The 71,796-nt window shown below is 39.4% G+C and overlaps 3 protein-coding genes across 8 annotated transcripts in view; 1 reads left to right on the top strand and 2 right to left on the bottom strand.

The window, feature by feature from the left end:
* The window catches only part of ipo11 (importin 11), a 116,905-nt gene extending 80,894 nt beyond the window's left edge, over window positions 1-36,011 (bottom strand). For 2 of the 3 annotated variants that reach the window (XM_051421991.1, XM_051421993.1), the window contains exons 1-14: window positions 35,881-36,011; window positions 31,386-31,535; window positions 29,082-29,182; window positions 23,414-23,486; window positions 20,081-20,284; window positions 14,071-14,203; window positions 13,727-13,785; window positions 9,377-9,425; window positions 6,785-6,855; window positions 6,440-6,632; window positions 4,939-5,091; window positions 4,089-4,132; window positions 2,314-2,404; window positions 1,084-1,131 (exon numbers count right to left, since the gene is read on the bottom strand). In XM_051421991.1, the coding sequence (XP_051277951.1) occupies window positions 1,084-1,131; window positions 2,314-2,404; window positions 4,089-4,132; window positions 4,939-5,091; window positions 6,440-6,632; window positions 6,785-6,855; window positions 9,377-9,425; window positions 13,727-13,785; window positions 14,071-14,203; window positions 20,081-20,284; window positions 23,414-23,486; window positions 29,082-29,182; window positions 31,386-31,523 (1,357 nt within the window). In that variant the 5' untranslated portion in view covers window positions 31,524-31,535; window positions 35,881-36,011. Of the gene's footprint in view, window positions 1-1,083; window positions 1,132-2,313; window positions 2,405-4,088; window positions 4,133-4,938; window positions 5,092-6,439; window positions 6,633-6,784; window positions 6,856-9,376; window positions 9,426-13,726; window positions 13,786-14,070; window positions 14,204-20,080; window positions 20,285-23,413; window positions 23,487-29,081; window positions 29,183-31,385; window positions 31,536-35,609; window positions 35,737-35,880 lie in introns of those variants that run through there. The other variant, XM_051421992.1, reaches the window with a different exon arrangement.
* Window positions 36,012-40,781: 4,770 nt separating this feature from the next.
* On the top strand, window positions 40,782-48,414 carry hsd17b3 (hydroxysteroid (17-beta) dehydrogenase 3). Of its 2 annotated transcripts, XM_051422460.1 has the most exons (11): window positions 40,785-41,073; window positions 43,342-43,388; window positions 43,711-43,786; window positions 43,922-44,029; window positions 44,175-44,242; window positions 44,717-44,761; window positions 44,852-44,886; window positions 44,990-45,071; window positions 45,157-45,222; window positions 45,985-46,134; window positions 46,227-48,414. In XM_051422460.1, exons 1-11 carry the CDS (start codon window positions 40,923-40,925, stop codon window positions 46,329-46,331), a joined length of 933 nt encoding a protein of 310 aa, XP_051278420.1. In that variant the 5' UTR covers window positions 40,785-40,922; the 3' UTR covers window positions 46,332-48,414. The 2 variants fall into 2 exon arrangements, with proteins under 2 accessions (XP_051278421.1, XP_051278420.1); XM_051422461.1 differs by lacking the exon at window positions 45,157-45,222 and having other exon boundaries at window positions 40,782-41,073.
* Window positions 48,415-54,867: 6,453 nt separating this feature from the next.
* On the bottom strand, window positions 54,868-67,407 carry ercc6l2 (excision repair cross-complementation group 6-like 2). Of its 3 annotated transcripts, XM_051422457.1 has the most exons (21): window positions 67,126-67,407; window positions 66,304-66,719; window positions 66,090-66,206; window positions 65,741-65,934; window positions 65,486-65,579; window positions 65,283-65,350; window positions 64,939-65,146; window positions 64,626-64,766; window positions 64,280-64,396; window positions 64,034-64,153; window positions 63,879-63,950; window positions 62,973-63,118; window positions 62,695-62,790; window positions 62,376-62,475; window positions 62,067-62,219; window positions 61,656-61,745; window positions 61,510-61,575; window positions 58,928-60,011; window positions 58,686-58,840; window positions 57,632-57,789; window positions 54,868-56,401 (listed from the first exon to the last, which is right to left on the bottom strand). In XM_051422457.1, the coding sequence occupies exons 1-21, from the start codon at window positions 67,151-67,153 to the stop codon at window positions 55,153-55,155; spliced, it is 4,872 nt and encodes a 1,623-aa protein (XP_051278417.1). In that variant the 5' UTR covers window positions 67,154-67,407; the 3' UTR covers window positions 54,868-55,152. The 3 variants fall into 3 exon arrangements, with proteins under 3 accessions (XP_051278417.1, XP_051278418.1, XP_051278419.1); XM_051422458.1 differs by lacking the exon at window positions 61,510-61,575; XM_051422459.1 differs by lacking the exons at window positions 65,741-65,934; window positions 66,090-66,206; window positions 66,304-66,719; window positions 67,126-67,407 and having other exon boundaries at window positions 65,491-65,509.
* Window positions 67,408-71,796: the final 4,389 nt, after the last annotated feature.

The following is a 71,796-nucleotide window of genomic DNA, read 5'->3' as shown; positions in this document are numbered from 1 at the left end:
CTCCCTTAAATGAGAAGTTCATACATTTTCAACTGTGTTTTTAGTGGCGGCATCTCAGAGGGCTAATGGTGCACTAAAACATACTTACTCAGTTCTAATGTACAATATTTCATAGAGGAAGGTAATTTTACTGCCAGTGCAGCATTAAAATGACAAATGTGGAACTGATGCAGGGGCTGCAAAAATATATGAACACCTCATTGATGGCTGAAGCAACAAAAATGTAAAACACTGCTATACTGGTGGCTCATATTTGGTTATATGCCATAATCTGCATTTGTTAGTTTAAAAAAAGGATCTAAGCAGGTGGTCTTGTTTTGTAGCAAATATGGTTGTTACGTATCACATATCACAAATGTCTTGAAAGTACATACGATCGACTAACGTGCGTCTTCAGATCTTTAGCTCACTGAAGGAAATATGTGAATATATGATGATGGGTTGGGGGCTGGACCCTCCTTTTAAAACAGCATTATTAAGGTCTTGGTCTATAATTTTATTAGCACCACTGATACTGACTTATTACATTCTTGGAAAAAAAAATGCACCTGCTGTTATCAAGTGCTCCTTTGGGTCTTCAACGAGCTCTCACAGCCACAATTATCTGCCACTGCTGCTACCACAGCACAGCTTCATCATCCATTGTGTCTGCTGTTTTATCAACACTGTCAACAGACTGCTGAGATCTCAACAGGCATCCAGCTTTAACGGAGGCCCTCTTAGCAGGCAATCCCAACTGTCTGTGATTTAGTTGTGTATGCCATAAAAGCACCACCAGTGGCAGCCCTGACCCGGGAGTTATAAATACTAAAATGAGGTACAGAGAGGGGAAAGAGAGGGTTTAAGAAAGCAGTATGGATGAATGGAAGAAGGGAATATATAGTTACAAATTTTGAGTAATTCTTCTGACTTTATCTTAGCCTAAATAGATTGCTATGATTCCTGTAGCTATCTTTATTCAAATATATGCCTCAGTTTAACCTGCTCTCCCTCTGTGAGACCAGATCAGTCATTTAATACACCTGGCATGACGGATGACAGCAGTTATTGAACTGGCAAGAGTAGGTCAAGCCTTTGACTCACCTGCATCCTTCATTAGCAACTGAACGGAGTCTTCCACGTTGGTTGGGCCTGCAAAGACAGATACATACTCTGGATCAGTGAAACACAGACTGTATTTGGAAGATAAGTGTGCATACAGTTCAAGCATTTTTCAAGGATAACTTGACCCAGTGACCACATCATAATACAGTTGTAACTTGAAGAGGCTTGGACTCTACTGCATCAGTCTTGTCTCAGTCATTTTCTGTCGGTTCTCTCCCTCTCTATTAGTCACTGTTGTGTACTCAGGCCTTAAAATCAATAGCTGCCTCCCTTCAACCAAACAATAACCCAATCTGGCGTCTTCTTTGCTCCAGCAGAACCCATTTCCACTCTGTCACTTGAAAATGAAAACAGCTTGGGAGACAGACCGGAAGCAGACCCTGTAATCTGCCTGTTTGAGCAATGGCGTCGCTAATTTAGCAACAGAACAAGAACTACATGCCAGTACCACCAGGGAATCAGTGGCAGTGTTGCGTGTGTGTATGTATGTGACTGACTCACTGGGGAGCTGAGAGTGGTTGTAATGGAGGAGGTCGTCACCAGGGAACTGGAAGGTGCTGTCAACCCTATAGATTGGATGTCACAAATACTGTGACTGCTAAAGGCAACATGAACAAACCTATGCTTTGCTTGTTTCCTGATACATGAAATATGTCACACTTACTCTGAGGCAAGGCAACATTTCATGATGAGAAATCGAGAAGATTAAGAGACCGGAAGCCAATTTTGTGTTAGTGGTAAGGTGAGGCATACAGTATGTGGAGGGCAATTTTATCTGTAGAGCAGCTTTAAAACCACTGGCAATTCAAAGTAATTTGCATAAGGTATGTAAATGTAATAAGAAAACAAAAATTCACAAGTGAGATAAAATACATTAAAAAGGGATCTTTATGATATCATTGGGATGGACAAATATTTGACAGACTTCTCAGTATAGCACAATAACATCCAACCGCAACACAAACAGCCTCCAAAATTACCATAAAATTGAATCCAAACAGCCTCAACAAAAAAAAAACATTACTGCATTGCCTTCATGAAATTTTATTGCTGAGCTGTATAAGAAAGCAATCATTTTAGCTATGTGTACCTAATAAACAGGCAACTGTAGGCATGTTTTGCTTGTATTTAAAGGATGTTAAAAGGGTTGCTGAGAAGAGAGCAGATGCATTTGACATGTAATAATATTTGATTTGATATTCAACTGACCCTGGAGATTCTGAACCATATCCAGTAGCACCGGTGTCAGTGTCTGGCTGTAGTTGTGAAAGATATCCAGGAACAACACTTCAGTACATGGCTAAATAGAGAAAAAGAGCAGGAGATACAAAAAGAGACAGTTATCATTTGCTTTTATCTCAGTATCACAGCGCTCCCCTTCCTTTGTATCCTGCTGTGGCTTTGTTGGGCAAGTTGTGGTGAGGGGTAATATCACATGAAGTTATGTCAGTGTCTACCCTCTATAAACACCAAGAGGCATGTGCAGAAACACACAGACAAAAGGCAAACAATGCCTTAAGCTGCCTGTTCAATAAAAAGTCAATGTGACATTGTCAGGGGATTTCTGAGTTTGTGTGTGTGTGTGTGTGTGTCTAGGTGTGTGTGTGTTCAAACAGAGAAATGGTAGTCCACCCACCTTCACTAGTTTATTGGTTTTAGCTGTGACCAAAAAAATCTATATTAAATGGTGTAAGAAATGTGATAATATAGGCTGAGCGAATTCATGAATAAACCCTGTGTGCTACAGTTTATTCACACGCGTCTGTGAGCATGTAGCTTTAACCTTTCTGCCCTGGTGGAGAGAGGTCAGAGGTTAGATGGCATGTCTAAAAAGCCAATCCAGCACAAAACACCGGAAAATATAGACAGGTGGTAAAATGGATAAGCAGAAGGTCATCTATAATCAGCCATTAGAATTGGTGACCATGGAAGGAATAGATGGACAGTGACATTTGATCTATGAACCATCCTGAGCACCATGATGTGCTAATATGAAGGTCAAAAGAGGGCGTATACTGTGTGGAAAAGTTCCTGAATCAAAAGTTGTACATATACGGGTAAGAATGTGTGTGTTCAGAAGTTAATAGTAAATATAAGCTACAATTAATCTCTTCAACCTACACAGTCACCTTTCTCTGCATAGATCCGTAGTCATTAACATTTATCTCCACAAACCTCCAACCTTAGGGACTGGGATCAATCCTACATACATTGTAAACTCCATTTATATCATCAACACAATTTAAAAAACAAAACATAAGAAAGCACTGGAAACTTGTACTAAAACAAAGAATAGTTTAAAACTCTTAAGCCAGTCTTCAAGTTAGAATTAAATCCAGCTGGAGGTCATACCTTTAAAGGTGTTAATCAAATGAACAAATGAACAAATAAACTCTATAAAGATGGAAGTGTGCTTTAAATGAATAAGAATTTTTACAACAAGACTTTGAGGTTCAATGAACGAATGCTTTAATGTACATGTAGCAGCGCAGAAGTAAGTAGGATGCAGCTCAAGAGAAAGGGTGAAGGGAAGAAAAAGGAGGGATACACAGAAAAATAACATGACATCATCATTTAAATCTTTTTTTAAGGTTTCGCCACTGGACATCATGTTCCGTGTTTCTGACTTTAATCTAGGAAAACTAGACAACTTAAGAGCGCTCTTACCCTGGTGGAAACACAGGGGGGGGACACAAAGTTTCTTTTTAACAACATTTCTATTCTCACTGCTCCTAGATTCTGTCAAACTGGGGGTGCCAGAGTGGAGATGCTGCTTGTGGGAAGGGTTGAGGACTGTGTGTACAGCCATCATCACTGGGCACTTACAAATACAAAAGTACTTGACATCATACTGCCTCTACAACAGAGACATGGAGGACCACTCTCTGTCTGAGTTTCTGTTTCCCCCCTCTCAGGTAATTAATATGGAAAATATATAACAGGATAATTTCTAAGTGTGGGCGTTTGTGCGTATCTTTACTTACCCGTAGACTGTATTTCCAAGAGTCACCACCTGTTTCTTCAACAGCTGTAAGAGGAGAGGTAAGGAGAGGTGAGGAGAGGTGAGGAGAGAAGAGGAAAGTTAAAGAAAATTGAGTGTGTGTCTATGGAGGACTGAAAAGCTAATACTGCTAGAGGCCATAACTATATTTTGAGATGACGAATGGATATCTATGAGGAACTGCTGGTCTGGAGATTACAGCTGAGGGTGCACAGCAAAACTGCAAATGTATTATTATACACTTGTGTGTGTTTCTGACTGTAGACCTAAATCCAAATGTCAACATTCTGAGCTACTGGCATTGGTCCCTTGTTGTCTCAGCTTTATAAAGTGTTGTGTCTGCGTGGTCAGTGCAGTTACATCAAGTCTGCGAGGTTACTTACATTTCAGTCGCTGCCATAGCTACAACAAACACAAAGATCTTTACCCTCTAATTTTTCAAGGGGAATCCTTTAATTAAAAATAAAATAAATAAAAAAACTGCATTGCTTTAAATAGCACAGCATTAACACTGTGAATGGTAGATGTTGTGTGAATGTTGTATGAAAATAATTTGTTTGACTGGGCACATTATCACATATAAATCACAATCCTTATTAGGGCTATTATTGTTCAATACCTAACCTTAATGCAAGAATCACCACTACATCAATTCAATAAACAAATTCTGGTGAAGCCTGCACCAAAAGTAAGATTTGTGACTTCATGAACTGTAGAACTGGCCAACCCTCACTATTCTGGTCTTCCCAAAGAACATGCCTGTTAACTCTGCCAGTATGCAGGTCCAGATAAGTCTGGACATTTGGCTTCAGCCTGTGGAGATGTGGTATTACCAAAGCTCTCAGGGTCCTCTTCCCACATTGCCAGCTCTTCCTCGGTGAGAAGGAAGTAGTGTGAGACAAGCCGGCGTCCAATCTCTGTCAGCGTGGGGTGTGTGAAGAATGCTGTCTTGATCTTGTGAGCCTCCAGACTCTCTGGTTTACTGTCTGAGGGAGCGAAGAGAGAGGGAGAGTAAAAGAGAGAAAAAAGAAAATGTTATTATCCATTCATCTGTCCAACAATCCATACATTATGGTCATATTGGTTCTATCTTCTGTTTGTATTCATCTACACTTCCCAGCTTTAAAGCTATTGTATAGTGGAATTCACAGCAATATCAAAATGATCAGTACAAAGTACATTTGATATATAGGATTTCTTAGTATTTTAATTTATAAGGAGAGTGGTCTAGAGCTGATTTGAAAAGTGTCCTGAGAACTTCTGTTATGAATTGGCGCTATACAAATACGATTTCATTAAGTATAAAAGGTATGTTGCATACTCAAATGGCTTGGTGTCAAGAAACAAGAAGTCATCTTCTGTAGTCTGCATCCTAACTTAAAATTTATATTAAATCTTTTTTATAGTTTGTAGTAAAAAAAAAAAAAAAAAAAGAAGAAGCTGATCTTTTCAGTTAAAATGAATTTTCCTAAATCATCCACAGTTTAACAAAAACCTTCTGATATACAACAAAACAAGATTGCTAGCCATTTTACTTTCAAACCTCCACTTTACCTATGGCCCCTGACCCCCATGTCACTACTGGTGCATTACTAAAGGCCCTGTTCTAATACTCTGAGACAGACATTGGTCTTCCTGTCTATGTGACTGACAGCATGGGCCTAATAAATAAGTCAGATGGCTGCTCTGAGCTGAGCTGTGTCAGTCAAAGCACAACTTTCCCTTTAACTATGTAACCTCACTACTCAAAATACTTTTTGGAAATAGGAAAAGGAAAGAACACCTGAAGTTGGACTGATGTCTGAAGCCAAGGCACACTCAAACATTCAAATGAAATAAAGTCATTAACACAAGAACCACAATAACGTGGCTCCAATCTGTATCAACGATGTAATGATTCATGATCTTCAATAAGGCACACCAAAGACCATACTAGCTGGCAGAACAAAGACCGAATGCTGCGCCCCATGGCTAATGAAGCACTGGAGGTCTCTGACAGCCTGAAATAAACATGAGCCATGGTGAGGTACTGTGACACTGGTGGTGTTGTGCTTTTTAAAACAGTGTCAGTGATCAGCTTTGAAGATCTAGTGGTGTTTTCTGTTGGTCAGACTATTGTTTCTCGTAGACATATTATTATTATAATTATTATTATTATTATATATTGTAGACCTAAAATTCAGATTTAACTGTCTAGCTTTCATTAAAATCTCCTCTCCTCAACCATGTCTGCAATTCTCATCACTCATCTACCATGTCCCTTGTGTTATCACTTCATTCATGCTTCATTCTCCATTGTTCCTGCTCCTCTTCCCAAAATCCCTCATATCATACCATCAATGTTCTTGGCAGGTTTGTAGGCATCGTTCTTTACAATCATCTTGATGAGGTTCATGCACTGAACAATGAAGCGTTCAAATGTGACTCCCTCCCCTGCAGGTGTGAACACGTAGCTGACGGCAAATTCAAGGGAACGCTGGATTAGGGGTATAAATGCACAAGGATGGTACTCCAGGAAATCTAGCAACTAAGGGAGGAAAGAAAAGTACAGAAGAGGACAAACAAGGGAGAAAGTTTCGTTAGATGCTATAATTTTTGTCTGCAAAGTCCAACAACCTATGCATTAATAATGAAACATTTGTCAGTCATTATTATCTATTAATATACAAGTCAACTCACAACTTTAGTGTACAGTATGATCGTCTTCTCCAGCTTTTCTCTACATGTGCTATCTGGACCAACCTGCCGACCTGAAACACAAAACAACCATACAGTATTGCTACTGTTTCAATGACATACAGCATCCTCATCATCAATCCGCAATATAAAGATGGTTGATAGTTAATTAATCTAACTCCAAGTAATACAAGTTGGCAATAATGTGATTTGACAGATAATAGTAATAGCAACAATAACAATAATGATAACAATAATCATCATCATCATGTCCTGGATCAAATACCATTATTTTCCAAAATGTAAAAAAATTAAATAAAAATAATTATGGTATTATTATAATGGTAACATTGCCCAATATCGAGATAAAGTGTCAATAGAAAACTCTTGATTTTCAAAATCAATGTGTGTAGAAATTCTGAACTTTCCTCTTCTGAAGTATTAAGCCTACGTCTTTATAAAAAGGTACACTGCACGAATCCATCTTAAACCACTGTCAATTGCTGATAATGAGATTTTAAAATGAATCACAATTAATTCAGAGGAAACCTTTTCAGTATGACATGGAACATCAGATGAGACATTATCTTAACTGGTGTCTGATTTTGTCTGTTCGATAGAGTCATGTATTATACAAATGTGTAGAGAGAACTTTAATGGTACAAATGAGTAGGAGCAAGATGGAGGAGATAAAGAGAAAGAAGATGCTCAAGAAATGTGCAGAGATTCATTTATCTTTAACTGATTTACAACAAGAAACTTTCCTCTTTCTTTAAGGTCAAATGCCCACTTAACCTTGCTGCCTTGTAAGAGTCCCACTGGCCTATTACAAGCATTGGTGTATATAGTAAAGTATAGTAATAAAAGAACTCAAAAATGGCCATGAATGAGTCACTCTCTCTGATGTAAATTTTGGCTCCATAAAAACACTCATGATGCTAGAGCCAATAAAGATGTCCCATGTATTTACTTCCCTGTCAACCTCATTGATGAAATCGGCAGAGACCATAACAGACTCTGGCATTCCTCCAATCATTTGTGAACAGCCAGGGTCATTGTTTCCTCTCCACTGATATACACACATTCATTTCTATCAGCAACTTCTACTTTAAAGTGACACTAGATTGATTAAAAAGGTTAACTTGCTTTGTCCTGCGTCTTTCAAACTACAGATCAGGGATTATGTAGATCAAAACACTGTTGCATTTTATTGACTTTGTGTCCATGCCATTGTTTCCTTGTTTGCAGGTGTGAGACAGCTGGTAATGTAAGCAGATGTTGTGTAAAGTCACTGAGGTCATTCATGGGAACCAACAAAACCTGCTAATAAAATCCATAGACTGAAATAGATAGAAAATGAATGGAGAAAATAAACAAAGAAAGAGTATTCATTATTTCTGACAGATATGTAGCCTGGCAAAAAAAATAAAAAATTCAACAATGCAGTGACTGACAGAAATAGATAGGTAACCACAGTTGGATGACAAACATCTAACAGGAGGAAGCAGACATCTGAATGGACCACAAAGACTGTCCCAAAAACACCAGTTTATATAGCTGACCTTATCAGGCTGTGCAGAGCTGATATTTCTCCCTAGCCCAGCTGTGAGCTGCCTTGCTGTATGCCCTATCTGCCAGGCCCAAACACCAACAGGCCCCTGACCCTGTCTCCACTTCCATCAGCAGAGTAAATATTGGAAATGGTAGTTGTGGCTGATATCTCAAATTATATTTTTGCTAACATCAGTGGCAGCTCATGGAGTGGTGTCTGAGATGTACCTCTCACTCACTGGGTGTTGTTCTGACAAACCTCTATGAAAGAACAAATAGTCATTGAATAGAGATTAGACTGTGACAAAGAACCTTTACCTGTGTTTCACCCAGAGAGAGCCTTTCAGTGAGAAGTTACCACTCAAAGGCTTCCACTAGGTAACGTGCAAATTGGTTAGATAACTGTTGCCTCAGAACCAGAGTATGAAACTGATAACATGTCAGAAAAACACACAGAACATCTTAGGTGTGTGTTAACATGTGGTAATTCATGATGAAGCAGAATATTGGGCTGTAAGAGATCCTTTTCATACATAAACTAATGAAACATTAGTGAGGGAGTCAAACATGTTTCATTTGATAGGAGGGATAGAAAGGTGAATTAAACAATGTTTTGATTGTTTTATTGCTTAGATTTTCTGTTCACACCTTCTATTGGAGGATGAAAACACATCTCATGTTGCCTTTAACCTGCTCTCTCAAGATCTAACAATTACAAAAGATTCTCATTCCTCAAATCACACTCATACTTTTAAATAATAGTACAGTGAGCATAAGTTGTACTTAGAGGTCTTTGGTTTTTAATGGTTTAGATGCAAAACTAAAAACTGGGCCCCTTAGATGACTCAGCCTAAACCTTTAATTTGACACATACATTATGCTTTGGTATTATGAGACCTTGACATTTGGTATCATATAGTGTCTTAGACTTTTAAGTAGGCGCCTTCAGCATGCATCAGATCAAGCACCCGTGAGTGAGTTTGTTTACTGCGGGGAGAAGCCTAGGATCAGAGATTCAGGACAGAGAAAGAGACAAGTACTCACAGCACTCCAAGAACTGTTTTAGCCTTTCAAACACTGCATTCAGGAAACCCTGAAAAGGAGGAGATGAAGAGAGGGTGAGATAAAGTTTAATCTATTTGACATTTCTGCAGTTGAATCATTCATGATTGCTTGATCAGTATTGCCCAGAAGCAGATATATTAACAAGGGAATAACTTTAGTATGTGTGTGTTGTGTATGTGTGCGTGGGCACACTTGCTTCCGTACTCAGGAGTATAAATAAAAGTGCCAGCTACACAGTATGAAAGAGAATCAATTTTCTGTAGCCTGGTGTAGACGCGGCTTAGCATGGGAAATTAGATGATAGATGGAGAGGCAATCTGTTTAGTTCTGCATTAATGTTCAGCCATGAGGTCAACAGCAGTGTCATTAATCACACAACACAGCCCAGCCAGCGACTATAGCGCCTAACAGAGTTAGTGAAGAAAGAGGGGGTCATGAAGAAGAGCAAAGATGAGGGGCTGGGAGGTGATAGAGAACAAAGTTCCCGCCACGCATTTGTAAAGCTAATAGTGGGATTTAGACAAAGAGGGGGAGGCAAGGTGGATGAAATAAAAGGGGGAGAAAAATACTTAAATAAAGCATGCAGGAAATTAGAAAACGACTAATGCAAATATGAGTGTAAAACAAAGAAGTTTTCAGCTGAATCAGTCTTGATGAAAAAGGTTTGACAAGTAAAGAGGAAGAGAAGTGAGGTTCACGGCACTGCCAGGGAAGAATACACAAGGATGAAGTGAAAAGTAAATGAATGTCAGCAAAATTGATTGAGATGGCGAGAAAAGGATGGAAAATTGAGACAAAGTGGTGGACATCAAATGGGCACATCAGCAGTAGTGTGAGAAGTAGATTGTAAAGGGAGATGAGTGTGTCAACAGAACAAGCGAGTTCATCTGACAAAAGATCTAAGGGAAGAACAGTGGGTGGCAATTTGGTGAATGTTTTAGCTGTGTGTGGTCAAGTATATGTGCTCAGACCAGCTCCAGATTTAAAAAGGTCTAGTAGATTGTTTAGTACAATGGCTCAACTGAATGTACATTGTTCTATTAATCTATAATTTTCTTTGCTGGTCACACAAAGATGCCTGTTAACTCCTGGATGTTGCAAAGTTACCCACATACTGAGCAAGAATGCCTGGGAAGAAAATGTTCCAAATGACTTGTTTCTGATGAAAAAGATCAGTTGAGATGTCTATTCTAGCCCCCCTTCTTGTTGACAAGCAATAAGGAAGATAAACAGCAACTGCAAAATAAGTTTTAAAATTCATCAGTGGCAGCCTGTGTGAAAACTGACAATGCTCCTCGTTTTTAGCGTCACTGATGTTCTAGAGCAGTGTGGTGATTAGATAATAAAGTCAATCTATTCAGAATACTCATGTCAAGTGTGAAGACGTTGGATGGTTTATAGTCAGAGACCAAAGTGTGAATGAAATAAACCATTGCCTTAAGGCCCTGACACACCAAGCAGAGTTCAAAGAACTAGCGCCAACAAAAACAGATGGCTGCCTCAACCTCACGAAAACGTTGCATTTAAAAACACACCACAACACTGCATCTGTACTCCAAAGATATGAAAAGACAAAAATGACTTCAGAATGTGTCTCACTAAAATGTATAACTGGTACTGAAACGGGTAAACTAGAGCCGCTGGAACCAGACATACCAAAGTAAATCAAGGCGCCTGTGTGCTATGCACAGCAAAATGGTGCCAAACAACCGGCTGTCAGCTGGGTGTGTCAGGGCCCGCACACATATATTTGGAGTCAGTATTGTTTCAGATTTCCTGAATGAAATAAGTTTTATGATTTGTGTTGTATCAAAATGGGATTTTTTTTAGGAAACAGCAATATATTTTAGTTGTATTTTGCAAGAATTACAGAATGCCTGTTATGTTTATTAGAAGCGAAATGAGGAAAATTGTTTTGCTGGCTTAATTCAATCATAACTTATTAATAACTCAAACAGAAAACAGAAAATGAGCTGTTGAGGGTCAAAGTACACAAGCAACAAATTAAGTGGTTAAGAAAAGCACAAGCCTATTTGCAGCAAGATTGCTATTGCACAATTAGCAGATATGGGACAGGCTTATTATTAAGATTCACTGTTACAGTTCAGGCCAGCTGTGCTGCAGGCCTTTGAGACATGCATCATGACCTAGTTGAGTTACTCTTTCAGATGGGTTTATTCAGTTCTCTACAGGTTGCTTAATTACTTATTTAGTAGGCAACCTGCATCTTACAGTCCCAGTCAGAAATATAACCTTGGAATTAATTAAAAAATTACATATTGCAATATGATTTAACAGTTCACACCAATCAGCCAAGGAAGAGCACAATGAGACATAACACCCTGATAACCAAATCAATAAGTCTGATTAAAAGAGTGTGACATTTTAAACCATCACAGGATTTATTATAGGATCAAATGGTTGCAGGCATTTTATCTGTCTAAAACCATTTAAATTTAAGAGACCTCTCAAAAAGTCGATAAACAAAAAATGATCTGCATGAGGGCTCCCATTAAAAGGTTTCCTGTTCAGGAAAGGGGTTAATATCAGTTAAATCAATAATTTAATCTAATTAATTTAAATTGCTTTATCCCTGTCAGACTCATCTCACCTGTTCTTATTAACTACAATTGACTTTCTTTCAGTTTGATTTGTTTCAGGTCAAGAGAGCGGATGCTAGACACATCCAGGCTGAAATCACAACACTGTTCATGGTTGTATACAAACATGTGTTAAGTCAGTGGAAAGAGGAGCGTAGATTCATTCTAAGCATTGCCAACAAAGGAAAAAACACATCTGGTTATAAAAATCTTTCCACTTCAGCAAAAAAAAAAATGCTTATCCTGAGCATATACTGTTGGACTCCACTTAGCACAGAGTCAACAGGAGCAAAAATGAGGGGGGAAAATAAGACAAAAAGAGAGTTTATAAGAAAAAGAGAGCTTATAGTATTACACCACCTGCTGTTAAATGTGGTAAAATAGCTCTTAACAGTGCCTTCCAGACATGATTTTTCAAACACTGCCTATATATAACTCTGTTGTCAATTGTAGGTAAAACAGTCAAGTGAAGCAACAATGCATATGTAAAACACCATTTTGAGTAGACTATAAGTACAAAAAATATAGCCATGACCTGAATATTGGGAAAGGAGCTAAGTTCACAGTAGGCATATTTCTCTCTTAACATACCATTAGCTGAATAATAAAATACATGAAAAGTGGTATTAAAGTAGTGAGTCTGATCTAATAACTGCATATATATGTAAACATGAAATATTAACTCCAAACCATTAGGTCTGCTCACTGAGCTGGAATAACCAGAGACAGCTCAAGGCAAATGACATTTTAATGTGACTATTTCAACCATTATACAACCTTCAGCCTGCAAGCTAAAAGCTGTCTCATTAGTGAAATAATAGAGCTAAGTAAACAGAATCATTTCTGTCATAAAATGGTCAATTCAGTCTATAATGAAAAGAAAAAATTATACCAAGCAATTCTGCCACAATGGTGTCTTAAAACTGTATATATTTTTCGGACAGTTGAATGATATCAAACTGACAGCAAATCCAGTTTTCTAAGCAGTGCATTCAATATTTCTACTTAAACTGAGTTAAAGATTGATTATTTAAACTTTACTAATACTAATCAATTGCTAAAGTGCTCATTTCTGCACTGACAGATGCAAAACCCACTCACAAACATCACCCACCCTCCTCCTCGGCTCCCCAAACTTTTTCCTGACATCACAATTTAATGATTTTTATCTGTATATGTGGCTTAATTTTTTATTACTAAATGTGTATTTTGTGTAAAAAAAAAAAAAAAAAAGTATTTGAAACCTCACTTTACAATTATTCTCTAAAACATTTACTGCATTTCTTTCACGTTGACTGGCAAAAACGGGAAGCAGTCAGAATCTGCAGCTGGAGTTCAAAGTACTGGGACATTTTATGTAAATTATTCCATTAACTCTGAGCTATGGACGAACCAAAACCCTATCCAGACAGGCACTTCAGATTTTTCTTTTTTTCTTTTTTTCTTTTTTTTTAAACCGGGGCTATTTAGACTAAATTAAATTAACAGTTTCATGGAGTCAGACTTTCTTCACATTGACAGTGGGAGGAGAGCTCATACATAACGCTTGACTCTTTGAACCGAGACAAGGCTTAAGGCACTTTCAATCTTCACGGCCATCCACATCTTGCACACTGTGGAGTCACACATTGGAGTCATTTTTAACTCAAAACACTAACAGGAAAAATATCAGCTTTTCCAAATATGAGAGGTTCTTTAGCAGCCACAGCTGAAATAATTTAAGACTCACCATCACTTCCATATTCTGTTGTGGCTCTTGAAATCCGTGGACTGTCAACTTGCGAAGCACTGAGAGGCGGCAGATAGGAAAAAAAAAACATCTGTATGCAGGATTGTCGCTAATTGCAAATAAAGTGAAAAGTAGCAGAACATATGAATATCTCAAGAAGTTCACAACTTGTCCGTTAATAAAGTTTTTGTGAATAGATGGAATCTTGACCAAAATCACATTATGCAACATGCAGGCAGTTATTTAAGGCCATGATTTACTTACAGTTTTGTATGAATAGATCACTGAGTGGCTTTGTATGAGAACGCAGTTGTGCGTGTTTGCGTGTGTGCATATTTTGATACCTTTAAGGGAGAGGAGTGTCCTCTCCAGTGAGCTGAGCGCAGCAGCCTCATCTCTGGTGTAGATCTGCTGGAGGAAGCAGTCGGTGTGATGGCTCCACAGGGAGCATGCAAAGCTGTAGATGCCTGACGCCAGCTGCCAACATACATATAAACAGTACAGTCAATCACACCCTGACAAAATTATTCTGGATCAGTGATCACATTCAACAACATTTGAGATGATTCTGGTGAACACGTGAAATTAATCACAAGTGTATCTGCACACCAGATTTACATGTGTGCAAACTGTGTCTGTAAAATGAGACAATCGCATCAAGCTACACATAAAAACACTCACACAGAAACAATGCACACAGAGAGCAAAGATGGACCTCTGAGTCACAGGTCTAATTTAGCTCCAAATGAACTTCCTATTAGAGACACTGCCATAATATTATTTGAGCCCAAACCAATTACTTTCCCCCCCAATGAAGGCATTCTCCTGTACAAGCAAGACATGATCATCAAAAGGTAGACAAAGGTACTCTCAGTACCATTAACTGCAGTATATAGTCTGGCCCAGTCGTCTGTTTTCATAAAAAGAATAAACAGAATAGAAAATAGCGTAGCAAATAACATTACATCTCTGGAACTATTCAATCTCAATATTCAATAAAATATTATTCAAGCATTTCAGTGTGATATGGCTAAAGAAAAACAACACACTGTTGTGATGTTTAAAGACAATTCTGGCACCAGATGAAAATGAGTCTGTAAAAGTTTCAATCATAACATTACATCTGAAAGAAAGGAATTGAACAACTAATTACTAAAACTAAATACAGAAGAACTCCGTGTTCTCAGTAACACTTAAGTGTTAAGTAGGAGAAATCTGAGAACCAGTGCTTAGGTTGGTGATGTATGCCTTCTGAAAGAGAAATCCCCACTTTGACAGCACAGCATAGGCTTTGATAGATTCTTTACAGAAAACTGCAAGGCTGGCAAGTTTCTTCTTTGGAGAGATTTTTTGAGAGCTTGGCACGTCCTATTCCTCAAACCCCAGACTAATTCAACACATGGAATCTAACAGGGATGAACCCAGTTCAGGAAACACTCTCAAATTCTTCTTTTCTCACTCTTGGTGTTCTGTTTTCAGGAAATCAATCAACTGATGTGCGAGTATGTGTGTTTTCGGTTGGTTCTAAGGTCATTTTAAGTTTATCCTACAAGGCCAAAAGAAGCTGCACAACTAGATTAGGATTACAAATCAAACAGGTGATCAGTATACAGTGTTTTCCCAATGCTGTGACCTACTAAAAGTACATTTGCATCCTAACCGCCTATTGATACTGTTGTTGCTATGCGTCTGTCTGTCTCCCTCTCTCCCCCTCTCTCCCTCCCTCCCTCTCTCCCTCCCTCCCCAACTGGTCGAGACAGACGACCACCCACCTACAGCCGGAGGATCTGTCCTAGGTTTCTGCCTTTTAACAGGCAGTTTTTCCTTGCCCTTGTCGCCAAGTGCTTGCTCATGGTGGTACTGTTGGGTCTCTGTAATTAATGTTAAAGAGTTCGGTCTAGACCTGCTCTATTTGAAAAGGGTCCTGAGATAACTTTTGTTATGAATTGGCGTTATACAAATAAAATTGAATTGAATTGAATTGAATTGATACTCAACAGGATTTTACTACGCCATAAAACAATTGCAAAAAGGATTGCAAAAACTTCAGGTACCATTAAGTATGAGTCTGTATAATCTTGATGTCTGATATAAGTCTAACTTTGAATTAGTCTCTAATGCTTCTCTAGCATCCCGCTGATAGCGCTTGTCCTTCACACCCACAGACTAAACACAAGTATAAATATAGCCCAATTAAATAAATATATTACATAACTATCGAGTGCCATATTCATTTAATGGTGAAATGAAAGTGCCGTGAAAAATTATGATAATCATCCAACTAGAGTCCGTAATTATAGCTCAAACAACACAAGTTTCTTTAAATAACTTCTGAAACAACTTCTTCTTCATATGCAACAACATGTTTAAAATAGCTTATATAGAATATCAAGGTGTCACCTCAGTAAATTAATAATTTAACCTGTAATCCTTTCTCTATGCTATGATTAAAACAACTCTGTCACAATCAGACTTCAGGAAATGTAAACTTGAATATGATTAAGGAACAGAGTAGATATCCCATGCAGTGTACAATAAAACTCCTCAACAAGACCCTTTACATACTGTACTGCATGTGCAACAAGAACCAAGTATTTACTGGTAGAAGTTAGCAGCCGATGGTGAACCAACTAACCACACCTGCTGTTTGCAACATTAGACACTAGACAATCACACAATAGGGGTGTTTTTCCCATGATCGAAAAAAAGACTTGATCAGCGTGCCTGAAGGAGAGGATTTTCTAAGCTTGATGCAATTTACTGAGCCAGACTACAATCCCCATCATGGCCCCAGGTGGCACACTGTACCGGAAAGCATTATGAAACAGCAAGATAACAATAGGCCCAGCTTGCCACACCTGAAAAAGTTACCTAAAATCACAAACTACTAAAGTCCCCTGGCAACAGATTACATCTCCATAACATGCAACTTCACTTTAGTCAACTCACTTGATAACCATGAGTATATCAGAGAAAAGCAGTCGGTTATTTAGTCGGCTGCCAGTAATTGGGGATCCATCTGAAATCCAGTTAATGACTTTTGTGAATTGTTGCTGAATCATTCAAGAGAGAATTCCGATGCATCCAAAAATCAATTATTTTTCCGTATGTGTGTGTGTCTGTTTTTGTGCGCTCTGGAAAGCTCTGCAGTTGCAAGACCTGTGTGTATCTGTGTGCGTGTGCATGTGTCTGCTCCTTTTCAGACAGAGACAACAGAGAGGCAAATTTCAATAAAAGCAAACAATTTCCTCCATCTGCAAGCTGATTCCCTATTCCAGCAGGAAGAACTCGCAAACTAAAGCAATCCAAGAAAAGTGCAGTTCATTTCACTTGACAATCTGTTTATGAATACCCATGCTGTGGGATATTGCCCATTTATTGCTATTCAAAAAGGCACAAAAACAGACTCTGGGTATCACCTGCCCCATTCATCTCTAAACTTATTGCATGTTTGAGAGCCAGAAAAAGCAAACAACCTCAACATAAAGTCAATGCAGTATCTTTACAACAATGCAGTGCATTTACAGCTACCCCACAAGGTTACTCTGAACAACCTCTATACCACTTTTTAGAAAATTAAGTGAAGTATCTTCTTTTTAGAGAAAGCATTCTATAATATATTATTACCAGAACAACTCTCTTCGTTCAAAGAACAGAATGCAGTCTCATGTAAGCCATATACTATTTAGCAAAGTGAGAAGAACAACAGAAAAAAGTTGTAGGTGCGGGTTGATGATTCATACATACAGTAGCTGTGTTAAGAGAATGATACTATTCTGAGTGGCAAAAACAAACTCTATCCAAAGGCACAAACAAATTCTGTCTGTGGAAGTATTTATATTATTCTAGCTTCAGGAATACATACATTATATTTCTACATCTCTCTCAGTGTGGTTTTAAATGCATTTATGTGCTGGTAAATTCAGTAAACTAACAAAATATGTGGGGTTTACAATGCACCTGCCCACATATGACACACTGGCCTCTGGGAAACACCAGATAATACAGTATGTACAGTTGATGAATGACAGCAACCTGCCTGTTGGGATCAGGCTTGACGCCCATGTGTCGAGATCCACTTGTGATATGTGTGAGTTATATTCATTTTGATATGTCATCTCGTCTTCCATGCTACTGCTCGGGGCAACATCATCCACAGTTCAATTGTAAGATTGAGACTGCACAATCATCCTGTTTGGTTGCAATGAGAGTCTATTATTCAATAATAAAATTTTCGATTGTACGGCTGCATTATGAAACACTGCCACTCAGGCATGGCCTATTTAGCAACGTGAAGCTTTTCTCAAGCACTGACTTCTTGTGGTGCCTGTTTATAGATCAATTTTCAAGATTAATGGTTTTTAAATTATTTTTCACCCCTTGCTTATTCTCTACTTGCTCATCATATTATGAAGGGAAGAATGCTGTTATAAACCTCTGCAAATTCGCAATGTCAAATTCAATTTCTCTTTTCCATATTTTAAGTTTTTACAGATAAAAGCAGCAGGCACAGAGCCCTTCTCCTTCATCTTGTTCCCTCATTGCTGTCTCCACTTTCACACTTCTAAAATTTGTCTCCTCCTCTTTGAATACAGCCTCGACTTTATCTTTACACCTGTTTCCTCATTACTCCATAACTTCTTCTGATGTGATCCCTCCTCCTGTCATTAGCAGCACTCGATTACTTCAACCACTTCTTCTCCACACACCCACAAGCTGCCTCTTTGCCACCTCCTCCCTTTCCCTTTTTCCACACAGTATCTGTTTAGCTCCAGTCTGGAAAAATTACTTCACAGCCTAAACCTCAGCAAGTGGGCCAGTAAAACAAAGAGCTAGTGAATGTACTGCTGTCGATGCATCATCTCCCATGATGCAGTCAACATGGTCTACCAACTGCTTTAGCTGGGACGAAGGACTGGAGAGAAGAGCGCACACTCATCAGGTACAAGAAGACGTGCTTAACACCCACACACGTTAACAGTACTTATGTACACATTATGTCTGCAATAAATAGAGTTAGAAAAAGAATAGTGTAAACATAGTGGGTAAAAGAGTGAGCTTACACTTGAAGAGATACTTAACTGTCCAATGCAGACTGAATAAATGGCAAAGGCAACGTTCAGGAAACCAGTGACTAATCACTTTGTTCTTTAAAAACTTACAACCCACTATAAAACTCCAGTTTTTCCTTATTTCAATGCTTTCTTTGGTAATTGTTGACTGTTGAGTGTGAGTTTTTCTTGCTCAGCCCATGATTGAACAGTCAGGTGTGGTATGTGGGATATAACGGACATAAACGTCATTTAAGGTTCAAAACCAGTGAAGATGTCCTATAGTCAGACTTCACAAGTATGCCACTGGAATTGAAATTAACAGTGTTGCATTATCCTTTGTCTTGTTACCTCTTCACAATGCGTGGTGAAGTGTGTGGATGCGCGGCCACCGATCCACTTAATGTCGTGACAGGGGAGAGAGAGCAGAGCATGGGCCATTTAGCATCAAAGTCATCAGTGCATCATTTAAAAAGCGCACTGTTTAATGGGGCTCAGACCGTCTTTGTTCCTCGTATTGCCTAAGGGCACACATTTTGGCATAGAGGCCACTGCACGATGTCCAACTATTTGGTCACAGTCACTGCTTCTGTTGTCCACTGGTCTGTCACTGTCTTTCTCGCTCTGTTGGTCTGGGAGATCATTGTATTCCCCTAAACCCCTTCTCTTCACAATCGTCTTTCTACTTAAGTCATGTGTTTTTAAAAACCATGGGTGGCAAAAAAAAAAAAAAACAGTATTTGCTCTGATTCACTGCCTGTTTGAAAGAAACATGAATTCACAGAAACAACACTCCTTCGAACACAATATCTCTTACACGCATAACTAGAAATACAGACAAGTCTATTCCCAAACATGTCAGTCATGCTTGTGTCATGCATGAAAGAAGACACATGTGCATGCATGTCCTACCACAAATCTTATATTTGACACGACTCAGAGTAGCTAAACAGCATCTCCTTCAGGCTAAATATGAAACTGAAAAACCTGCAACTCTCAAGGTAATTTCACCTCTCATCTATTCACATTCAAAAAGTTCTGCAGAAAAAAAGAGTTAAAGAAAAAAGAAACATGACAAGTCAGAGGGCATGAAACAATAAAAAGACAGAAGGTGGCAAACTACAAAGGCAGCAAAGTTCAGTGGACAGAGTTCACATTTTATTTATTTTTTAATTGTTGACCTAAAGCCACCTTTATTCAGATGTGCAAAACTACTGCATCAAGTGAAGGGGAACAAACAATGTGAGTGAGTTATAAAGATGTTGAGTGGTGACAAAACTAACAAATGGCTCTGTGGACTTACATCCTGGAAAAGTCGTCTGTCCTGCGCCAGACGTTTGGACGCTAGGGTTTTGGTGACATGATAGAAGGTTAGCAGCGCTCTGTGCTGCTGCAGGCCATCCTGACCCTTCACAGACTCTAGCAGAATGGGAATGAGCTCTGGCCATTGCCTGGGGCAGTCCAGACGGGCCACCTTGGCTATCAGTACTGCAATCTGGGTCGCTATCTGTTGGAAAAACACAGAGAAAATACAAATGACCGGAGGCAAAGCATTAACACAGCAGAAGGTGGTTATGCCAAAGGAATTGTACTACATCTAGAACATCACTTAACAATATAGCACAATGTCATTAGATATTATTTTAAATTAATAGACTGCACGAGTGGGATACAAATCATATTGTATACAGCTTAGTGCACAAAGTATCCTTTATGCATCTCCTGTTACAGACGGGATGAGTCACATAGATAACATAACTCAGAACAGAGTGCTTGTACGGGTGTGTTACATGTTCAGAGCCTTCAATACAAGGACTATACTATGAAATGTGTGTCACATGACCTTGTCACAGCTTCACTGTCATAATTTTTCTTGGTTCTACACGAAGTATACTTGACACTGACTACGGGTGAGACACAATCATTAAAGCTAAACAGTGAGGTCAAATGTCCAGATTGAAAAGGACATGATATACTCCAGCAGATTGTGGGCAGTGTTTAATAAATGTATTAAAGCTTCTGTTACTACTTGGAAACACCCGTATTAACCAATTTCGTTCACACCATATAAACATGTGTTGAGTTTGATTTGACAGCTGTGGTTCACACGTCCTGTTCCAGTGTAACCATAGTATTAGCATAAACATCCAGTTGAATCAGCAGGTGTAGTTTATTTGTATCCACATATTAGCGAGGTGATGCTCTGTGGCAACAACGGATATTCACTCAAATGTCAGTTTATTAGGTACAGTCAGATAAAACTAATCAAGTCTAATGAAACAGCCCTGCAATAAATCCTACCTTTGTGAAGGTTATAAAGATCAGTTTTTGTTTAAACTGTTTTATAGACGTGTTAATTTAACTTTATGGTCATCTTCATGGTTTGCAGTGATGTTAACTTTTATTGCGATATGGTGAGAAGAGTTTCTAATATTTTGTACACGCAATTTATATCAATAATGATAGACAAAGTTGATGGCTCTGTTACAACATTATAAATTACACTGTTAATTTGAAGATGATAATATTTTCTGTGATGACAGCTTTATCATTAATTCCCAAATCAATTAATCTAGCCCATTTTTACATTCATATTACAAAGATTAAAGCAGAAATGCTTGTCTTTTGATCCCCAGTAATGTTTTATGGTACAACCCACAATCAGTCAGAAAAAAATAGAAAAATAGGATTGCATTGCCTATAAAATTAATGCTTTGATAAAACACACCATTAAGCCTTTAGTAACCTAATTTTCCTAAGTTATGCATAATCAGCATGCATGCAAATTTAATCAATCAATAAGTCATTATGTCTTAAGAAGGTGAGGTTACAAAATTTGCCCTGTTTATAGAACTCTGCTAACTGTCCACACAACATTGGCACACCCACACTCGCATGCACAAATATTCTGGAGTTTTGATTCAACAAGGAGAGGCTATGACTAGTGAGACATATGGTGTTTAAATGGTATTCATTGGTTGCCATATGGACCCTGTCAGTCTTGATGTTGGAGGGCTCTCCCTCAGGGACACACAAGCTGTAGCAACCAGGATGGATGGCCACCATTCAGTGCCACCTTCCATGTCCTCATAGACAGATGTATTACACATTACTTGATTCCTAAATTATTTGGTTGTTGCAGCCTTCCCTAAGAACTGTAAAAATAACAGAAATGTTTTTTTAACCCTCAAATGAGATGCACAATTAGATCTACAGTAGTATTGCTTGTCATTGTCTAGCACACAGGCATCTATATTACCTTTTGTTAAAATAGTACACTTAACAGTACATGTTAAAATGAAAGCCGTCACTAAAGCTTAGTGATGGGACCTACTTCTAGGGATGCAAGCACCAATACCCCTTTTTTTCAGACCAAATACAAGTACAAGCACTTGCATTTGTGTACTTGCCAATACCAAGTACCAATATGAGTACTTAATAATACCATTACAAGTCTAACAAAGACTTGAAAGTGTTGTATTTTCATTAGGTGTTCCTCACTTTCTGACTGTAAAAAATTAAATGTGTGAAAGTTGCTAAAAATATCTCCAAACTGCTGACACTGCTTCTCCTCCACCGACCTGCTCAACTAATGAGAGGTTACATAACTTTGCGCTGCTGTAAAGTGGCATCAGGTGCAGTACTGGAGTAGTTTTATAATTACAATTATGAGTACATGAGTACAGAAACTCTACAGCACATTTCTTACCATAAATCACTGTTGTCTTCCTCTTGGATTAATAAGAGTACTGTGTTTTTGCTTACATTCCTGTATTTTTTTCTCATATAGACAAGAATGAAATCTGCAAACTTTACTTCCATCTTTTTCTGAGATGAGATGTGTTTGATTGGATGGAACAGCTGGTCTGGTCTTACTCAGTCTAGAAGGCATCAGAAAAAAAAAACTGTTTCGGTGTCAACAGGTGGTTGAAATATTTCACATCAGCTGCCTTTGCAACACTTCCTTATTAGAACAACTAGGCTTCTAAAGGTTGTTTTCCCCTCTCGCCTTCATTCCTTGAATGCACAAGGAGGCAGTGCAGAACAAAAACAGGTGGAAGCCTTTTTCAGAGTCTACTTCATCAAATTACACAAAAAACACTGACCCCAATATTCAATACAGTTTGACACCAGTGTTGGTTAAATATATGCAACTAAAATTAAATAAATAAATATAATATAATATAATATATACCGTAATATGATTATATAACATATTATATATATTCTGAAAGCAGGAAAGTCATCATGTGAACATCATGTTGGTTGTCATTTTGCAAGCAATGCAGTGTGAACTTTTCAATTTACACTTACAAAATTACCAGTATAGCATGCTGTTCAAATTGTAAAGCCCTTTGAGGCAAGTGATTTTGGGCAATATAAATAAAATTGACTTGACAACACTAATGTAACTTTGCCAGCAACAATTGCATATCTAGTGTTCATTATGGTAGATAACCCATTTCAACCACATTTAAAGCTTCTGTAAGTGTATTCTAATACCATACTGCAATAATTACAGTACAATACAGCCCAAAAAAAGTAAAACAGAAAGACAGTTTCTTTATACCAGTATATGATGCTGATTTTTTTTCATTATTATTTCCCATGGTGCATCCCATTTTTTCCCACTAACCTGATTAATAGGCTCATTGAAGTTTGTGATGAGACCAGCGCGCAATGATGTCTTCTCCTCTTCTGATAAAGCACTGTGAACAAACCGAATAGAAAGTTCAGAAGTAGTAAGTGGGTCAAGAAGACTAAGAGAGCAAGAGTAACACAATATCTGCACTTACTAAAGGAAAAATCAACACAAAAACAGTACACATATCAAAGTGGTTGAGAGAAAAGGACATTTCTCAAACTGATAAGAAATGATGGGCACCAAATAGCAGCAAAACACTTTTCAAGCACTGACTTTATTTCTTCCATCATGCATCACTTGGGGCAACTTCATTAAAAGTATTTAAGATTGTATTCCCACAAAGAGAGACAGAGAAAAATGAGACTAAACGATACAGAGAGAGAGAAATACATAAGGCTGCAGGAACATTCATGCAAAACACACATGCAAAAAACAGGGTAAAGTCTTGAACCCAGGACCCTCTTACTGCAGGACAAGAGTGCTACTGAGGAATGTAATATTATGATGACCCTGGCATTGTTGAATGTGGCTCCTATCCCGAGAGACTCCTTAGAATTTAATTTCAAATTCTGGAGATGCAAACCTCAAGCTTTGTGGTAAAGATATGAATATGACATCAATCTGCCAGGTTGTTAAGGGATCAATTAAATCTCTGTATAACACTATAGTGCAGGACCTGCCAGCTGCCTGATTTAATCAGTACGCCCTGGATTAACCCCCTTCTTTCTTCCAACACCACATCTTGTAATCTGCAACATGAGTTGAAGTTTCTGCAAACATAGTGTGACTCTGTAAAAAAAAAAAAAAAAAACGTTTACCCTAATTTACCCTGTTCTGTCGACTTTAACTGCTGAAGCTAGATGGAGTGGGAGAGTGTTTGATGTGAGGAATGAATCACACTGTAACCTTGGGCAGAGAGAGAAGAGATATGGGTGGAAGACAAATTACTGGGGGGAGAGTGTGAATTAGTCAAACAAGATTTACAACACACATGTTTTGGGAATCTGGAAATGAGGCAAGCTTTAAAGAAGTATGGATGGGAGATTAAAAGATATGTTAACATAAGCAAGTCTGTGCCCGAGCCTTGTTTTGTGTATGTCAGTAAAACGAACCGCAAAATCTGATGACTGGTGGAAAAGGAAAATCAAGACAGATTCTCAAGACAGATTCTCAGAGAATAAAGTTACCCTAATATAAGAGACAGAAAACAGCCACAGCAAAATACCTTTTTTTTTCCCTTCACCGCCATTTTATTTCAATTTAGCTGGAGTTAATGTAAGGATACATTTTAAATTTAAAACACAATTGCACAGCAACATAATCCTTCTGTGTTTATTTCAACTCCGCATCCACATACACACACATCAGTACAGAAGAAGCAGCAGAAGCATCATCTTAAGAGTAAATCCCTTTATCGTTACTTTAGATAGTTAGGTTGAGGTTCTTAATACAGAAGTAATGTTTCATTATCCTGCCTTAGATTTTCCACTTTTGCTTGTTCTGATGGGTCATCTTTGGCGAAACATTTAATAATATATAGCCAACAGGTAGTGCCAACTTTATAGTGTATATTTTCTTCAGTAAATTACTTTGATTCTTTATTTAAACTAGCACAACACTTTTACAAGACGCATTTTGGTTTTTATGTTCACAGCTTTTTTTTTCCAAGTCAAGTTTTAAGCAATGCAATTAAAAGTATTTAAAACGCCTTTCAAGGAAAAGGCACCTCTGCAAACAGGAATGAGCATGCTTGTCAGCCTTTAGACAGAATTATGCAAATGCATGCATTCTGGACTTGTCTTATATAAACTTGTGGTATCTCGTAAGCCTGTGTGGGCTGAGCATGTTTGAATGCTTAACACATTAATAAAAAACATTCCAATGTCAAGCTAGGGCACGCAACAGACTGATATCGGGTTGGGGAGTGTAAAAAAAAGTGTAAAAACGCCACAAAATACACTCACAACACTATTTAATTAAATCAACGTGTCTTCTAAAAGAAATATACATTGCCCTATTGCACATAGCTTTCATAAATTCTCAGTTGCAGAGCATTTGTTTTGGTTGTGTTTGATCAGATATGTTCAAAGCAGGCCAAACTATGATGACTAACTTCAAGAGAAAAATGGCAGGGCTCCAGAGTGCGGCCAAAATTTTTAAGAGTGCGACTAATAATTTTTCTAGGTCGCACTGGTGCACCTGGCGCTGCCCGGGTGAAAACATAAATTTATTTTGCAAGCGCATCATCTCTCTGTGTTCTCCTGTGACCGAACTCACACACTCATGGTAGGATCATATCGTGTTCTAAACCAATAAGAGACAGAACTAGGGTGGGTCTTTGCCTCTGATTGGCTGTGGTCCTGTTCACCGCGCTAAGTTGTGTGTGTTTAAAAATTGCCGAGCCCCGGTCCTTCGGCGAGAGCATCAGACTCAGAACCAGAGGAGGAGACAACCGAGTCTGGGATAGAGCCCGGCTCCGAAATCCAAATTAAAAAGGCCAAAATATATTCCTTCAGACAGGACTGGCTGAAACAATTTCCCTGGCCGAGGTACAACAAAGGACGTAACGCAATGCACTGCGTGTACTGTCAGGAGCGCGGTCAGAATATGGCCGGAAATAGTGCATTCGTGAGCAGGTCAACAACGTTTCGTATCGAACTTTTAATTGGAAATGTTTTATTTTGCTTAGTGTTTTAGTTTGAAATGTTCAATTTCAGCTGAGTGAAGCACTTTAAACACTTTATTTTTCTTTTTATATATAATTGTGCTTCAAATAAAGACAAGCATTTCTCTACACCTTATTCTTGTTTAAAAATCATTCACATTGTATAAAAGTTATGGAGAGCGACCTTATGGTGTTAAAGGCGACGCAATGAAAAATTTGGATACAGCAAAATGTTGTGCTGGTGCACCTAAAAAAAAAACATTAGGTGCGTGCACCAGTGCAACCAATGCAAAAAGTTAGTCTGGATCCCTGAATGGGCATGAGCATGTCTTTTCCAACTCATGCAGTATCTTCACATCTACCCCTGCATCTCTCCCACACCCCCTTGGTGCAGCACTTGAAAACCTCTGCATTAATCAAATTATGTCAACCGCTTTTTTAAAATATAAAAAATCTGCAATTAGTGTGCCCCTTTGTCTGACTGCAGACAGAAACTGCTTTGATTATTTATCCATGAGTTCTACTTATAATAGGAATTTACTTAACCTGTGACTTCCAAAAATGTCAGTTTTAATTGTATTTTTAACCCAGGCAAAACCTGTATCTTTCTGAGCTGAAAGTTAATGCAGCACAAATCAAAAATATCAATTTCTTATATTAATACATCAGCCCAATTTATCACCCCACCAGTGTCAGACAACGTGTATCTGGGTAGTTCGGGCACTAACAGTCTAATCTTAATAATCTAATCTCTAGCCTTTGGACAGCAAATGCAGAGAACATGGTCTTAGTCTGTTTCACTAATATTTCATCAGTGTGTGATGTTGAGTTCAAAAGATAGTCCTTGCAACTGTAATTTTCCACATCTTCTATAATACCTCCAGTTATATACCAGTGGATGGAAAAGTAACCAGAAACAGCGATAACATTAAGCCTGCTCAGTTAAAGTCAGTAATGTGTTGTAAACTAGGACGCGAGAATGGACGCTGGAGATGCGTATGGACATAAATGAAAGAAATAAGATCCGTCTCCTAACCTCACAGTGTTTCTTTTTGGTTCTTTTTCTGCTGAGACGAGACACTTTATAGATCATATGAAGTAAGGTATGTGTTATGTAGAGCATAACCCACATTGAAACAATTACAAATCAGAAATAAAGCCATGTGAGTTTTGGTTTCTTGTCTCTCGCCCCCTCGTTACTACTTTGTTCTACTGTTGTTAATATTATTAATCACATTAAAATAAATTACGATCTCATAAATCCAGAATCATTAATAACCTGGGTACAGTCCTGGATAGTATTAATAAAAAGGCATGAGGAAGTTGAAGTTATGAAAAAGGATGACCTTCAGTCAAGTATTTGACTTGTCACAGCAGAAAAAGCAAAAGCTGGAACATTAATGATGGCTCCATCATGACACTAAGCCTTCGTCACAGTACATGACTTTCAAAGTCGTCTAATCACTGTACTTTTCACACTGCACAACAATCTGTCTTGTAATTGAGAGACTTGAAGTCGTTGTGGTTTTCACACTACGTGACTGATCAGCAACGGGGTCAAACACTACAGGATCTTTCACAAGGAGTCATTAATAACACCATTAAAAACAAGCTCATTATGTATAATTAGGTAATTACATTTTATTTTATTTTTTTAAAGGGTAATCAGCAAACAGCACACTGCCCTTAGAAAGTGCAATAACTGCTAATTAGCCTGATCAGCCAGCATCAGTAATCGATACACACATTATTAAAACCCTTTAATAAAACTAATAACTAACAGCAGTCAGCGTCTTATCAACCTTAACATAAGTTACCAACCTTATCATAGATTACCATCAGTTACCTTGTTTGTGTAGGGGTGACCAAATGTTAAAAATAAACAGATTAGCAATTTTCTGCTCCCTGCACCAGCCTCCCTTTACGTATTATTACATTTTGACAATTCCTTACGTGTCCATAACAACACCTAACTCTAGAAAAACTGAACTGGTAACTCAGTCCACAAATGTGATCCAACATGCACAATACTGCCATAGGAATATCTTAAGAGATCATATCATCAACATTTGACCAGTTACACAAAGAAATAAAAGAAAAACTAATATCAAATTGGACCAAAACCTGTTCTGTTTAAATAAAAAATAATAAAACCAATGAACTCAGTTGGGATACTGTAAATCCTAGTAATTACAGAATAAAAATGCTATGTAATGTGGCCCACGCTACATATATTTATGTATAGTGATACCATATGCATTGTGCTGTCCCATGCAGTATCCAACTCAAAGATTAATGACAATGGTCCAAAGGTAATCAGATAAATTACCTAAGGGCCAAAACCCTTTCACAGCACTGAATAAAATTCAGTTTACTGAACTACTGACAAGAGGGAAACAACTTTAGTAAGAGGAGAAAACTTTAGAAAGAAAGAAAAGAATAGCAATAATTTGAAGTGGTCAAAGAATGGCCACAGAGTTCTGAAGCAGAACCGATTACCTCCGGCCAACCGCTGTTCTACGAATTTAAGAGCAAATGTTCCATTCAAATCTAACAAAAGCCAGCCAGTCGGGTACCCAAAGACAGACTGTAGGCTTTTGACTCTCAAAACACAAAAGAATAAACTGAGTATAAAATCAGAGCACAATGATATGAATAATCAGGATGAAAAGTAAAAAAATGAAAGAAGAAAGCTGTGAAAAGTGGTGGAGACGAAACTACAGACGTAAGCTATAACTGGTAAAAGAAAAGACAATGGGGAAAATGAGGTATAACAGAAAAATGCAACTACAAATCTGTGACAAAAAGAACCGGGGGAAATGACAAAGCCTCAAAAACAGGAAGAGAGATTAAGACTGATGAATAGAGACAGAGTAAGAGTGAATGAGACAATGGAGGAGGAGAGAATAAAAATTAGCAGTGGGAGAGAGAAAGTGGTAAAGTGAGAGAGCAAGGCTGAGCAATAGGGAACAAGAGAGACCAGCAGGCACTTACTGAGGCGCTACTCTCCTCCAGTATCTGTCAATGCCATTTTTGAAGTACAGCACAGCCAGCCACCTGACGTTCACATCCAGCATGTGGTTATTGAAGATATTCTATGGGGGGAAAATATATATGCTTAGTTTTTTGTTATTTTGTTACCTCAAATAATAATACCAGGCAATTTAAAGACTGCCTCAGTTTAATGATGTGTGACAGCCCTGAAAAACAATGGCACCCATTAAAATACAGAGCACGCAGACTGTGATCTAGAGTGTCTAAATTGTACACACTAATGCAGTTTTATTCCTCATAAGTGCTAACATTTCTGAGTTGCAAAATGTAGCCATAACCCTAGAAAATCTGGCTGAGTACTGTCACTGTGTTCTCAAAGTCATTCTTCTATACAAGCGCAAAGACGGGAGCTCCATAGAGAGCAGCACAGTAATATCAGGGATTGGAATCTTGGCTCTGGTATTTTCGGGTTTAGGAGATGTAGGGTTTTTTTGCTTTAATACAGATATAAAACATTGCTATGTTGCATCAAGGGAACAAGAAGACCATTAGCAGGGCGGCACAGTGTAACTAGTGACTTGAATATGAAAGCAGAAATCTTCCCACGACCACTAAAGTTTTATTAGATGCATCAGTACAACCTGAATTTAGCTGGCCTGACTGACATTTGATTTATTGATGCTGTCCCTCCTGTACCATCTATATACTGATATACAGACACATAATTGTCCTGAATTAAATGAGCTAGGGCACATTCACCCTTTTTGCTTAATTGATATGGACCATGGCAGCACAGGAAGATACACAAAATGCATTAATAAAGTATACACCCATTTTGTCAAGAACGTCTTGAGAAATTTTGCGGCATCTTTGCCCAACACTAAATGAAGAGTATGAAACTGTGCCCCCAACCCCCAAATAAAAATTAAGGCAACTGCCTCACCCCGCGATTCCACCGGGGATACAAGAACCACGTCGATGGGACATAGTAATTTTTAAAAAAAAGATTTATTTAGCCCACATTTGTTTCCCTTTTCACAAATTGCTACCGTTAAAAGTATGACAAATTAGCTATTAGCAGTTCCTGTTTGTAATTTACCCATGAATGTACAGACATCTATCACTGGATTAATAATAAATACTGAAGAAAACTTAAAAACATGATGATTATCAGGCAAGTTCTGGATTTTAACAGAGCATCCTTTATTCTATTATTTCTAGGCGGACCTATGGATGTTTATTCAAGATACTAACATCCTCAAGAAGTGTAGGTCGCACTGAATACAATGTGAGTTATGACTGAGAATGAGCACACTTTTTTGAAGCAAATTGCAGCAATCAGGCGCTAAGGGTTTTTAAGTACCTCAATATCCTCAATGAGCTGCTGCAGCTCCAACGGCTCGCCGTGTTTATAAGTGGTACATAGTAAATGTGATGGCAGACAGAAGATTTAAATGCCTCCAAATTCTGAAGTTACTATATTTATTCTATTTTAGTCTTTGTTTCACAGTTAGACTTTCTCTAACCAGACAATCTATTTCTCTGTGTAATAAAAAAAATAACTAATAAAAAACAGATTAACAAATCTAACAATTCACCTGAAATTTCTTGCTATGACACTAACTTACACTTTTTATCATAACCTGACCAAAGGGCAGGGACAAATACACAATTTTACATGCAAGTTACACTGTTTTTTTATTTTTAAACTGTAAATACTTTGTAAAGATTAGATGATAAGCGAGACAAGTGAAATACTACACAAGCCACCTTAGTTTTATCGGAAAAAGTGTCTTTTAAGACATACTTGAAACAGGACGTTGTGTTATCTGTTGTTTTTTTCAACAATGTACTCATGACAAAAATATACAAAATAATAAATGTTCCTGTAAATGGAATAGGTCTTTGTGCTTAGCGAGGCAGAACACATTCTGGGCCAATTTCTCTGCTCAACGCACAGAGATGAAACTGAAATCCATCTTTTCATTTAAGCCCAACTGAGACGGTATTCCTTTAAGGATTAACATGGGCTTTGTGGTGAATATACAGTAAAAGTTGAGTGTTATTGTCATGCAGCTTGAAAGATATTTGTCTCTTATTAAGAACCTCTCTACAAAGAAACACCCCCTATAGTTGATTGAATTAAGTTACTTACAAGCTAAAGTGCATAAGAAATTAGCACAAACCCAACGTCACCCTGATTCTCTGTAAAATACACCACATTCATTAACAGCACCATTCATTAAAGTTTTAATCATTTTCACTCCAGCAGATTCATTCCAATTATTTGATATCATCCCTCACCAGGAGGACAGAGTAGAAGCCTGGCTGGGTCTCCCACTGTCGGAGCTGCTCCTCCGCAGGCTTCAGCACAGCTGTGTCCTGACTGGTAGCGTGGGTTAAGGCCTGCAGCACCACTGAACTGGCACCGTCAATATTCATAGCTGGATATATCTGCAGGGGGAATACGAGAAAGGGAAGGGGAGGAGGGAAGAAACAGACGAGAAGAGTTTCATTGCTCTTGTTGTAAAAAGTTCTGGCTGAGTTGAGGAAGAAAAAAAACCTTTAAAATAGTTTCACCGTAGGGAAAACAGCATAATAAAACATCATTGAAAAGCTGAGGCAGTCAAATTACATCTACAAAAAAAATGTCAGAACAAGGTATACGTCTTTCCGCAAGCTTTGTCTGGCTTTATCCCGTTGTCACCCATTTTTATTATAGATCAAGCAGTGCTGAAATCACTGACAAACATAGTGAGGAAGAAACAAATCCTTCTGAATAAAGAAAAAGCACACCTGATAGAAACACTGGCAGTCATCTCTACCACCCAAAGAGCTGCTCTACGTCCCAGATATTCGAGCACCCCAGCTTCACAGGTCCAAAGGTGTTTTTTAGTTTCAAAGGAAGTACCAAAGTCAGTCGCATCTGTGCCTTGAAAAAGGGATACTCAGATAGAATAATAAACTACTTCCTCCTCATGAATCCTTCTTTATGACATCACCTCAACGTTTTCAGAGGAGTTTGAGAATAATAGGATAAATGGTGAGAAAAAATAGCATGGTTGTTTATTTCTTTCCATTACAAAACATAGCCAACTTATTTTCTTCAGCTTCAGGTGCCTTCCCAATTCCTTCAGAGAATATATCTGACAAGCATGAAATGTAAAGCTTAGAAAACTGCTGAGAAAGGCTGCCATCTAGAGCCCAGAAACAAACAGTCAGCGTGTGCTTCTGTAAATGGTATGTGCATTAGAACCATCTCCACATAGGAATACAGTAGCAGAGCTTTGCCCACACCTGTTGTCACATAACAGAGACTGATTTGTTTAATAAACAGTCCATGAATTATTAATTCAGTAGCAAATCTATAAGGAAGTCTCTGAAGGGGTTTGTCTGTTAAAAGGTGTAATCGTAGCAAGAGTACACTCTTAAGATTAATGACGGGCCTTTATGTCTCTGGTGGCTATCACACAACTCCTGCTGAAATGTGAGGGACCTTCCTTAGGGATCATTTGCCATGTAAAACAATATCAGAGATGAAAATCCAAAAGCAAACCCTAATACAACAGTGACTGCATTAAATGCACATGGAGACTAAGTACAGGATGGTGCATCCCAATTATGTTTATGCGCATGTAAACATTACATCCTGGTTTCAGAAAACTGGATATGCATTCATCCCAGTTTTGAGTATCCCAAACATGCTTTCTGGAGTATCTAGAGGAAGAAATTGTGTGGCATGTTAACACCTACTCCGGTTTCCTGAATAGTCTCTGCAATGTGCGCAGATGCGTCGTCAACTCAAGTTACGCAGTGGTTAGTAAGTTAAACAAAAATAACATATGACACAATCATGATCTGCATGTTACTCTGATCTTCCATTACTGGTGATCAGATGGAGAAGTTAAATCCAGCAGAGAGGTATAACTGCAGCAGTGTCCAGACAGCCTGAAACTAAACTGTGCTCATCTTCAATTGCTGGGGAAGCTGGTACAGAAATAAGCCTCTTGCAAGCACGTGATGCTTGCAAAGCCGCAAAAGATTGGAAAGTGAATGTTCCATGTAAATAAATCATACCCCAAACAAAAAAAAAAACAAACCAGAATAGGACTCAAAAATTCAGAGACAAACATAATATACTAGAGTAGTACAGGGAACTTTACTGTCCCCAAGGGAAGCTTGTCTTGGGCACAATGCTACAATCAGCTGCTTCATATAAAAAAAGTCACAAAACCAACATGAAACTCATGAAACATGAAGAAGACATCTGACTAAACTTTTAACATTGACAAAATGGCGGCATGAAAGAGTGACTGTAAACTTAAAGTGAATGAGTGCTGGTATATTTATTGCACATTGCTCTATCGCATTTAGGAGATTAGATTATATCTAGATTTAGATTTGGGGATAGACAGATTAATCAGTCGTCCAATTATCTAGAATTTTGAGATAATCTGCATCAGCCAATGTCTGTGCTCCCAAGGCTGATAAACAAAAAATGTCTTCAGACACATCTGCAGGTAGCCTTGTTAGTGTGGCTGCTGTGGAACGATGTCAGAGCTCACCCTTGTGAGATCTGGGAAAGTGGGGACAAAATTGGTTTTGAGCCCTGTATTATAACTCCCATGCATCCTTCTGTACACATATGCCTGAATTTAAAAAAAGGAGAAAAATCCAAATTGAAGTGCAGTAAAAGTTGTGGCTGACACTGGGTGCAACAAGAGTGAAATGTTACCTAATTGAAAGAGCATGACAGAGCAGTAAGATTTTCTTCCCTCCACCTGCAACTAAACACACTACAATGTATTTTGGTGTCTATCCAAAGCAATCCCACTAACACAGATTCTGCAGATTGGCTTGGGATACCGCCCCCCATTCTCTGCTGAGAGTCTTTTCATACACACGTGCTTCACACAGCATACGCAGTGAGCACAAACAAGGGGTTTTGGCCCTGCTGTAAAGTGATTACAGAGAGTTATCTTTAAGTGTTTAGAAAAGTGTATTCACATCTGTGAGCTGTGTGGCATTTTAAGATGCTGTCAAGATGAACTAACAGGTGGTACCATATCAATGCAAACAAGGGGTATAATGGTTCTGAAACCGAGATCGAAACTGCGATACAAATATTGGCGGCTTCAAGTCTCGGTTGAAATGTGGTCAGTTGTTGTTGGTGCTGCTTCTCTAGCTGCCCACTAGGTCTGTAACATCATAGGCCTAATTCACTGCAGACATGACTTGCCGTGGTAGGAGACATATGAGTGCTAATAACATTGATGTGTCCCAGTAGCCGTGACAGTGAGCCAGCATGCACAACACCAGGACCATAAAAACAAAGCAGCTAGATGGAATTCAGCCGTTATAAATTTAATTATTTACACCTATGCTTTTCTTACTGTGACATATAAAAATGTCCCCTGTGAAAAAGGCAGACTGTCAGATTTTATATAGCCTGCGCTGTCTAATTAAAGCCCAACGTGTCCCAGGTCAGAAATACATGCACTCTTACTTCATATGCTGAAAGAATTCACACACTGTCAGGAAAATCTCTGTGCAATAACACTGTGACTCAAACATCCTCCGTACCTGTACAATTATTTATTCTCATCGTTTAAATACAGTTTCTTATTGACACATATAACCATCACTCAAAACAGATCTATGCATGCCGTGCATACTGTATAAACTGTCCTATCTACATAATGTATAGAAAATAACCTGACACACAAACATACGTATTCATCCCTGCAGCCTTTGCACTATCGTCTGCTGTGGTTTATATATCTGTACACAGTAGTTTGTTTGTTTGTTTACACTGTGGAGCTTATTCCCCTGTTTATCCTGCTCTATACGTACATTGAGAGCAACATAAAACCCGAGTCATATTCCTTATATAGGTAATAATACCGTCGAATAAAAGTGAGTGTGACGGGTGAGGAGACAGACAGGGACACTGTGAGGGGAATCGTACCGGTGACCCTTGCGACATGCGCATTACCCGCTCTCAGTGATGTTGTATCGCAGCAACCCTTACACACAGACTGTGTGTTGGGGTGGGGGTCTTATCCAAAGTAAGCCAGCTGAATATCTGGTGTTTTGCATATGGCCCCTGCTTGCTAACACTCGCTAGCTTAGTTGTCAAACGCTGGCTGCGTGAACAAGTAAGCTAGCGACAACATACCGTGTATCCGCTAATGAAGGCTAAACGCTGATAGCATTAGCTCCACCAACAAAACAAAACAAACGTTACCTTCGATGCAGCTAAGTCACATTTCACTAAAGCTAAAGTTATCCTCTTGCCTGGCCCTATTACAGTATACAGCTATGTGCGTCTACAGGCCTTTGTCACAGCACAGAAACGCTGTTTTGATAAAGACTTCAAAAAGCACACACGACATAATAACATTGATAAGAAACGTGTTCATGAAGTGGGTTGGTTTATTGTTGAAGCGCAGAGAGAACCAAAACAAGTGGTCAGAAGGGAGCAACAACTACTACCATTAACGTTACATGTAATTTATTTCGACTCACAATTGACTGTCGTAGCTCATGTTGCTATAGTGGCCCTCTCTGCGTGTCATTTACAATAAATATAAGACAGCCGCCCACTCAACCAAAGAAACGGGCGATACTGAGTTTCCAAATCATGCATACCCCAGACACCGAAGCTAACTTTGGGGTTAGCCAAGCAAGCTAAACTTATTCAACGCGAAACAAAAGGGCCGACAGTGTCCGTGGTGCAACGTAACGTCTTTCCGCAAGCACGTGTGTGAAAGAGAGTGAAACATAAAACCGGACTCACCTACAAGACTGACGGTGGGGGGAAAAAAACGGAATCTATGCTTGTAACAGTGGCTGCTAAAGCTCGGCCAGTGGGAGTGTAGTGGGAGGTGGACGCACACGCTTGTAGGAATGGCGCGAGCAACACAGCAGGCGCGCTCTGATGACGTCCGAGGTTCAGCAGATTTCCTTCGTCATGAATGAATGAATGAATGAATGGATGGATGGATGAATGGATGGATGGATGGATGGATGGATGAATGGATGGAGCCAGCTGTTGTTGTGTGCTGTGCACGCATCGTCACTGCCTCTCATCGTTATTGTTGTGTTTTGGAAAGTACTCAAAGCATGTGATTTCGGGAGTTACTTTGTAGAGCTACATCTGTGTAGATTTGTAAGATTTATAAAGGTGATAAAACTGTACAGGATGTACATTATCAGCCCTGTACTATAAAAAATATAACTTGCCTACTCAAGCATATTCATGAATGTGAGCCCAGTGGGCCTGGCAAAAACATCAAGAAGTCAAGCAATACAACAGTTTAGTCTCTTCCAGAAACTCTGTCCTCACGATTACGTGGCCTCACCCAATACGATGTCGTTTCGAAAGAAATCTCCGTAAACACGGCGTCGTTTCCAGAAATATCTGCGTCCACACGGATTCACTGAAACCGCCGCAAAACGCTGTAGTGCATATGCCAGGCCTGTACTCTACACTAAAACCGGAAGAGAAGCCATGGAGCATGTGCTGTTTACAAACAAGTAGTAGTAGTGTGGCATTGTTGTTGTTGTTATGATGCGTCTAGCGGTGGCGGCTGAGGTTAAGGGCTAGAGAGGCGGGGCTAATACGTCATCGTTTAGGAAAAAATCAGTTTTCGCCGTCCAGACGACTCCGGCAATCTGGCGTTTTCGGATTTTCCCACTCTGGGACACGTTTCCAAAAAATACAGTTTTCACACCCCGAAAACGCCGTATCCGTCTGGACGCGAGGCCGATACGATAAAGTATTTATCCCGATTCGAGAAAAACTTATTTGTGAGGACAGGCCCTTAATCTCTACACTGCTCACAGTTTAACACATCTAAAGTTAGTGTGAATTGTGACACCTATTGCTTCTTTGTAATACAGCGATTCTAACTATTTCATGTGCACTTCAAAGAAAGTAAAAAGACTCAACATGGAATTGTCTTTTATAAGAAATGTCATGATTCTGATGCATATAGAAATCGTATTTCTTCATTAGGGGTGTTGTGGATGAAATTAGGCCTGCAATTAACCATTATATTCATTATCGATGAATCTATTGATGAATAAGATGTTAATTGAATTGATAAGATGTCAAAATGTTGTGGCTCTTCTCCTGATTACATTATATGGTTCATGACAGATGGTTCATCCAATGACTTGCCGAGTATTTCTTAAAAGCGCCTGCCCATTAGACCCAGTATTTTCTTTAATCAGACACAAAGTTGTTAAGCATAGCAATCAAAGTTAGGTTAAAACGTTTGACCAGACCATTAAGGGGAGGTTCTAACCTTTTTGATGCCTAAGAGCTGATCTTGAGACAGTGTGCGGATTCTCGAAATACGAACCTGGATGAAAACTTAAGCATAACTGTGGCTACTAATTTGGCTGTTACTTCTCTAAAGGGCTTCTGGATACCTAGTGGCATCGTCACAAATGACAGCCTGACTCCTTTCTAATATCTACTCCAATCTGCTCAAAGGGAGTGGAAATGACAGGGAGTGGAATGAGGGGTGCAGGAGCTGTATGCTTCCCTGCAGTGAGGTGACACTCTGGGCATGTTTTGCAGTAGCTTATGCACCTCAGCCCTTGATTTCCAAACACAAAAATCTCAGTTAGTGAGCTAGACCCAGCTTCTTTTGTTTTCATGAAACACTCTGCAATTGGATCAATTTTATACAAAAGAGCAAGGTTACAGGAAAAGGCAACATCCTCCTCAGCTAGCTCTGGCGCCTCAACTTCCTACTTCAGCCGCTCAGCTGACCATTGTAGCGACTCCCAAACCTGCTCTCTGCGGGACCCCAACCTTTCTTCCTGTGTGACTCTGGACACTGCATGTTTCTGCTTCTGTGTCTGTGTCTGTAGTTGTAGCTGGAACTTGATGAGTGGAAATATGACATATCTGTGTACAGTTACATCAGTCTCTCTGCAAGACCTGCCTCTGAAGCTGGACTCCCTACATCTAGTGTGACAGACATGGGCATCTCTTTAACCAACAAGAGTGGGACAGGTGTAACTGTGTGCAACACTGGTGGGGCAGGGATCTCCCTTGCCTTAGACCTGGTGACAACTGCACACAACCTAGTCCTACTCTCCTGGATTAGATCCAAGATAATTGAATGCATCTGTTTCTAACAACACAAGATACAACAACTCCAGAGTTACTCCCTCTTTCATGAGGTAAATTTGGTTCTGAACTATGGCTGTGTGCACAAACAATCAGCACTGTCTCTACTGTCTGTCATTGCTCTCTCTGTACAAACCTTGTCTGAACAAGAGAGTGCGAACAACCTAACCTGTCTAATAATGCAGAAAGGGGTCTGCCATTTAGCAGGACTGTTGGTGACAACTTTGGGGGAGGTATTAATTCAGGTCTTAGGATGTAACACAGGTTTGTAGCTTTGGGCTTTTTAACTGGGCGGGTATAGTTTGCCTCACTACAGTTGTGACACACTATTTCAGCTTTGTGACCTGACCGAGGCTTGAGTTTTTTTTGGTTCTACAAGTAAAAGTTTTCTAAAGGCTGGCCTGGCCCGGTGTATAGTTCCCTACTACTACCTTTGCCCAGCCCCTCAGACTTTCCTTCTTGAGATCTGAGTCGTCCTGCATAGCAGTAGGTTCCCAGTGCCTTGTAAGCAGTCATAGTCATCCACCTGTTTAGCGGCCTCTGCAGTGGTGGCTCTTTGACCTGCACTCTTTGACTTTCACTTCTTTGTACCGCACCCTGAGATACAGCTCAAGGACTATCTTCTACGTAACCTTTTTTCTTTTTTGGTGTACATGTCATACTGGATCCATTTGCAGAATGACCTTTTGAAGTTGGTATACAGTTCTCCTCAGTGGGTGTCTCATAGGAGTGGAATCGCTGATGGTAAGTTTCTCTGTTGATTTCATAGTTTTTTCAGTACAGCAGCCTTCCACAAGTCATAGTTCTGTGTATCTACAGGGTTCATTGCAATACTAGCGCCTCTGGTCTTTTCAATAGTTTCTATGTACATGATGCTACCTCATATATCTTGTGTCCATTTGGACTGTTGTTGTGCACATGCACAGAAACACACGTCTGCAACATGAACACATGGTCAAACAGCAGGTATAGCACTGGCTTAAGAGCTGTGTGCAAGCTACTTGAAGCACATTGTCCCAGTGTTCTTTGTGTCCCAGGAATATGTACTTCCTTTCCATTTCTGAGAGGAATAAGGGGGGGCAGTCACAGACACTGAAACCTATGGCTTTGTTCTTTGTTTTCTAAGTTCACAGTGTGCTGTGAACTCCTCACCCAGATCTGGAACTGAGGGGTGTTGACAACCAGGGATTGCACAAGGTGCTTGAAGTGCTTGAATTTTGCATGGGAAAAAATCAAGTACCTTCATAATAGCCCCTTTTTAAAAATGCTGTCTAGAAATGGATCTTTGTAGCGATTGGCTTTTGCTGAATAACACCACCAACCTCATTGTGCAAGATAAAAAAATAGGAGTTCAGGGGTGCCCTATAGCTTACCTTGTAGAGCTGGCACCCCATGTACCAAGGCTGAGTCGTTGCTTTAGTGGCAATGGGTTTGAATCTGACCTGTGGCTCCTTGCTGTGTGTCATCCCCTCTCTCTCCCCCCTTTCCTGTCCATCTTCATTCAATGAAGGTAAAAAGCTCCCCAAAAAAACCTTTCGAGTAGTAACTTTATGGGTGAGTCAGCCCTCAAGGGCCACATGAAGTACTCTACTGAACTTACAAAAGTGAGATTGTGTTTCACAAGCACTTTGATACTATTTTGTCCTAACAAAGTAAAGCAGAGTTGATAGAAATCACTGTGGTGACAAGGTTACTGTGAGGGAGAATGCCTCATCGTATGTGTCATGATGACAGTTTGAGAGCCCTCAGCAACATTCACTCTCCTTTAAGTCCTAGAGCTAAACAGGTTCTGCAAGATGGTTTTCCATATCAGCTCATCTTACAGCAATTACTTTGGCTCACTTCGAGAGAGTTAATATTGTTCTTTCCAGTTTTCACACACATTCTTTCATGCCAACGGCTTCTAACACAGTAATCTCATTACAATACTGACTTTTGGTAGGCAAAGTTTTCACTCTATCTAGTAGGCTGAAATTTACTAATTGGCCAAAAAAGGCCTTGGCAATGGCAATGACCTTTCATAAAAGGTTGTGTATGTGTGGTTGTGAGTCTGTTTGAAAGCATGGATGCATGGATGCGTGCACGTATATGGGCACAGCTATTGTGAAGCACACCTGTTTTTCGGACTACATGAATTCTAACCACGCTTCTTTGGTCCTCTGTTAAAGGTGGATTAGTTAGTACTAAGCATTTGATCAGATACTGCAGTGCTGATGGTGATGGGAAAACCGTAGTCTGCTTCTGATGAAAAAACTCAGATATTTTTAAAAATATCAGGTTTGAGTGATAGAGCCTAGAGTTTTGCCACTGTTACATCACTTAGGCTTTGTGTTAAAATTATTTGGAGTTCAATGTGGGCTCCTATTTCTGCAATTTTCTGACTTACTGGCTGCTCCGGCTCACAATCACAACAAGCTAAAAAGCTACAACTGAATATAATATTTACCGGTACTATTTGTGTGTCTGTGTGTGTGTGTGTGTGTGTGTGTGTGTGTGTGTGTGTCTGTGTGTCTGTGTGTGTTAGCATGCAGGTCTGAGGTAGCGAGCGTCAGGGTCTGTGCATGTGTTTGTGTGTTCCTGAAATGGGAGTGTTCTCTGGCAGAACTATTCCCCCTTCTGTCATTCTTTTTTTTAAGTGAATCTCTGAACTAAACACAGAGAGGCTTAAAGCTGGAGTTTGTTGTTGGACGAGCATGGATTTAATGGAATTGTTTTTCATTTCTCTTGGTGCAGCAGTTGTTGTCTACTATGGAGTGAAACTGCTGCTTTTCAGTAGGATGCTTTTTCCAAAACTATGGTTTCCACTGTCAAAGTTCTTTTTCACGTCCATGGGAGAGTGGGCAGGTGAGCTATGTGTGTATGCATGGGCATGTGTGTGTGTGTGTGTGTGTGTGTGTGTGTGTGTGTGTGTGTGTGTGTGTGTGTGTGTGTGTGTGTGTGTGTGTGTGTGTGCATGTACTGTAATGTACTATATCAAACCTACTGTAGGTCATATTATGGCAAATAAATGCTAGGACTGTAATGGATGCGGCAAATAGCATCAGGGCATTTACACTACATTTGTGTATTTATAAATACTGATATGGCTGAATGAGTACAGTAATATGTGTAAAAAGGCACGTGTCAGAATGTGCCTGTGCATGCAAAAACTCTGAAAACAAAAGTAGTTTAGTTGTCTGAGCACACTGTTGCTTGGCTGTACGGCTGTAAGAGAAGAAGTTTGCTGTTCTATACATGTTTAGACTTTTCACTGTGATGCAAGATTATACTTGTGTAATAGGATTCATGCCTATGGAGCAGCTGCTTCCAAAGCAGAGTGAGATATAATCAATGTTATTTATGTATCTACAAAACATACTGCCTTTGTCTTTTCTTTACCATAACAGAACATTCATTCTGTGTTAATGTGCAAAATGTCCACTGTGTGAAGATAATTGTATGGCAAGGGAGGCAATCTGGAAGAATATTCACACAACAGTATAAATTGCTCTGCCTTCAGCAAAAGTTTTATAATGAAGTGCAGGGTAAGTTGACAGAAGGGATTAAGGATATTAAGAAAGGCACTACTACTTTCTACAGCTGGTGCAGGCAGTCAAACTTGTAAAAATATGAAGTTATCATTGTGTTTTTTTTAACCTAAATACAACTGGGTGCCCCCCAGTTGTATTTAGGTTAAAACATGACCGTCAGCTCCAGCTCGCCCAGCACACTGTCTCCCAGTAATTACAATGAACCATTCCTGCAGTCCTGAGAGTAGTCTCATTGACTTAAAAGAAATCCATTGGCATCTTCTGAAGAGGTTATTCAGTCTCCCACAGTGCTAAAGTAAGTCTCATAAAAAGCACAGAATGGTAGGCTGATCTGTCCTTTCTTTCCATAGCCCACTTTCATTCCATTCCAGCACAGGGAAAAACAACCATCAGAACAGTATGTTCTTGGCTGCATAAATGTCTGCCCTGATCTGAAATCACATTTGCAGAGTTTGTCTCATTCAGTTGAGTCATTTCAATTTCAAATGGCCTAAGGTGTATTATATGTCTTGAGGACAACCTATATATGACATGTATGTATGCATGTGTGTGCCTGTGCCTTTGGTTGAGTAGTGTATCCGAGTACAGTGTATGGCTGATCATGTTAGGAATAATTATTTATATATTTCTTAAATTCATAAAACATTACAACTAGAACATTTAGCATGGTCAGGGATACTCTTCACACTATGGGACTGAGGATTTCTTTGATATATACTGATACTGCTTATTAATAACAATACTTATTGATACTACTCTCCATAATTCTGTAACACATGTTTGGAAAACATGAACAGCCACAAACTGTTAAGTGAAGTTAGAGATTTAGGTGGCTAGTTTGCTTTTCATGGTAACCATTAACCAACATTAGTTAACTAATATAACTTGTCTTGTGATGCTAAATAAATTGGGCTTAGGTATTATACTTAAACTGACATTTTTAATATCAGGTGTTTTTAAATATACCGTTTATGGGATTTTTAACACCTATGTGAATAAATGTGGACATGTTACATCTAATCTCTCAGTTTGTAAATCCAAATGTGCTTTGTTCTGGTAATGGATCATCCTGATGGATAATCAGACATTTCATGTTTTAGCTTTTCAGAGGGAAAAAAACAAAGAAAGAAACTCTAAATTGAGTCTACACTGCTGCAGTCACTAGTCCTCAAACCAGCTCAAACCAAGGCATGCCATCTCATCCACTTAATCCAGTTCTAGTTAAATACTGATGCCCATGTCTTTATGTCTGGAAATAATGACTAACAGATCCTGTGACCTTTGTAGGATGAGGAGGAGATGGGAGAGTAAAGAACACTCAGAAACAAGCAGTTCCTCTTTGTTCTCAGAACTGGGGAACATGTTGTGTTAGTACATTCTGTTAAAAAAGGATGGGTTGGTTATATTGTAGACAAATACAAACATAAACTCAATCCTGGGACTTGTTTGATAGGAGAGGAAGAGAGATTACGTAGTGCAGCTTTTATTCACAGTGCCCCTAGTGTTTAGAATGGAAATTGCAGGAGAATATGGCAACTGATGGGAGTCATTTATAACACTAATTCCTGCATCCTTGTTTTAGTGGTGACTGGTGCTTCAGAAGGCATAGGAAGAGCATATGCATTTATGGTAGGTGGTTGTTTAAATTACATTACTAATGTTTGCATGTATGTAAACCGTTCTGTACTTGAAATGGAAGAATATGAAGGATTTTCAATGATAAAACACCTGCTACAAATTCTAACTTTTGACCTGTTGCGGGTTTTTAGGTGTTTTTATTTTCAGACTTGGTCAACAAAGACTATCTGAAGCTCTTTCCTGCTCAGCTCATCGTGCAGGTTAAAATATTTAGTTCTTATTTGAAGTACATCTGCTAACCTCTTTGTCTTTGTCTTTGTCTTTGTATTTTCATTTCTCTTACTGTCCACCACTGCACAACTGCATCCCATAGCTTGCTGAGCAAGGAATGAACGTCGTAATTATGAGTAGAACTACAGTAACACTGGACCAGGTGGCCAAGGAGATTGGTAAGAACTTTCTATTGACCTATTTTATTGTGTCTGCTTTTAAACTTGGATTACATCTACAAATATGCGGTTTGCCAACTACAAGGGTACATAATGTACAGTATATTGCTGATCCCACGTTTTCATTTTTCAAAGGCGATACCACAGGACAGAAGGTGAAAGTGATAGCAACAGACTTCATAAAGGAAAATGTCTTCAGTGAAATTGAGGAGCAGCTTAGGGACCTCAACATTGGGGTTTTAGGTAGGACTTTTTAAACTCCCTTTTACTATTGCATCCACAAACACCAAAAGAAAAGGGTCATTGTTTGTAGAATAAAAAGGATAGTAATATGTGCTGATTTTCTTCCCCCATTTGAAACTGAATCTTCTTCTTTCCTCTACCCCAGTCAATAATGTAGGTGTTCTGCCCAGCTTCATCCCCTGCCAATTCCTAGAGTGTGCAGAGCTGGACCAGGTCAGTGCCCTGTGTAATTTAGGTATTTTAAATGCAGCATGGTTTACATCCACATACATGTATTTACTTGCTGTGTTCTTCTTCCACGACTTTCAAGGCTCATTACTGCATTTCTTGGCATGTTACCACCACCTGTAGATCACTGAGGTAGCATGAAACCATTGGTATGCACCCTCATGCATGTGCGCAAGATAAAGAAAACAAGGATCCACTCATAGAAAAACAGCTCCACAGCACTACTAGATGTCAAAAACACCACAGGGACATTTAACACCTTTAATTACTAACTTATATACTGTTTCCATTTGCATTCCTCAGAGGGTCTTACAGATAATCAAACATTTCACTTGCCTAACTTTTTAGGAAGGAGCCCCTTTTTAAATTCTTAAGTGTAGCCACCCACTTAACATTTTCTTTCCCTTAATTGTCAGTATAGACAGCTTACCTGGGGCCCATGTTGATTTATGATTTCAGACCGTTACAAAAGTGATAAACTGCAACGTGAAAACTATGGCCAAGGTAAGAGTGTATATTTGCTACAGCTTCTTTCCAAACAATGACAACTCTTACAATTGCCTTGAAACTGAACTTATTTTCTTTTTTCTCCAGATGTGCAAAATAATCCTTCCAGGAATGGAGAACAGGTTTGCTATCCATGTTTTCTTCATCAGATGTCATGTGTAATACCATAAAATCATAACACACTGGTCACAAACTTAAGACCCCCTATTTTTTCTGCTTTTACAGGGGAAAAGGGGTGATTGTGAATATTTCGTCTGGAATTGCCACTATTCCATTCCCCTTGTACACCCTTTATGCTGCATCTAAGGTAAATGAAGCATCACCAGCTGCACCTGTTGTTTTTACCTAAATCATGTTGTAAGATGACTCATGCTCAAATTCTTTTCCTATAGGTGTTTGTGGAAAGATTTTCTCAAGGTCTTCAAGCTGAATACAAAGATAAAGGGATTATTATACAGGTTAGCTTTGTTTCTTATTGAGGCTTAAACTCCAAGATCTTTAAAGCTATAACGTGTAATGTAATGAATAAATGTATATGTAACATCTCCGCATTTAAAAATGTCTAGAAACACTAGACCTATGTTAAATATTTTGTTGTGTATTTACATTATGGTTAGAGTCCCCTGTCAATGGTGTCAAAACTGAAGCATGCGGAAAGGGGTTGCGCATGCTTCAGTTTTGTGGTTGTCTACCAGAAGCTGTCATGAATAGACTTTTTTTTCTTTTACAATCTAAATACTTCTTAGATCTTGGTTGTTTTAAACTATATATAACAGGATGAAGGATTTTAGTCATTGGACGTCTGGATCTTTAGAATCAAGCTGAGCTAATGTTAGCAGCAGCTCGCTCTCAGCCCCTCCAGGACGTTCTTTATCTGTGACACCGTCAGAGAAACATTGATTTCTAAAGTGAAACTGCTTTATTCATTATTATTTTACTAGTTTTAATTACTGGGTCAGTTTTTTTTTAAGAGGAGGAGACCTCTGCAGGTAAATCGGCTCCCGGTAGAAACCTGCTGAGCTGCAATGACAGCGGTGGTGGAGAAGACAACAACTCCTATGATCCCACACTACTATCAAACTTAGTCTTTTGTTATTGTTTTGATGTGAGAGACCCCTTAGTGGAAGAAATTACATATTGTACATTTAAATCAAGTGAAGAGTCAAGAATCTTGAAAATATCGTCACACAATTTTTTTTCTATTTGTCTCATTTTCTCAGACAGTGGCTCCATTTGGTGTCTCCACTCGACTATCAGGTTATCAGCCGATTAACATGGTGACACTATCCCCAGAAGACTTTGTTAAATACTCCTTGCAGTACATCAGAGCCGGAGACAAAACAAATGGCAGTGTCTGTCACATAGTTCTGGTAAGACTCCGGCATAACCATCTGATAATGTCAAGGAACTGATCCCTGTGATTATGTATTGTGTGTCTGAGTATGCGTATGTGCCCACACAGGGCTGGATACTGCAGTCTATCCCTCTCAAGGTTCTCCATGGAGAGCTTGTGCTAAACAGCCTACAGGACTATGTCAAGAAAAAAACAACACAGCGCAAACTTTGAAAATGGTAGGAATAAATAACCAGGAACAGCAATCTGAAGACATTTGGCTTACATATTTCATACTTTAAATAAAATTATGATTATGGAACTGGTGTTGACCAAACTTTTGCTAGTATATTGTGTTACGTTGTGGATAAGCCGGCCTCAGAAGAGCACCTTCATTAATTGTTTTATGTTCTTCAGTTCTTAATATTCAGAGGGATTGATAGGCCACATCAGTTTTTTGTTATTTTAAAAAAATGTTCAACTTCCATATCTTTCTTTACATCTCTGCTTTATTCCAAATATACTGAGCCTACTCTCACAATAGAGACACATAAACTCAGTGTCTGCTTTATCAGGTACACCTGTAAAATCTAATGCAATCCATAAAGGCTACTTATACTGTTAAGTATAAATTCATAGTCACCACTCTTGACTATGAATTTAGTAATAAACATATAAGTGGACTTTTCCAACAATGTCACCAATAAATGAACATTATGAGCTTCGTAGTGGTATAATGTATGACAGGGCTGTTGCAATAGATTGTAGAGAAGTGTACCTAATCAAGTGGCCACCAAGTGTAAATGTATTGCCATTAAGGGGCTTTTTTTCAATCAATTTGCCCATTTCATTGTAAGATTTGACATTAATAATTTGTTGTCTATTTGTTGCCCTTTCTGATTTAGTGTATACAGTATTTCATTTTATATGTTCCATTGCAAACCACTTTTCAATGATGATGAATTCTGAGTTTACTTTTTCAGCAAATGTATGAAACAAAGGCCATATCTTGACATTCCTTTCACATAGCCACATCAGATTAAAAAAACTAAAAGAAAAACATCATACCTTTACTACCATAAACACCTTTAACCACACAGCTGGCACTCCCAGTACATTTTTAGACTGCGTGTGTGTGTGTGTGTGTGTGTGTGTATGTGTTTATACCCAGTCCCCCATAGTCTCGTAAAGGAACATGATAATGAGTGTGGCGTCTTATCTGTAAACTGAACTGTCCTGTTCTGTTATTCACCCCCCTACACACACACACGCACGCACACGCGCACACACATAAACACACCTGCAACTCTCATTAGCATCCTCCTTTCCCCTCTGTGAACATTTGATCAGATGAGTACACCACCAGACAATTTCAGGTGTCAGTCACCGTTCTGATATCCACAAAACCAGTTGGGGTTGGAAGAGGACTGATGAGCTTCTACGTGGTTCCTGAGAAATGAGAATACACTGGAGACCTGTGTTTGATAGCCTGCTGCTTACAGGATGATGTACAGTGTTTAAAACATGCACAAACGTTCCCTCATCTGTGCACGTACATATGCATTAGCAGACACACATAACCGTTTGAATTAGTATGTGCTACTGAGATGTCTGACCTAAAAGAATCACTAATCATGGGGTGACCAGGCTGTTTTGGCAGCTGTGATGAATGATCCTCCCCATGAGAGATAGTGCAGGGAATAAGAAAAGTGGCTTTGGAGAGAGAGAGAGAGTGAGTAAAGAGGTCAGAGTGACCTTAATGATCCGTGCCTGGCCGGACTTTTTGCAACTCATCCACACTTGAGAATAGCCTAACACTTTTACAACAATTAAAACACCATTGTACCAGAAAAAGAAGATTATAAAAGACCATCATATCAAAGCAGATATATAGTGATATTGTGTTTGATTTTGCCAGCTTTAAAGGCCTACTAAGGTAAGTATAGTAGGCCTATAACTTATGGTTTTTGTACTATGGAATTGTCAGCTATTATATTTGTTCTTCCTTAGGCAGGGTAACTTTGGGATACTTTGAGATACTCTGATGTATTCTTTAATTGTATGTCTCTTGGTAAATCTCTGAATTTACTTTTGTATATTCTTTTAAACTGATGAATGTGATTGATGAAAAAAATGATGAATATCTTCGGATCCAGTTTCATTTGATTGTGTTTTAAGATTGGAAACATAATGTTGTTCCACCCTGTCTGACATATTCACAAAGATGTATGTTATCTTGTAATGTCATGATTCATTTAATTTCAAACCCAAGCCTTCTTTGTTATTGCTGCACAGTTTCATTAAATGGTAAATTATCTTTTGTATAATTTTATTCAAGTTTACCACAAATTCATCCTGACATTCACGATTTATTTGGTGTTTTGTCAAACTACGGGATCTCTACTTCTCTGGGTTTGAACAATATGTGACTGCACAGCATGACTTTGTACTGACTGTACTGTGAGTGGGACATTGGGGCGGAAGAGGTTAAAGTGACCTTCGCTTTCCTAATATTTGTATAACCAAGTCTTGTTTCCACTCAGTAGTGTTTGTAGATTTATAGCAAGTGAGTGCTTGAAACTGTTGGGAAAGACGAAGTGTGAACTTTAGTACTAAAACATTTAATATTGCAGGGTCTATGTTCTACTAAGGACGCTGACATGACCAGCACATATTTGTCTGGTTTGCCTTTATCATACCTGGCATCAGAACCAACATGGTAACAACAAAAGAGTAAGTAGGAAATCATTTAAAACTAACTATTATGAGGTGAAATTGTCAGTTTGATTGATTTCATGTCTTTTTCAGAGTGGACACACAACAAGCATCAAACGCAACTTAATAAGGGTCAATTAAGTTAAGTGACACAACCGTTTTTAACATTTCTATCAGCAGTAATAATTTATGGCATGGCATCCGTTATCCAGAATTAGACCTAGAAGGGCAGCCTGCAGCCAGAGAGTGACCTCCACTTATTATTCCCTGAACAAAATTTTTGTGTCACAAAAATACAAAGAACAGAACAAAGAACAAAATGTTCGAGCTATGACTACCAATTTGAACATTGATCCCTGAGGCAAAATGGCAGCAATCTGGAGTCCACAGTCCATTTAGATGTTTAAAATAGGACTGTGAAGTCGATCTTATTGATTTTCATTATTGTGTAACCATTTCTATCTGCAATAAATAATATGTTTATATCACTTTGTATCACAGATATGTCTTGGATGGCTTTACAATCTTTACAAGCACATGACGCCCTTTATCCTTTAAAACCATAGATGTATGTATTAAAGCACATTAAATATGTCATGTGTTCACTATGTAGTTTCCTCTGTGATCATGGTAATATTCAATATAGTCACTAGAGGGCACTAAATGTAAAGGTTTCACAGTGCCTTCTGATAATTGTAACCTTGCTCTGCAGCAGGTCGAACACACACGCTCACTCACTCTCTCTCTTTCTCTCTCGCTCGCTCTCTCTCACACACACATTATTTAAACTAATGAAGGGTCAGGTTATTTCCACATGATGATCTAGGCCTGTAACTTATCAAAAACAGTCTCTGCACGTTGGTGATTTAAGAGACTGAATGAGCAAGCCAGATGGCATATCTGTTGTTACCAATTACATTTAATTTAACCAAGTTACTTTGCTACTCAGGATGAAGGGATTCAAGTTTCTTAAAAGAAGAAAATCTATGTACAAAATTCTAAATTAAGCCACAAACCACCAAAAATCTCTTTTACATAAATTAACAGTTTAATTCAATGTAATGACACTACTCTCCACCAGTGGGAATTTCCAGAAGGTGTGTTATCTGTAATACTTCTATCATTGCACCTCCTTCCAAGCGGCAGTCAAAGCAGTGTGTATGTCACCTGCAGCTGAAATCCAAAGTTGTTTTCCGTGGTTGCTCAACAGCAGGGACTTTCCTCACCTGAGGTGATCTGCAATCCAGTGCACACATTTATGACACCTTTTAATTTACCAGCTTTAAAGCCTCTCTAACATCAAATGAGGTTCTCAGAGTTGATAAGTCAATATTACTACTGTCATAATAGTCGGTTATAGGTAGCCAAGATAGTTCTCTTCTATTACAGAGCATCAATGTGGGAGAGCTTCTCTCCTGCACTCACAGAATAATGGTTTTACCATCAGTCGGATCATATTTTAGCACAAATATTAAGTCAAACTGGCTTCAACATGTCTAACGCCTCTAGCAGATGAGAGATTCATTAAGAAAGGGGTCAAAGGAAAGCCATCGTTTTCATTTCAATGGGTTGACCATGGCTTATGTGGGTGGTCAGGACTGCGAACACAGTCTCTGCATGCAGCTTGTGTGTGTATGTTTGCTTGTGTGTGTGTGTGTGTGTGTGTTTGAGCAGGGGTAAGAAAAGGAGAGAGGTGCTGCCTTTGAGGATGCTCCCTGTGTGACTCCTCTCTCCTCCCTGGACGCTGCTTGCTTGTTGTTTCAGTAAACAGAAGGGTCCAGAGATGATCCAAGACAAGCACACAGTGACCGCAGCCCACCCAGGAGCCAAGGTCAGGACCACTAACCTTCAGACACATACACGCATACGCATAATTTTCCAGGCTGACCCGGGAGTTTTAGTTTCAGATTGGAACTCAATCGCCTCATTGCTTCAGAAGTCTAATCTAACGTGATAATTGTTGAATCAAGATAGCCATTCCCCCCCCAACACTGGATAATGCTGAACTCCCAATAAAAATATTTGAGTGAATTATTGGAAAGATATAAAACCCCGATAGCCAATTATATACGCTGTGCATTTTTGACTCCATATTTCCCTCAGTGGCTTTCTCTCTGAATGTTTTCCATATCCTGAATGTGCTGTGCTTGTCAGTACGACACACCAGTAAAAATATTAGAATATTTATACTAGTTGAAATATTTCTGTGACATAATTACCACCTTGTCTCTCAAACTTTGTTGCTGGGCACAGGGAGATCCATTCTCACAGAGGAGTTCTAGGGGCAATTATTTCTCACAGGAGTAATAATACCTACCACTTCTCTCCTATTCAGGCTGGAGGTCTTTGAAACTCAAGAAGATAATTCCAACCCTTCATCTTCTCCAAAGGAGCAGGCTGTCAGGGACGGGCTGCACTGTCAGCGAGGGAAAGCAAACAAGACGAAGGAACAGAGGCAGAGAGGGCAAAAGAATGGTAGGTGGGGAAGAAAAAGGGTTAAACAAGGAAGAGCTTCAGAGAGAGGGACGGATCGAAAAAGGGAAAAGAAAAGGCTGGTGACTTCTCTGACGGGTCCAGTGCTCACATATGGCTAGGCTTTGCTTGTGTAGCCTCACTTCAAGGCGAAGGGCCCTGCAAACATAAACAGTAGAAAGGCTGCAGCTGGAGCAGGGAGGCAGCCGCTTGCTTACCGAGACCTCTCTACACTAAACAATGGATCAAGTGACGCACAGGCCTTTGGCAGTGCAACAGAGACCCAGGCAGCTCAGAAAAGCCTTTCTTCCGTACGTTTATATCTCTGCTCTCTCAATATTTACCCCATGGGAAAACACACAATTTTCCGTTCCTTTTGCTCTGAAAGGAGTGAAAGAGTAGACCTCCCTCCATCCCAACTTCAAGACAGGACAGGGTCAGGGAGGACAAGTGTCTTTTTGTACAATGTTTGATGTAAGACGCTCTATTTTCAACAACTATGCAACTCTGTCTAGAATTCCATCACTTACACACTCCGACAGCTATGTACAGGTGTTGGGAATGAATAGATTTAAGCTTAGCCTTTCCTTCACCGCTATTCATTGATATTCACACGCACAGCCTATTTCCAGCCGGTTAAAGAGAAGCAAACAAAATGAGGATTAGCCTCTCGTACTGTGTTTGTTACTGCATCAGAAACTTAGTTTGTACAAGTGTGTGTGCGTGTGTGTGCATCTGTGTTATATCTCTTTTATGACAGGGCACAATGGGGAACGGAAGGGCCCAGGAGCCAGTGAATTAACCAAAATTACAGCTAACAGTTGCCTGGGTAACTGGATAGGAATGAGGGGCAAATGGTGTGTAATTTCCTAATGAAGGGGGGGGGTTCTTTTTCACATTTAGAGACCTCCTCGGCCTGTTACCGTAACAACAAGAGGACTCTGTACCCCCCTAATGTAGTTGCTTGCTTGCTGAGTCACCTAAACGTTTTTTCATAGGCCTTAGATACAAACTGTTTATCCTGTTCCCTCATAAACGGCTATGATGGTCAGTTAAATACACGTTGGATGGATACATTATTACAGTTGCCCTGAGGAGAATTAAACATTAATGATAGATGTTTGTTCAGACTTAAAGGCCCTGAAAACTACCAGCATCTTACTATCAGTGATGGGATCCAACATGAGCACAGTTTTATGCCTAAATTAAAACAGCTTTGGCAATTTCACATGAGAGATTTATGTATTTGTGCCTCTTCTCACTGGTTTGAAGTGGGTGGTGCTCAGTTAGAAAGGTGATGTCACATACATCTGTGCACCAATGACACTTGCCAGGTTGTTTGGTTACTGTTGATCAAATAAATAAAATAAAAAACATAATAAAAATAAAACCACACCCACACAGTCCTGATGAAGCAGATTAGCCAAAGTTCTGAGTGTTAAACTCTGTCGCAGTGAAACTTAAGTTAAATCATCCTCTGTGATGTGACTGAATTTTGTGTTGAATTAAGTAATACGGAATATGTAGACACTGCACAGGGTACAGTTACAAGAGAGATTTAAATCAAATCCTTCAGATAAGATGTTCCTTTATTGATCCTCCATATGGGAAATTCAAATCGTCACAGCAGCACAGGGGAATGTAGTAAATATAAAGAAAATAGAATAAAATATATACACTATATACAGTGAAATGTTACCTAAAGATGTTTTTTGTATATAGAAATTACTTTAGATTTTAATCCAAAGTCCCTAGTGCTTTATTTCTTTATGTGTTTGTACAAGAGCTAGTTCTTAATCAGGGACAGTTTGCAGACCTTCATAACACATTGCAGAGTGAATGTATGGAAACCTGAGCCTGAGATGACTGGACGCCTAGGTCAGCATAGGTCAACCCTCATTCACAGCTTTTTACTAATCAAATCAAACTAGGTGTCACAGTCTGACTTCTGCAAATAAACCTACATGGCCCGGGCCGTCTCTCTGCCGCTCTGACTGACTGCCTAGTTTATAACATACTCACAGACACCCTGGTTATAGTGGCAGGAAACATAAACAGACTTCTCACCCTGCCCTTGACACAAAGAGACAAGACACTAATAGGATAAGTGTAAAAACTCTTTTGTGGTAGTTCTTGTGACTCCCTCTAGGTATGGGGAATTGCACCAAACGGTATGCAATAACATAAAATACAATCGTAAGACTGACTTGAGGCATTGTCACAGATCACTCATGGTGGTTGTACGTCTCACTCCAGATCCTTGGCAGAATCCTGCAATTAGCAATAAGGATAAGAAAGCTTTGTTTGCCACTGAGCCATGTTAGCTGGCATCCATTAGCCTCCATCCACTGCTAAGCCTCTCCGCTATCTCACTCGAACCGGACTATGACTACAAAAAGACAGATAGGGATCTGCAGATCTCCGGCGTGGGTGACACAGACATAGAAAAGCAGAGATGGAAAGGTTCAGGGTTTGAGATAAGAGAAAGGGCTTTTTTATTCTCTTCTGTGATTTGAACAGGTGTGACGGATGTGTGGCCTATGTGTGTGTGTGTGTGTGTGTGAGATAGTCGTGATCTACCACCCAGAAGGTCTACATGCACACATACATACTATTTACCAAGCTGCATGTTCTGTTGAGGCACGTAGTCCTTTCCCTTGTTTATTGATAGCTATCAGCACTTTCTGATTTCTGCTCAACCAAACACAACTTTCACAGAGCACTCTCTTTGGGGTTCAGTGCAACAGCTGAAAGAGGTCAGGCACAGCTTTGAGGTTCAGCACATACACATGCACTCCTGCACATACGCACACAGTAAGGTTTTACTTTGTTTTCACATTACTGATAAGCAATAAGTTTGATATGTCAGTAACTTTTTTTTTGCTTTTGTGAAGTGGTGCAAATAATTCTGTCACCATAACAGAGTTTAAAACACACTTTAACCAGGAGTGTGAAAGGGTTAGGGTGGAGGGTTGGGTGTTAAAACTACTCCCTGGTCCCTCCTCCCCCCAGGTCCAGCTCCAAGTATTAAAGTGCTTATTGTTATTTCACTAATAGCGCAGCGGCTTCCACTCTTCAGAGTTTCAGATTACCGTGCAGAACAGAGCGTTGGTAAACCACCTCATCTGCACTATATGCGCACTGTCATGGGGAGTGGGACGCAGTGAGGTGTTCAGAGTGACGGAGTGAGATGCAGTGAGGTGTTTTACAGGGTTTTAAGTGATATCCCTGCATGGCCATCAACAGCCCCCGGATGACAGTTGTGGTATCCGATAACAATAATGGCTAATGCCTACAGGGGTTTGGTTTTCTCTGTCATCCACTTAACCTCATATCAGGTGCAGCAACAGTGTGAGCAGAGGCACTGATTAACTGATAATGAAAATACTTGTTATTTGCAGTCCTATATTACATATTTACTGTGATTTTTGTTGTTGTTTGGCTCAATTTTTTCACTGTTTTCTACCTGAGTAAATTCCTCTGTGATGAGATGAGTGCTTCTTCAGGGGTTGTATGTCTTAGGTAAAACATTTTAAAATAAAGAAAGAAGCTGGGGAAAAAAATTTCATAAAATATACACAGGTTTAAATTCCAGAGTGATAAACACCCTGTTTATTCAAATAAAAGCCAGCATTGTGCTACAAACCCATAAATAAATGAACACTGAACATTTTCAAATAATCAGAGCATATAAAAAGACATTTCAAAAAAGGTACAAATTATGACATTTTAAAATAAAATAAAAATCGGAGGCAGAAAAGCCCACTTTAAATATCCACTCAGTTTTTTTTTTTAAATCTCCTTTAGAACTGCAAAAGTTAAAAAGGTTAAAATACATTTTGAACACTATCTCATTGTCTCTCTTGTATTATTTCTTCCACAGGAACTTCTCATTAGTCTTCCAGAGACTCTTGCTCTCCTCTTCTCCAGACCGACTTCGAGCTACAAAATTAGTGTTGATGCAAACCCTCTGCACTTCTGCCGGGTCTGTTAACCTGTTGATACTCTCCTCATTACCCTCATTCAGGATGTCCCAGAAGTTTTTGCGACTGCCCTTTGATGCCGCTGGGTGTGTAGTATGCGTGTTTGACTTTGCAGCGTCTATGAGGTTTGCTGAAGCAGAATCAGTGTTGAGTGTGATTCTGGATGGAGAGTGTGTGGTGAGACATGTACTTACTGACACAGAGGAGAGTGCAGGGGGTGTTTTTGGGGTGTTCCTCTGTTGTGCGCCTCTGCGTTTGGGTTTTAACAAATCGTCAAGGATTGAGGTGTCTCCTATCAGATCTGTGAGGAAGGAATGGGGACTGGAGATAGATGTGGCCTGCTCAGGAGGAGAAGGGGTCTGAGGATTTTCTCTCTGGCCTTGAAAGGTTTCCCTGGTCCTGGGAGGCAATTTTTGCTCTCGCTCCATTCCCTGTGCTGTGGGTTTAGGAAACGTGGTGGCCCTGCCATGGCTGAGGTCCGGAAAAGAAGGGGTATCTCTGTCTGTGCGGTTCAGGAAAGCAGCAGCCTCCCCGGACCCCAGACCACTGCTGCTGGCCTGATCCAAGCCAAGACCACCACCATCTCTGAAGGCTCCAGGACTCGAAACACTACCCCTCTTTGTCCTCTTATGTCTTCTGGCACCGCAGACCGTCTGCTCCTGCTCCTCTGACTCAAGGCTTGGGACATCACTTAAAGGCTCTAGAACATTCTTTTGTGGGATCTTTTTCTTTTTCTGGGGTTCTCGAACATCATTTTGTGGGTTTCTAGGCTTTTTCTGTGGTGCACAAACATTGTTTTGTGGGGTTTCAGGCTTAGCTTTGAGTTCAGGATTCTTCTGATTGTATTTAGGCTTTTTCTTGGCTGTTGGAACATCCTTTTGTGGGGTTCTAGTATCTGCGTGAGATTTTGTGGCAGCTGTTTTGGCGGATTTTGTGGAGGAGGAGGAGGTCTGTGCTGAATCAGGTTGTGGGAAGTTGTTTGCGACTGTATTAGCCAGGTCAGGGTGGTTCAGTGAAGTGTAATACTGTCGTAGCCAGGCCAGTCTCTGGGTTGAGTTTCTTCTAAGAATCTCCTCTGCAAACTGATGGACAGAAGGATATTTAAGTTTTTCCGCCATTTCCTCCAGCTGCTGCCTACACATAAGCACAGAGACACAAAGACAGAGATTAATTGTGAAAAAACAGAGTTATAAAACCCAATTTTTATAACTAATAGCACCTGCTAATATCCTGTCAATAAACACACTGTCAGTACAAGGCCAGAATTGTCAGCATACTGTATGTTAGTTTAAATCACGTGTAAAATGTCTTTAAAAAGCCACAAGGCCTATACTATTAATCAGATATTCTGTGGGTCTGTCAGGCCTAGCCTAAAATGAATAGTTGTCCACATATTCAGGCTCATATCCAGACAGCCACGCAGTATGAGGTGTTTTTCCTGAGCTTCTAGGCAGTCATTAAAACTTTGGTCTAACTAGACTCTGGGACAGAAATACTTCAAAGTCACTGGTGGTACAGCTGCATTATGGTGGTGTTATTACCATTTGTGGCTTTCACTGGAAAAACAATAAATAAAAGTAACGGCAGTAAAACATGACGTGCATGTGGATTTAAATCATTAAAACAGCAAGGTTAATTGAGGGGATATCAATATAACTAGTGTGTATTTTCACTCCCCGGTGAGCCTCTGGGCAGAGATACAGTCTTCCCCTTGGGGAGTGAGATTAGAGCCACAAAGGTGTCTGTGTGTCTGTATACAAGTTTGGGAAGGTAAGGAGTTGATGCAGCAGGACAGAGTTGTGTATTTGAGTACTGTGTGTCTGTATGTATGTGTGAATGCTTGTTAGGACGTGTGTGATCAGTGTGGGTTTGGAAGTCCTCGGGCTATCATTTTTGGTTAGTCTCAGGAGGGCTGTGGTTGTGGAGGGGAAAACTCCTGCACTGTTGGGCCTGAACATAACTGGGTAATCTTTGGCATGATGCTGGGAAATAGGTGGAAGGAAAAGCTCAGAGGTGGTCTCTTGCTAAACACACACACAATTCCTGAGGCCCAGGTAGGGGCGCTCAACACCATATCTGTGGTGAATTTTGGCCTACTTCCCTACACTTCCAGGAATTACTCTCTTCTACTACACTCTTTACACCCCCTTTCCTCCTTTCATCCACTGGCCTACTTTATTCCCATTCAAACCTTCTTCTCTACATCTACCCATGACTGTCCTGCCCTCAATTACCCTTCTGGTACATTAATCATATCCTACAATATGCTCTTTTTCTTTAACTCCTTTCTCTCTAACTTCCTCTCACATTTTCGCATCTGTTTTTTTCTCTTCACCTAAGCTCCTTTGACACCCCTATCAGTACCTGCATATGGCCTGGGGAGTCTCTCCAATGATGAAAGTGGTGTGTCTGGTTTGGTGCACACTCTTGCCGGCGAAGGTGACTGGATAGTCCACACTGGGCTTCTCCGGTCCGACAGCAGAAGGGCAAGGCTGACTGTCTTTTGGGCTCGCTGACAGGCTCTGGTACAATCAACAACAAGAGTGAAGTTTTATAAAAGCAGTGACCAGCTCAAGGCTGGGCTAGTTATTTTGTCTCAGACTCAATCTATTTGTTCTTAGAAATTAAGGATTAAGACAAACAGAAAAAAATCAACCCAAAACATACATGTTTCTCTTATTAGGTGGCATCTATTTAATAATAACGTTTTTATTTTGTTCAGATTTTCACGTTTTTAATGTCAGATATTAACCCAATACAACCCAACCCAAAGTTGTCTGCAAATCTCTTTATGAACCATTTGTTTGAAGATATTTTACCCAGTTTGCTCACCAACTGTCTCCAGTCAGTACCTTTAGCTAAGATGTGCAGACTTATGTAGACATGATAGTTGACGTGAACATTTTGGACCACATATTTGAATATAGGTAACCTACAGTGCTGCTACTAGCACCACAAACTATAGGTAATCTACAAAGATCAGTATGTGTTTACATCCACTCTCATGTCGTAGTGAGCATGTGTGTCTGATACAGTACTGGCAAGCCTTATTCTACACATGCAATTTCCAGGCACACTTTTGGTAGAAAACGGGTCTAAATGACACTGTTTATGGCGAGGTCTGTGGATTATTGTAACTGGAGAAATATATTCCTGTTAAGTTTTTCAAATGTAATTTGGTTAATCTAATCTAATTTGGGATGGCAAGAAGTAATCCCAATTCCTCTCCAAACTTTGACAAATCATCAACTATCTAGAATGTTCTAAGGGACAGGAAAAAAAAGATTACATTTTCCACTCATCTGTAAACTAGCCATCATTACGTTGCTACGATGCTGGATTGGGGCTATGGCCGATACAAGCACAATTATATGTTTGAAAAATGACTTAACCAGACCAGTGTCAACACGCTATGTACCTCCTGGGTGCCTAGAAGGTGATTGGCTGGGAGCTGAGAGTACATCTTGCGTTCGAACACATCTCGTACAGCAGCTCTGCTGATCACCTCCTCTGCTTTGCTCCCGCCCACAACACGCTGGTTGGAGTGAGTATACATCACCTCCTGTACACCCCCTTTAAGCAGAAATATATATAATTAACATCAAGTTAAGTCAAAATGATTAGCATATTTTTCTTTAAAAAAAAGGTATTGAATCTGACCTAGTACACTGTCAATAGATCCACCCTTTCCTTTGGATGCCGGGGATGTCGGATTTTTCAGACTTGTAAATGAGACAGCTTTGGGCACCCCTGCTTGTCTCTCGGTCCTGTCGGCTGTTGTTGCTCTTTGCCCACTTTTTGGCAACTCAACCCTGGATCTCTCTGTCTGTGGAGAGGAGAGGTTGCATCCTTTAGATCTTCCTTTCTTAACAGGAGTATGTTCATCTTCTGAAGATGTGAATGTCTCTATGTCTTCTGAGTATTTGGATCTGGCCTTGTCCCTGACGCTAGCACTTTGCCTCTTTCTGTTGTGGTCCAGCCTTCCTCTCCCTCTGTCTCGTCCTGTATTGTGTGAATTTAAAGCGTCCTTCTTGGGCCCCGTCATTGCCTCTATGTCCAAATCCTCAGATTCATCCGAGTAGTCCTCAAAGCGACGCACTCTTGCAACTGTAGTTTTGAGCTTGTTAAGTTTCTTTTTGTCTGGTGAGGAATTTTCATCACTCTCCTCATCCACTGTAATTGTGTTATTTGTCCCCCCTTTCAGGTCCTGTCTCTTTCTTACGGCATCATCATGCTGTTTCATCAGAGAAACCCTCTCTTGTCTCCCCCCAACTCCATTCTCCCTCTCGTCCCTGTCTGAACTGCTAGAGATGTCCCAAGTTTTCGTTCCTAATTTAGGGAGACAGACTGCACCATTTCCGGTATTTGAGCTCTTGCAGATGCCAGAGGAGGAACCCTCCCTCTTTTGATCCTCAACATCTTCCTCAGAGAGGCTTTCTTCAACACCAGGACTACTGTCCTCTCCTCCTAACTCTGTTTTTCCTTTGAACCTTTCAAGGAGTCGGGAGAAACCATGCTGGAGGAGACTCATTCGACCAGGACCAGTGGCAGCATTCCCACCCCTGTTGCTATCCACTGCACTGGGGTTTGACACCTTCCTCTTAAACCCCTGCTCCTCCTCATCCTCTTCACTCGCACTGCTGAAGTCCAGCACCCCTCTGGGGACCTTTGATGCATCTCTGTTCTGCTTGGCTGGTTCATCACTCATTACATGGCCATCTGTAGTCCGAGAATCTCCTGGTTCCTTAGATATAACAGTAGAAACAAACAACTAAATTAAAGAAGGGACAGACTGGAATAGAACTCGGCACAAGGTAGGCAGTATGAGAACAATAAATTGATATGATAAATAAATAAACTGTATATATACTGTGTAAAAAAGATTTAGCTAGAAAATTGCAGCAAAAGGCTACAAATTCTTTACTTCCCTCATCTATGCCATCTTTTCTGGACCAGCCCATTTGAGAGTTCATCGTGTAATACAAAACAGATGTCTGTAACAATAAATCATAATAAACATCCGTGCGACATATGCCCTCCATCGTGATGTAATATGAAGAAAACAAAAGGGGTCATAGCATTCCATGGAGATATATGAATGGGCCTTTATTGGAGCGACCACCAACAGTGATTCTAATTTCACAAAATCTGCCAACTAGATGACTCTGCCCCAAGTCTGCTATACTTGTGTGCACGCTGGTGCTTACACGCTCCGAGCCTCTTTCTGTGCGTGTTAAGGCACCCCAGTGTATTCTGTATTTCTGAGAAGAATCTGAATGGCCTCAGTGGAGCAACAGTCCAGCAAAAAGGACCTGGCTGGGAACAGGATGATAAGGGGTATCACTGTGTAAATAAACAGCTGATAGACTTCAGTGTGGTCTACTGTTTCCATTAGGACAAGCAAGTAATTACATCCAGCTGTTTCACACAGCATCAGAGACAAAGTGAGAGGCAGACAAAGAGAATTTCATCCTCAGTTTTGCAAAATAAAAAAAGAATTAAGGATATAAATGCTTTCTCTTAGTGATACATCATTCACATCTACTGCATTGTGTTTTTTTTTAAAGAGCATTAAATACTTATTCCCCATGTCTGAATTAAAGCTGACCACAGCTCCTGTTTACTGTCAGTGTGAAAACTCCAGTTCGTTACAATGGATTCCAATTATGACTCCAACTTCTAACAAACGCTAAGCTAATGCTCAGTATGTTGCAAACACTCATACTTCAGGCAAATACACTGCTTCAAGGGGGCTTCAGTTTGAGAATGATGATAGTGTGACCTGAAAGCAGTGTAATTAGCCATATTTTGCTGAAAATATAACTTCTGAAACAGGAGTGGTATTAATGGTGATATTTTTGTTACTTTTTTTCCACTGTAAAACAAAATTCACCATATGAATCTATTGTAACTGCCTGAACTCAAGCTAACCACAGCTGCTGTGAGGAAACTACAAACTTTTTACAACCGCTTTTAAAGCCTACCGCAGGGTGAGTATGTGATACTGACTGACTGAACACTATCACTTTCTTCATGTTCTTCATTTAAAAGTACCATCATTTATCTCAATTTGACAATTTTGAGAAGCTGTTGTTAGCATAAATGTGACATAGCTCAATAAGCCCCTTAGAGAAAAGAGGAAGCATATTAAAACAAAGAACTGAGGAAGCAATAAAGAAAAGAAACTGGAGCTCAGACAGAAAAAGTTAAATGAGATTGTGTGGGTTGGTTGGTTGACTGACAGACAGGAAGGTCCCTGTTTGAGGTATTCCCTCTTTCACGTGGGAATGGGAGGATGAGTGGGCCGCCTGGGAAAGAAGACAGAGTGAGGGATGGGAAAGATGAGTGCTCTATGTTCTGGGTCTCTGAGAACGGCAGAGCTACTCACGCTAACTCCCTTCGTCTCCTCCTCCTCCTCCTTCTCTTCGCCTGTGTGTGTGCTGGTTGTCATTACACCGGACTCCACTTGCCCTTCTCGCTGAGAGGAAGAGCAAAAGTGAGACACGCAAAAAAGATAAACATTTCATTGTATAGCATCAACTCAATGACAATGTAATTATCAACAAAGGACTGATGTTCTGATATTGAGAGGAAAGAACATTAAGTGCAACATGCCTAGCTAAGGGCTCCATTGCTTGTCCATATGACAAAATAAGAGTCAATTCAAAAGAATAAAAATAAAGTTCTGTTATCCGTTTTTTGAGACCTTGTGAGACGAGGTGGGACAAGGGGGGTCAAGGCAGTAGAACAGTAGAACACATCATAACTCAAACAATAAAAGGCACGATGGCAATCTAACCTCTAGTATCGTGCGAGTGAGGCATGTCCCTTGGGTCTGCAGTCTGAAGAGGTTTTTGAGCCCAAACAGCTCCCCCTTATGGACACCATGCCCCTGCACTGCCTCAAAGTACCGCCGGGCACTCTCCTTGCCCACAACTGAGCACTGCAATTGCTGTTAGATGGAAAAGAAGATACAGAAAATGACTCAAATTTTGAAGCACTGTCAAATAAAATTACTATGTGTCTCACAGGTAGTAAAGCAGATAGCCACAGTGTAACAACATGTGAATCATTTGTGCATTATAATTACGTGGTTAATATCTGGTACCTGTTTGTAAACTTGTCTGAGGTAGATAACCTCCTCTACAGTCCCCAGTGAGATCAGCCTAAGAACAGTAACATCCCTGCACTGGCCAATACGATATGCCCTGAAGAGAGACACAAGCATATCAACACACAAGAATCATGCACATAAACCACCAGTCAGCACTGAATATAACTAGGTACGCTATACTGGCAGATTTAGTGCTTTTTGAAGTCCACTCAGAAAAGCAACAGCAAGAATATTTATTAAATTCAACTTCTAAAGCTTCTAAAATACATTAGAATACTGTGTAAACTCTGCCAAGATATGGCCCACAACCTACCTGTCAATAGCTTGGAGGTCATTGGCTGGGTTCCATGTGGGGTCAAAAAGCACGACCACATTGGCCCCTACAAAGTTAAGACCAAGTCCACCTGCCCTGATAAAACAAAGAGTCAGTTATCGGCATAATCAAGGGTATAAATATGTTTAAATTAAGCACTTACTGAAAACAGAAATAACTGTAGCAGACACCATATTAAATATAGCATACTGGTATAGCTTAAATATCAAATTCTAGGCCCAAAATGTTCTTTATCTGATTTATATTATTCAACTAACATGGTGGAAACCAGGCATAGGTTGGTGTGGGAGGAGCTGTTGAACTCTTTGACAATCTGGAGTCTCTCTCTGGCTTTGGTGGTTCCGTCCAACCTGCTGTAGTCCAGCCCCTCTGCCATGCAGTAGCTCTCCAGCACATCTAACAGCTGACAGGTTCAGAACACACAGCAAACACTTGTGATGGGTTCAAGCCACATGAATCAACTGCATAAAAACTGAACATCTCTACATCTACTATGAGAATTCACTTATTTTAAAAGTTGAAATGTATGAGAGATAAAAAATGTAAATGCTAGACTAACAAATTTCATAAAAAAACAAACAGAATATCCCCAGGCTTGTATATTTATAGATATACTATAGGGGTAATACTGAGTGCAATAAAAACTGTACAGACTCTATGGTTCCCAAAAAAGCATAACAAAGGCCATAAAAATATGACCTCATAGTAGCCAGAAATGTTATCATACTGTCTCAGGTGACAGCAGCCATTAGACTCTGCAGAGTCTAATTATCTTTAAAACTCTAATCGCCATCACTTATAAAACCCTGAGGCTTACCTATAAATCTATGTCATGAGAAAACCATGTCTCCTTCTACTATTTTCTCAATAAACAAGTCATAACAGCGTGGCAATTAAGAGTGTTCAAGCCTGTTTTGTTGAAAAGCTGAATTGATGGGTTTGGGCGTAAAGCTCTAAAACCAACGAGCGTACTCCAACTCTGACAGAATCTAAAATCCTATTTAGATTACATCACTGCGAGCATCTAGTTGTTTTTCTACGGGGAAACTTGCCCTGCTGCTCATCCAACTCTCACACAATATACAGTACATCTCTGCAATCACAAGCGTGAACTCATTGACACACAAAAGAGAGATTTAAATACGCACAAATACAGCTCTTACCTTGGTTGAGAGAGAGAAAAGAAGTATTTTGTCTCTCTTTTGCAGATAATATTTGAGCAGCTTCTGCAAAACCTGTAAAAACATACAGTTATGTTCACCCACACTGAAACAGTCCATAATAAGCAGGTGACCGTGCCTTTATACCCAAACTGTACCTTCATCTTTCCACTGTACATCGGGTCCGACAAGGCCTCAAAAGCTTCATCTTTGCATCTCTGCACAAAGTCTGGAAACCTTTGGAATACCTTCGCACAAATGCCACCCACATACTTTTCCTGGAAGAAACAAATGAGTTGTAACACTGACTCAAATCCATCACTTGAATATGTGGTATGAACTTAGTCTTGAAAAGCTGCCCAGGAGATAGACCTAATGAGCAAGTATACAAAACCCGTTTCTACCTGTTTCTTGCTGGTGCCTGCAGTGGACTGAAGCAGCGCTACATGGTTGGCAACCTTCCTCAATATGGCCAAGTAACTAAAGTACAGTACCTTCATTTCCACACCTTCTGAGTTTGTCTGCAATAAAAGAAAGTGATACTATTTGAGGGCTAGATCTTTAATTTTTTTTTTAACCATATCAAGGTTTTTCATGAATGTCATTCAAATGCAAAAATGAAGGGTTCGTTCATGTGTTAAGGTGATTTTAATTAACTTAGATGTTGTAAGATGTTATAAAAAAATAATCTCTTGATTCAATACAATTACATCCATTACAATAACCACACAATTGTAAAGGGGATCTAACTTTATAGCAGCAGCCTCTGCGGGTACGTCCACTTTGACAGTCACATTTCTCCGAAGATCTCAGCAGTAACGTCACATCTTCGCTGTCCAGCACTGTCTGATACACAGTCTGCTGGAAGTCTGTCAGAGAGCAATACACCACCTAGAAGAAAAACACAACACAGGATTTCTTTGAGGAATGCATTTAGACATCCTAGACCTTCATCTAAATATTATGGAAATGGGATATTGTTGTGTAGATGGTGAATTGTGAGTTTCCAGAAAATAGAAAGTGATTAAAATGATAGAATCTGGTTTGACTTAACCAATCTTACCCTGTCATCCTTCTTAGGCAGTTGTTTCTTGATGATAGTTTTAGTTCTTCTAAGGAACCAGTGGGAAATCTTTCTTGCCAAGGCTCTGACAGTCTTCCTCCCTGTAGCCAGAGCACGTTTGGTTGCACTGTGCCTCTGCCCTTGCTCAATCGGATCTGAAAACTTGTTCTTAAAATGTCCTGAGCTGCCAAGACAACCAGGTATGGCCCTAAATAAAATAAAAAATATATATATTAAAGCAAAAAGTTGCAAATCGCAATCCTTTTCACTACAGGGAAGCAAATGACATGATATGTGCTTGTAAATATGCCAGTGACAAATGTATTAATTCTCTCTTAACTTACCAGTCCATGACACACCACAGCTCCTCAAGGTTGTTCTGTAAGATGGTGCCAGTGAGGCCAATTCTGATCTGATGGAAATAGAAGCTTGCATTAAAACCATGGTCCAAAAAAGGCTAACCCTATTATTTTAGTAGCTGATAATTATGATGGTGGCACAATTAAAATAATAAGTAAATAATAACAGAAAAATAAAGCTCTCTGACCTTACATTTCAGATCCTTCATGGCCTGAGTGATCTGAGAGTTTGGATTTTTTATCTTGTGGGCCTCATCCACAACCACAGCCGACCAGTCTATGCTGCGCAGAGAAAAAAAGTATAGTTACAGTGTTAAAGTACCAAAATACAATTACAAAATATACAATTATAAAAAGAATTGATCACATATTTAAGAAATAATTTAAATGTATGTATACAGAGCACATATTTGTTGCTTGAGTGTGTTGAGCATGGTTATTACTTGTTAAACTGTTCCAGACAAAGGCGCAGAGTCTCATAGGTGGTGAGAGCAATCTCAATGCGTCCCTTCTTGATGCGAGCCAGCTCCTCCTCTTTCCTCAGACCGTGGACCACCACACACTGGAAGTGACCCCATGTGTCCAGTTCATCTTTCCAATTATAAAGCACTGACAGTGGGGCCACAATGAGGAACACCTAGACAAGCACCAAAACATGCTCATGACAAATCAATTCTCGCTTTACACTATTGCTGCAAATTAACTGAATGCAACCGGCATTTTATTTCTCCTGATACGTTGTTTTTTGATTCATAATATTTCTTTATATAAGTAGAATATTTTAATACTCACTTTGTTGGGTTTACTTTGCTTGGAAGTCATCTGACTCTGCAGAAACTGAGGCCTGTTGTTATGGATGTCCTCCCATGTGCCAGTTTTGTGCAACACAGCAGCAAGAAAACCAATGACCTAAGGGAGAGAATGAAAGCATGAGAGACAGCCATGTGAAGCTTAAATGCAGACATTTAAATGAGTCTGAAAATAGTTTTGCAGCTGTACTTTGTACCTGTACAGTTTTCCCCAGGCCCATGTCGTCCCCCAGGATACAACCGCTGGAACGCATGTAGTTGTTGTAAATGAACCTGATACCTTCTCTCTGGTAATCCCTCAGGTATCTGTTGATGGTGTAAGGGACTCTGTCTCCAGCAACATCACTCAGCTCTAAGGGGACAAGTAGACTGGGGTCTGTGACACTGCTGGGAAACACCGGTTTCTCCTGGGTGAAGTGATTCAAGCCTGGTCTCACGAGCTTCGAGACAGGTACAGCTTCCTCCTGTCCTTCATCTTTCCTGCTGTTAGTGAAAACCACCCACGCTATGGTATCACTATTATGAGAGGTGGTCAGTCTCTGAATGGTGGATTCTCGCAGGGCACCATCTCTCGGGTCAGGAGCCAGACAACTGTCACCTACATGCCATGTTGCTGTTGAATAATATACACATTTCATTAGTTAACTGTGCTTTGCAACACATCTTTAAAACACAATTCTTACTTCACCAAACAAAGATAGCTAGTTAATTTAGTCTAATTTATACATAAGTGTCCTTATAGTAGACAGACGAAGACATAGCAAAATTAAAATAACATCTTTTTATTTCCCTACTATTATAACGTTAGTAATATTCAGTTCATCCCATCTAAATTATAGCAACGTGAACTTAATCGACATAACAAAAAGTTATAACAGTATTGTTCCCAGGAAATGAATGTGGCTTATTATTAGCTAGCTGCAGAGGCTTTACGTAGAAACAGGGTTGTGTAAACCAGTGTCCAGTTAAAATATAACTTCAGCATTAACATTAGGTAAAGAAAAACAGGCATTTCAAACCTTTTTCAACTGCAGAAGCTGAAGCCATCAGGATACACTGAGAGTATCCTCTTCTTGCTGTGGAGGAAAAGTCACTGTAGCATGCTAGCTAGCTTGATTAGCTTAGCTAACATTTACAGCAAAAGTAAAATCGACGACAACTATAAAAAAAAAACGAACAGCTGAGTTTGTGTAAGCCCTATCATCCTGGGAAAGTACATTTTACTTTAACCTCCGTTAAAGTTCGTCTACCAGCCGACAGACAGACACAGGACCAGCTGCAGCTCCACTACAGCTCGCTCAATGTTTATCTATTTTAACAACCAGTACCGCAGTTTCAACACATTTCACCGATTGAAAATAAAATTAAAATGTCAGCTCATACATAGTATTTATGAATAATGGATGGTTTTCATGGTTCAACGGTCGTTTTTCTTCCCCTTAGAAATTTCACTGTCGGACATTGTGTTGAAAGTGCTGCGTAGAATCTAAATTACATTTCTATATAATAAAAATGTATTCAAATGAATTAAAAAATATACGACAAGGAGCAGGCACTGTGAATAATAACAACAATGGTCTCCTCTTTACAACGACTATATAGGCTACAAAAAATATATATTTCTGCTGCTACCACACAGTATTTTTAAACTCTTATGCTGCTCATTCACAATGTGACATTTAACCTATGTAAGCCTACAACAAACATGTAGATTGTAAAATTTCATCATCCCACATGTAATTCAAATTAATATCATTACACTACTGTAATGTCATCTACAATTACTGTTTGGAACAAATATGCATGTTTTTATATATGCTCTTTTATACTTTTTATACATTTAAATATTATACTTGTATTGAAATGTTTTTATTTTATTTATATGGTCTTTTTTTCTTTATCTTACTCTTGTGTTTATTGCTTGGTAACCTAGGTTTATCAGCACCTGGCTACAGTGGACCTTTTGAACTTTGAGTGTTTATAACCTAAAATTGGGGAATATGTGTACATAATTTCTGGTCTGATTGTAAGGACACAATTTGGCATTACGTCACTGAAAGTAAACATTTGCTAAGATGATTTCTATCATATGATACCAAGACTATTTCAAATACTTGAACACTGTAATAAAAAAAAAGGTCTTCCTTTATGAGGCTGGGCTAAAAGTGTAGAGTGCAGAGGCTGCAAGAGTACTGACACTGAGGACATTCCTACAGCAGAGAAAGCATATATCAACCAATATTGCTCAACAGTAAAGAGAATAACACATGCAAGTCTTGACAGAGGTAAGGAAGTAATTTAGTAAACACACATGAAAGACTTGAGACTTGGTGGTCTGTAGAATTAAAAGAAAGTTGATGAGATGTGTCTGTCCGTCCTCTGGGTTTGATATGATGGCCATCAATAAGAAGCTCACTTTTGGCTGTTGCTATGCAGAACAGACTTGTAAACATACAGTAACACTGTCTCAGTTCTCCATCCCCGATTTGACTTTCCCTAAACGCTGGCCATGGCGCTCCAGATGAAGCACGACTAGGTCCACTTCTCGCCATGGTACACTGCCATACAAAAATGGAACTTTTTGTTCCTGTTTTCTCAACACAGGGAATTTATAGGGCAGCTGCCACAGATGTTCTCATAAAGAAATCCCAAACACTGATGTCAAACGGTTTACATACTGCACTAGATCTCACACACACTTGTTCTCTCACTGAACCGCGAGGGCCTTCTCTGGCCTCATTTACAATAATACATTACCACTCAAGCAGATAGAGTTGGGATAAATAGATTATTGGCTGCAGATAAGAAGTTCTCATCAACAGCCATTTTCACAGATGACTAGTTGATTTTGTTGAGTGACTGTGTCAAGTGGACCATGTTGGGCTTTGGTTTTATTTTCTAAAATGAAGTGTTACTTTTCAAACTTATATGTAGCTTTGATATATAACATGACCTAAGACTGACTGCCCTCGAGTGGATAACCATTGAAAAACTTACAGCAAACCCAGATATTGAACAGAACTGTGTAGATTTCCCCTAGTATCAATAAATACCAGACAAAAAGGTTCCTTTTTTAAAGTCTTGAATCTTCATTCCTTGACACAAAGAGCACTTCTCACACAGAAAAAAATTAATTACTCAACAAATCAAAAGATACAAACACGAAAAGGCAAACATGCATCTATTTAGCTGTTCTTAAAGAAGTACTCAGATCCTTTTCCTTGAAGGTTCAGTGTGTAGGATTTAGTGGCATCCAGCGGTACAGGTTACAACTCATTGCAAGAGTGTAGTAGGAGAGACTAAGGTGGCTGGGAAAAACGTAAAAAATGCGAAGGCCCTCTCTAGAGCCAGTGTTTGGTTTGTCCAGAATGGAAGATTGTGGATCTGATTCAGTAACATGGAGTCTGTGGTCCAAATAAAATATAGGAACTTTGCAGATAGTAATGGCATTCTAAGTGTGATTGTAATTTAATTGCCAGTGCTCGGTTTTGTGTACTTTTGGCTGATGCCCAGGATGATGCTCACTTGTGTAGGGACTGTGTAGGGAGCGCGAGCACAAGCAATGGGATGCTGACTGCAGTTCACTTAACAGCCACTGGTGTTATTAACAACGGAAACTGAAAGTTACATATACAAAAATAAGGTCAATTTCATCACATTTTACACATAATCTCTAAAGACTGAAAGGGAGCTGTTTCATAATTTATTCTAATCAGGTCAGGAGGGTAAATTATCTTGCATCCGCCATGAAATTTCCCCACTGGCTTTCCTGAGACCCACCTGGATTGACTTAAGCAAATTTAAAATGTATTTCTCTGGACAAGGTGTTTCCTGCAGCCATAGCTTTCATCTCAATCAGATTAATTTGGATGAATTGAGGTTTGATTTGAATAAAACATAGTGTTGGAACAGACGTTTGCTAAACTTCTGTTGTTGGTCATAATCAGTGGTTGGAGAGGACGACCTGAATGGAGGTCTTGTCCTGCTCTCAGGAGCTTCGGAAACACACCATCTGTATTCCACCACCTCTCTCTCATGAGTCAGAGAGTCCGCCATGGGCCAAAAGAAATTACTACCATGCCAAAAATGACAGTTTCGACTTCATAAGCATTGATGGCAGAGATGGAAAATTAGGTTGATAATTCATGCTTTCCTTTTTTGTTTTTTGCTCTCTCTCTTTCCAATTCACTTGCTTTTCTATCCACTTCATTAGTTTCTTAATAATTCATTCATGGTGTGGAGTGTGTCTTCAATTAAAGAAATTGAAAACAGTTGGGTTAATATAATGTAACATGTCTAAAATTAAATTAACATATCACACATGGTTTATAATCAAAAGGGCTGTCATGAAGTTTTGGCTACTTTTTCCTACTCTCATCTCTTGCCACTTGACTACAGTAGTTGATCATCGTGCTAAATACAATTGCATTTGATTTAATGTGATAGGAAATAAGAAAGGAAATAATATGTAATTTTTTAATTTTTTTTAACATTTAATGTCATTGAGAATAATAGTTTCATAGCTGAACATTCAGATTTATTTGCTCATGAAACGAAAACAAGGATGAGGACATCACCACAGGGTTGGTGCTGCTGCAGTGCTCTATTCTACTGCTTGAATTTTTATCATTTGATTTATCACACAGAAGAGGCCCATTGAAAGAGTCCTTCCCAAATCTGCTTTACTCGTATCAATGCATCCAGGTGCTCTCTCTTTCCTATATAACATAATTATTGCCCCCCTAACGGCTGCAGAAATGTTCCCCCTTTTTCTCCCCCCTATAGGCTGCCTGTGTCAACCCAAACTGTTCATATGACCCAAACCCTAAACCTGAAAAGCCCAGTGTGTAACATTTAGTATATAGGAGGATATACTGGCAGAAATGGAATATAATATCAATAAGTATGTTTTCATTAGTTTTTAATCACCTGAAAAATAAAAATTGTTCCTCAGAATGAGAATTTTTCTCCACCTTGTTGAACCACCCTGTTTCTACAGTAGCCCAGAATGGACAACTGGCTCTAAATATGGCTTTTCACATTTTTTGTGACTTTTGCAGCCACCATAGTTTTTCTTACACACTTACATGCACCTCCAGAGGCCACTAAATCCTACACACTGGTTCCTAATGTATCTTACTCAATGACACATTTTTGTATCAGTTAATGCATGTAATGGCTTCAATTTGTAAAAATCTACTCTGATTTAAATATTTGTATATAAACCATACAGACCAGCTCCCCACACGCATCAGTGAGCCTTGGCCCATGACCCTGTTGCCGGTTCACCACTTTTCCTTCCTTGGACCACTTTTTTCCTAACCACTGACAGGTGCCATGATAATGAGATAATCAGTGTTATTTACTTCAACTGTCTGTGGTCATAATGTCAGTTTGTGTGGATCATCGTGTCATATGAAGAGGTCACAATGGACACTTTATTGTGCAACCATGTGTTGTAAAATGACAGTGAACCTTGATACCATGATATATTTTTTGTTTTGTTTTGTAAGGTTGTTTTGTCTTTCCAGACCTAACTAAATTTGTGTTAACATGACACTAATTTTGAGAAATGATGTTCATTGCCTCCTTTTTTGTAAAAATGTAATGATCCTTGGACTTAAAAGCATAATTTGTGTCCCTGATTTGTTGACTTGATGACACTCTAGAGATCAGACCAGTCCAGTTAG

Source organism: Dicentrarchus labrax, unplaced genomic scaffold (assembly GCF_905237075.1).
Source record: "Dicentrarchus labrax unplaced genomic scaffold, dlabrax2021, whole genome shotgun sequence".
Taxonomy (NCBI): Eukaryota; Metazoa; Chordata; class Actinopteri; family Moronidae; genus Dicentrarchus; species Dicentrarchus labrax.
Note: the sequence above shows the minus strand (reverse complement) of the source record. Positions and strands in the feature narration are given on the sequence as shown.

Excerpts from the sequence above, each read along its gene's own strand:
- hsd17b3 (XM_051422460.1), top strand. The coding sequence starts at position 40,923 with ATGGATTTAATGGAATTGTTTTTCATTTCTCTTGGTGCAGCAGTTGTT. Across the intron at positions 41,074-43,341 it reads GTCCATGGGAGAGTGGGCAG|TGGTGACTGGTGCTTCAGAA; the intron begins GTGAGCTATGTG and ends TCCTTGTTTTAG. Across the intron at positions 45,223-45,984 it reads ATAAAGGGATTATTATACAG|ACAGTGGCTCCATTTGGTGT; the intron begins GTTAGCTTTGTT and ends TCATTTTCTCAG.
- ercc6l2 (XM_051422457.1), bottom strand. The coding sequence starts at position 67,153 with ATGGCTTCAGCTTCTGCAGTTGAAAAAG. Across the intron at positions 65,935-66,089 it reads AGCAAAGTAAACCCAACAAA|GTGTTCCTCATTGTGGCCCC; the intron begins GTGAGTATTAAA and ends GTGCTTGTCTAG. Across the intron at positions 64,767-64,938 it reads TGCCTAAGAAGGATGACAGG|GTGGTGTATTGCTCTCTGAC; the intron begins GTAAGATTGGTT and ends TTTTTCTTCTAG.